At 43.9% G+C, this 72,089-nt stretch overlaps 1 protein-coding gene across 7 annotated transcripts; it reads right to left on the bottom strand.

Moving 5' to 3' along the window:
- Positions 1 to 33,953: 33,953 nt before the first annotated feature.
- WT1 (WT1 transcription factor) lies at positions 33,954 to 70,193 on the bottom strand. 7 transcript variants are annotated; one of them, XM_049820032.1, is made up of 9 exons: positions 69,803 to 70,193; positions 65,273 to 65,395; positions 64,942 to 65,044; positions 58,391 to 58,468; positions 48,801 to 48,903; positions 47,170 to 47,320; positions 39,840 to 39,929; positions 38,857 to 38,949; positions 33,954 to 33,979 (listed from the first exon to the last, which is right to left on the bottom strand). In XM_049820032.1, exons 1-9 carry the CDS (start codon positions 70,191 to 70,193, stop codon positions 33,954 to 33,956), a joined length of 1,158 nt encoding a protein of 385 aa, XP_049675989.1. The 7 variants fall into 7 exon arrangements, with proteins under 7 accessions (XP_049675989.1, XP_049675990.1, XP_049675988.1 ...); XM_049820033.1 differs by having other exon boundaries at positions 38,866 to 38,949; XM_049820031.1 differs by lacking the exon at positions 33,954 to 33,979 and adding an exon at positions 34,493 to 35,427.
- Between the last annotated feature and the right edge of the window lie 1,896 nt (positions 70,194 to 72,089).

Here is a 72,089-nt window from a genome sequence, read left to right as displayed (position 1 = left end):
CAAGAAAGATAAACCTTTTTTTTTTTTCCAAAGGGCTATAGATACTGGTGGTGTGTAACATTATCTTACATTTCACTTCCAGATAAATTTGAACCTTCCAACAAAATCCCAAAAATATTTATTTCCAGCTTGTATATATAACGTGTATGACTGAAAATTGGCAAATCTTTCTTATCTGTTAGCAGCAAATGCATCATAAATTACGGTGCAAAGAAAAATTCAGCATTTCACCTTGCATAAGCATATAATTCATAGAATACTGCAGATGAAGGAGCAGAGATCTCTTTTCTCCACTACCAATAAATTAACCTCCAACTTTGTTTTATACATCTGCCAGCACAGTGGTGAACTGAGGTGTTGCAGGCGCCATTGTGATGGACTAAGGAAATGCTAAGGTCTGTTGCTTTACCTCATCAATCTGGAACCCGAATGGAGCTTTCCCTGAAGGTTGCCTCCAAACACATTCCTGAGGAGCACTGACTGGTGACCAGAGCAGCTGGCTGGAAAAAAACAAGTTGTGCAGCACAGTAACACTGTTAACAGCTCTTCACCAAGACATGCTACCTCTTTAAGGAAGTCTTTTCATCAGTATCGAGTAAGGGGCTGACCTGTCCTTGCAGCAGATAAAATATTCTGAAAGCAAGGCTTGGAATTTTTGGAATTTTTTTTTAAATTAACAGTTTAGTATTTTCACATGGGAGTCTTTTTTCCCGCATTGTTTACATACTACTCAAAGTTAAGAATCAGACTATACATAGGGTAATGCAACCACTGAAGCTGCTTGCTCACTTTCTTAACATACGCAGAGGAAAGTGCCATGAAAGGATATTCCTTCCACAGCATTTAAGGCACTGTATGGAGCTAGTTAGCAGCCATAGATTTTGTTCTCAGCCTGTTCAGTGACCCTAGGGAGTATCTTTCTGCTTCACTTTCTTTTTCCACAGCCTAGAAATGGCAACACTAGCTTTTCTGTAAAACTCTAAGTTTTCTAGTAAGAAAAGAAAAGGAAGATGTTAAAGAGGACAGTATAAATGTCACTATAAGGAATTTTTTTACTGACAAAAAGATTTAGCTGAGTGCTATCTACAACAGAGGCTAATAACAACAAACATTATTTACAAAGGATAAATTAAACTATATAAACTGTCACTGAATTGTCTAATTGGCATTTTCTCTTTCCCAAATGCACTCCAGATTAAGTATGTATTCACAATGGCTCTTAAGTCTTCAAACTATTTATAACTCTCCTAAACATTGAAATAATGTATTTACATCAGGATTAATCTTCACTATAATTTAATTAGCATTTGACAAGAATTGATTTGGCAGAACTTTTTCCCTTAAAAATAGGAAATGGCCATAAACCAGGGGAATGGCTATAAACTAAATACACTGTTTTTTCTCTCCATCTGCTTCTGGTAAGATGCATTCTTCAACTGCTAATTCAGTCAAGATCTCAGCTTCATTTATCCAGTTAATTAGAGTCAGATGCTGACAACATCAAGATTATAAATCAAATCTGGGTATGCAGGCGAAAAGAAAGCTGCTGCTAACACCAATGTACATGTTTTGATTTCTTACAGACCTACATATGAAAGAAGGGGATAAACTAGTAGCACGCTGGGAGCAGAGTTACAATTAGATCCCTTAAAAGATGTGCCTAAAAGTTACATACTAAAGCACTAACCTTGTAAACACTTGGACTCAAAAGCCAGGTCTAGAACCTCACCCTACTGCCAAGCTGCAGAGGAAACTTAAGTTGGGTGTCCTACTTTTAGGGCACTGGCTCCAGCTAGTCGGATTGATATAAGAAGTTGTTTTCCATCTCCTTGAGTTATGTTTCAAAAGACAGTGGTATTGACCCCCTGTATGTTGTGGAAAGCCTGATCACCCAACCACTCACCAGGAGCTCCCAGAGCATACCTGTCAGATCCTCCACCTTGGATCCAGTCAGCCCTAAATGCCCCAGACTAGTGAGGAGGGGGGCAGTTTGAGGCATGCAGAAATATGCAATTCTAGTATCTGAAGAACTTCAAATATCAAATGGAGTATGCAGTCTAGATACAACTGAAATAAAGCAGCACATGGGCTGGGGTTTTCAAGATCACAGTTTTGTTCTTGACAACCCATGCATTTACACAGTTTTGGAGGGCAACAAGATGTACATGATGCCATCTAATCTCCTTTTTGTGCATTTTTTCTGTTTAAGGGATCATGTCTGTGTCACCGACAAAGCAAGCCAATCATAATTAATGCTGACTCAGAAATAATAGAAGGAGAATATCTACTACCATAGCTCCTTCTACTTGCTATGTTTATGCTTAGACAGACCAAGAACTCTGAACAGGTTGAAAATATGCCACAATACTAAGAAAGCCTCAAAACTAAAAGAAAAAATGCTGTAGCATGTAATTGTCTCCCTCCAAAACAAAAAGCAAACAAACCAACCCTTAATTCTAAAGCACAGAACAAGTTATTTCAGAGTGTAAAGATTAAAAGGACCCTTGGGGTTTCTGTTGAAACCATATAACAATGTTGAGTATCAGTTCTAAAATGATCTATATGCACAAAGCATACACATTGTTTAAGGATATATAGACTCCTGGGTCACTTAGTCTAGCCTCAAACTACCAAAGTGTTTTCCCATGTCTTTGATAATATTCCATAAGTAAGACTGCATTTCTTTTCGCTCTACTTTAGAAATAGTCAGTTATACTTAAATTAACTGACTAACTACAATCCATAGGCAATCAAAAGCGATTTTTCAAAAATTTTTTTCAGGTAGCAAGAGGCTTATTTCAATCCTTCCTGAACTTGACAAAAACTCCTCTTCCCATGAAAATCTGCACTATACAATGGCATTCTTCCACTCGCATTCTCAATGTATCCTTTCTCAAGGTCTTGCAACTTTGCCACATTTCAAGTGACACAGGATGGCCTCAACAATATTAACTTACCATAGTGTCAGTGATCTTCATTTTACAGACTAACAGCCCTTCATCAGAAGCACAGGAGCTGAACGCCAGTTCTGGGACTCAGCATCAACATTTTTGTCTTTTGAGCATCAAACCCAGAAGTTTTAGATACTCGCCCAACTACAGAGCAATTCCAAATGCTATAATCCAGAGGATCAGGAAGGTCACAGCAAAGGGTTATAAAACCATTTTAACTACATGTGGGTAACTCATAGAGATTATGTTGGATACCTGAAGAGAAATAATAAGCTTATCCAAAACTAACATGCCTTGAAACAGCTGAAGAAGCAAAAAGCAGATTTATACAGGAAATTACAGTTTCCTTCTAAGTGCCCTAATTCCACACTGATACCATGTGGCACTCCTATCCCATCTTTCTCTGGATTCCTGTTGACAGCAATTCACTCCCTTTACTTAAAGAAACTGCAACAATCTCAGGCAGAAACATCTTGGCAGTAATCATGAAAAACTCACCATTCATTCTGGCAGGTGCCACAGCCATCTGTTGTTCAGGTGCAGGACTTGAACAGCTCAAGCAAGAGAATGAAAACAGCAGCCAAGGTGAGGAACATCATAGTCAGGAGCAGGCCAGGCAGGAGTAATTACCCGGGGAGGTGGCCACACTGGATCTGGCGCAGTGAGACAACCAAAGACTAATCTGCCCAAAGGAAAAAAAATGCAGTGGACTACAAATCTTGCCTTATTGGTACATACAGATCCACATGAACCAGTCTTCCTCTCCTGGAAAATTTGTCCCTGAGAACTGTAGAAGGTGCATGTCTTCCCACACTGTGAGCTAGTGGAATGTCCTGGACTCTCAGATGAGATACAGCTTATGGACAGGTCACACATAAATAATTGCATTTCTAGACTGAGGCCTGTCATCACCTCAGTCTCCAAGGCAAACAATAATATAATCTGGTGATATAAACGGATAGCCCAGACCAGTCCTTAGCACATTGCTTAGTTTCACTCCATTGGTTACACACAGAGCTGAAACAAAGCCTTACACTTATATTTCCAAAGCCTTATTGTTTCCAGGCTTTGGTAGGAAACAAATGCCTCAAACTAGCTTTTTCTTTCAGTTACAGAAGCAAAGATCACAAATTACTGGTCCTCAGTATATCCTTAGCATTAAACTGTGGTGGATGTTTCCACCAATGACCTCAAGTTATTTGGGTTTTTTGGTGGTTTTATTACAGCACGTGTGACCTACAGGTATCACCTGTAAGGATATGGTCTGGACAGTATTTTACTAAGCACAGTGATTTCCTCAGAGCTGGACTCTCACTTTGATAAGATACAGCAAAGCTGTCCCACAGTTAAAGAAAACAAACGGGAAGCAAACAAACAGCTTTGTTTTGACCTGACTACATATGTTACACCAGCCAAGATGAGGTAAAAGGGGTAACCCTATTAAAAAATATTCTAGCCGCAGCTATTTCATTTGTCTTGAGTATCGTTAGTAAAGTGAATTATCAGCTTTATGCCATCTGGGTTTCTATTCTTATTCTTGAGTAAGGACTTCTACACATTGAGCCATCAGTTATATTCCAAAGGGGAAAGTGTTTTCATATAAACACTGCTCAAATAGACACATTCTCAATCTGGACATGATTTTTGAACCTCTCAGGTATCTATGCATTTTACTTTTTATAAAAGCATCTACAAGTTCTACATGTTTACTTCAAAAGCCTCACTCTTCCTTAAACTAAAATCTTATCCTCCATAGTATTCAACAATTCACTCAGACTTCAAGATTTATCTGTTCTTTATATAACCTACATCTCAGTTTTTACCAGAGTACCAACCTAAGCTATGAAACAATATTCATTCCAAGCCAGTAAATGATCTCATTTCATACGCACATTCTCTATCTGCGTCCAAGTCCCTACAAGGCATGTATACAATGTGATTTCCTGCAGAAGAAAACCTCTGAAATTAGTCAGGCTGACAAGAACTTCAGATTAGACTTGGCAAAAGGTTCACAAAGACTTAGCCAAATTGGCTGTTTCTGATCTCTAATGACACCTAAAATCATGTTTGAGCCACTCCGGTTTTACAGATCATAACCCCAATAAAGCAAACCCCTGTTTCTTTTCCAGACTGATTCCCTCCCACAGTACCACAAACTGGCACGGCAACAACTGATCTGCAATAAACAAGTCCTTATCGAGGTGTTGTAAGTATTACATATAAAATGACGCTGTTATATAGATACTCAGCAATGTCACAAGATCCACACAGCTCCCTGCCCCCGCTGTAATCATAATTCTCCCAAAAATCACAAGTGAAAAACTCATGCTCACAAAACATAACAATACTGTTTCAAAAATGATGATACTTCATGCAAACCAAAATATATTCTCCATGTGAAAGAAGAGATTAACCTAAGACATGACTTAACCTATTTTGCCGTTCTCTACAGGGAATAAACCTAAAGACCATGGAAGGAGGTGCACAGTAGACTCATCAATATAAAGTTAGTATTTAACAATGCATGGGAAAAATCCATATATAATTGTATGCCACTGACTGCAACTGTGGATAAACTAAACTGGAATTTTGATGAACATGCAAGCAATTTAGTTACATCTATTATGTTATGGATTTTAGCCTAATGGAGACAAGTTAGAAATACCTACAGCCCCACTGAAAACAAGATGAACTCATAATTCACTGCATTTTGGTTTTATATCCATATTTATTAACTTACAATACAATAAGAATTTAATTAACAGAATGCTTTCATATCATCAAATAATTTCACTGGCCAAGATCAAAGCATACCAAATCACTTTCTAAAAGACAGACAGAACGTGATTAGGAAGTTTTCGTTTGCAAAACTTCTATTACTGCATGTCACTTTTTTGGGGTGGGAAATTGACCCAATTATGAATTTGCAGATATTTACTCTTTTTACTTATTACTGCACTCTATTATTTTATGCTCTTGCACTTTCATTTCAAATTAAATGAAAGTGATCTAACTTGTACTGCCCAGGACAGGGAATAAGAGAAATCATAAAATTCTGGAATCTTTGAATGCAGTGTTTCCATAGTTTGAGACTCTTGCAGGGATCTGAGACAGAGGATACATCAACTCCTACCAACTTAATTTCAGTAGGCTTGCTTTATTTTCTTATGCTTTGGTTGCTTTTCCAAGTGAACACAAGAGGGCACAGCTCTTGTGCAATCTCAGACTGCATTTGTATTCAGCATAAGCCAAATTCAAATCACTTCTTCCTACATGCAGTGTCCCCCTGTGGAAAGCTTGCATGCCAAGATAAGGCGAAGCGATAGACCAGAAATCTTATGTACATATAATTTCAGCTATTATATGAAAACTAAAATGCTGTAAGTGAAAGAACATAAGATTACCATGTGATGAAGGTAAATCAGGACCTCAAAAAGCAATGTGTAGCATGTACAAGTTAAAATACCTATTTCAGGAAATCTGACACTGATTCCGCTAACATCTGAAGATCATGAATATAAAGCATCCTGGAAAAGGAAATACGGAATGACTCAGGAAAAGGATCAGCCTGATAACCGGGGGGGAACAAAATGAGAATATAGGATTCTTCCCTGCATTAATCCTTTGTGGCCAAGCTTATCAGTCTATTTTTTAACACAGTGATTAAAAAAAAGGCTGAGGTTGGAAGACTTAGTAGTTTCTGTACTCCACAATAGTAAATCAGGTATTCCACTAAAATATAATGTCTTGTGCCCCGAGATAATCCAAAACAATTTTTAAAATTCTAGCTATAAAAAATAGGTAATAGTCAATAACAGAATTAACCTTTGCCAAGTTAAAACAAAACAAAACCGTGTAGTGTGGGTAAGCAATACATGTATTCAGAAGCTACGTGCAAGCACCAAGAAGCTAATCAAAAGTCAGGGGCAGATAAGAAATACTGTTCAGACTTGACTGTTAACACTGCTGCTACAGCTTCTGCTCACAGCTCAAGCACCTTCTACACACATTTTCTCCCAATGCAGAACCTGACAGGGAAAAAACACCAGGTACTTGGCCGTCTCCTCACCCCCCTGCTAAAGCCCTGGACTAATGGAAGAGCCCTGCCTTGGGCTGTGCAGCACCACACTGCACGTAAGGCACAGAAGTTTTCATTCAAGCATCTCCACACACAGATAAAGCCTACTGCGGTGTGGTACCACCACAGCCTACTTCTACGAGTCAGCGAAACACCTTGTTCCTAAAAGCAGGGCAGCGGTACTCGCAGCAGGCAGGCTATACCATTTTATTGAGTTTGTCCGTGCATCTCTTGCTGTATCAGTTGCATTATTTACAGTATCACTTCTGCCTTCAGAGGAACCAAGCCCATGAATTCACCCACCCAAAGAAGAATGGTGGTCTTTTACAACACATGGTAATGTTACCAGTAAATGCAAGCAACTTCTGCTTTTTGCACATATTGACAATTTGTATAAGCAACAAACTGCTCTGCCTTCTTGGTTTAAAAGCACCTGTCTTCCTGGGGAAGGTAAAGCCTAAGGAAATCTGCTCTGAGGTCTGGATGAGAAAGATGCAGTCTGAAAAGCGGCTCACAAGAAACATGCAAATGAAAATAGGGGTTGACATCAACTTTACAGTGGAAATCTCCCCTAAAAAGGACTATAATATACAGGCATGATTAGAGCATAGATTCAGTGCACATTCTGTAGTTTCTAGGATACATCACAAATCTGAAAACAGCTTTGGCTACAAGATTTAAAATCTTTTTTACACTGTTGATCTTAGCACACTGTTTTTTCCAAATAAATACTTTACTGTTGCTATTAAAATTTTAAAAAGCAGGAATTGGACTGGAAAGACACTCCTGTCATGACATTACTGCCAATGAGACATCAGAGAGCATGGTTCAATTCATGACAGGACTTAAACATGGCAATGCTCAGCATCAAGATGCTTGGGTGTAGGTACTCAGACATGTTTGAAACTCCACCTTCCTCCTAGCTGACAATCTACCTCACATGCCCAAACCCCATCCTGCTCTTCAGATGCCTGTGCCATCTTGTTGGATATAGATGACCGGCTCACTTTTCTTTGAAAGTAAGTACAGTGAAAACAACACTCTCTATCTAACAGTAATCAGAGTGTCCAAAAAGCAAGAAATCTGAGAGTACAATGTCCTCAGTGAAAAAAGTTCAACACTCCTTCCACCTTCCATGAAACTGCCCTAACCACTAGGCTGCAGGCAGTAGCACAGCAAAGGCATCTGCCACCTCTCCTACGACAGCACACCACTGAACACACACAGGTTCCCATCACCAGAAGCAAAAAATAACATTTTCCTCCTCCTTTCTTAGTATTATTTATATCAGCAAGTGTACTATGTCTGTTTGTCCTCAGTATAAAGACATAACTGAAAAATAAAATAGTTCTCCAGCTAGGGTAAAAATGATGAAAAACAGTCCTAGTATGTCCAGAGTTGAGTACAATAAGGAAGCAAGTTCAGGAAAAGAAAGCAGAATATAGAGAGGAAGGAATAATCACATCATCATGACAAAAGAATAGACTGCTTCTGATTATCAGCCATAGTGTATAATTTTAAGCAAAGTGATCTTCAAGATGAAAACCAATTTCCAAAAATTACCGCCCAACAAAATATAAGGCACATCTAACTATTTGCTTTCACCTACTTCAGTAGTATGATATAAATTTGTCATAAAAGCAGAATTAATTTTTAATTCTTTTCAGAAGTAACCATTTCAAAAGTAGTAACAGCCTTTAAAAGAAAGCAAAGATCACGTCAGTCTACATTAGTTTCTGGCTCCATTCTGTGAAATGCTATATGTTATCGCACACATGTTTGTTTTTATCTGTCAGTGTGGTTTATTGTTAGGGAAGTGTAGTATCAGCTGTCTCTTCCCTGCCATCAAAGCTACTTTGTTAAAGTTAATAGTGTTTGACTTGCAGAGGATCTTTTACCAAGGTAACACAAAAAACTTCTGCTCGTCATTATTTTTCCAGCAGTAAAGGCAGCAAATGGATGCAGTATCCCCTTTACCTTTAAAAAAAAATAATCCGTTGCATTAATCCATTGAAAGCATTTAAGAATTCTGTTTGTCATTTACTAAATTACTCTAGCTGTGAGCAACTAAAATGTTAACCACACACCATCAGATGGCAGACCACACTGAATTGATGAATATCTGCCTCGGTTTGCGGAAAACTACTGTACAAAGGTTCCTATGCACCTGTGTTAATCTGCACTGCCTTCTGTCTAACATTGCCCCTTAACGGTTGTAACCATTTGTGTTAACCAACATGAAACATTTAGCAAAGCCCTGCCTCCAGCCCAGATGAACATATTATAATAGTCTTAACTAAAGAACATTTAGAGAATATAACATTTATTTGATTAATAATTTCTGCTTGGTCTTAACTATTTATAAATTGAGAAGTGTTTGATAAACTGTATAACTTTAAAAACTTCTCCTACACTTCCACAAACATATTCCTTTTTATGACACCGTCACTAGTTTTTAGTCTCTGCAGTTATATCCCTCCTCAACTCTATTTTCTGCAAGATACTGTAACTACATCTGATTTCAAGAATAAGGGTCTTTTCAAATAACTGATGTTATTTTGGGGTGGGCGGTGTGTGCCAGGTAGGAGGGAACTGGCAATACATTTTATTATTTTTAATCAGAAATTGCCAATTCTGTGCATATCTATTATATTAGTAAAAATATTAATTTTTAGAACTGTGGGAACATAACCAAACATCATTAAAATTCATGCTGAAAAATATTTATGTTTAAAAGCTGCTTACCTAAATAAAATGCTGCTGCTGCTTTAAATAAAAACCTGTTAATTTTCGTAAAACCACTTAGGGACTGAGCATATGGGTTTTAGTATAATACACATGTATTCTATTAACAGTAAAAATGCAAAGACATGACATAATCATCAGGAACTTGTTCCTGTATAGCAGAAGTTATCTTAAAAATAACAAAACCCAGTAATCTTTAAAAAGATCAACACAGTTTCAGAAATGTTAGAATGATCTGGCATATTCACAAATGTTTTTTAATTCTAACAAATGTTTATCAGCTCAAATACAAGGGACCCCAGTTCAAATCAATTTTACTCTTAAGTATGTGATACATGCTATAAAAATCTTGTGTATCTCAATAGCGTGCAGTAAAAGAAAAATAAGAAGTATTATATGCGGTGTTAAGAAACATCCAATCTCCTGAAAGATATTACAATAAAATATTGTAAAAAGAGAGAGGATTCATCTAATACTTACAATAGTAAAATGAGTGGTTTGTAATAGATAGTTTTCCCATGCACACCCCCCCTTTAAATACAAGGAGGAATTTTTTGTGAGCCATTTTTTACCTGAATAATCTCAGTACCATCCTTTCAACATATACCAGTGCATAAAGACTACTCACGGTATCTAGGAATACATGAGGTCATTTAACTGCTAAATTAGCATTGCTGAGGAAAAAGACACTAAGGCAGGTATGCACATCTTCCATTTTTAAAAATAGTGGGTTTTTTCAATATGCTCTTCATTTTAGTAAGTACATATGTGCGTGTGTATAAAACTATTTTGTCTATCAGAAAATCATGTCAACTGAAGCGTACAGAACCGAAGTCCAGCAAACAATGTTTCATTAGATAGGACCTGAAGTATATTTACTTAATGATCCACTCCATGTGAAATTACTGAAGGCAACAAGGTTGAAAATAAACTATACATATTGCATGAATCAACTATTAAGAATTCCCCAAAAAGTACAAAAAATACACCTCCAGACGACGCCTGGGAACACGACGGGGTGTGAACAAAGCCCTCGGTAGCTAGCACAAGGGGGAGCAGTTGGGCAGTGCTGACAAGGCTGGTGACCCGGCTTGGAAAGGTTCAAGTCGCAGGTTTACAGAACCCGCTCGCAGGCTGCCGCAGCCTACTGCAGAGACAGCTGCTTTTTAGGAACTCCCTGACATGCCCTCAAACAAGCACCTACCCAAAAACGAAAGCTCACTTCACCAAGGCCACCCTCTCCACCTGCCTACTCTAAAACACAGCTTTGGCAATTTCACCGTGCCGTCTGATGCAATGTTTGCAGCTGTTCTCTAAAGAGCAAAAAGAGTCATTACAGCTGTGGTCCGGTTGCTATTTTTCCTCAGTTGCAATATCCAAATGTTTGTGGGGAGGACAGAACTTCTATACAATTATTTCATTTTGGTAATACAGCAACACTGCAAATCAAGTGAATTACAAGACACCAGAGAGTATCATGTAAGTCTCTATGTGCTCCTGCATTTCAATTAATTTCAAATGTTATAAGAAAATACTGAATGTCAGCTTTTCCTCCATCCTGAGGGAACTAGTAAGTTTCAGTGCACATTGAAATATACTGAAAGGAATTTGTAAGTCATTGGCCCGTATGAACTTTGCTGTTTTACTGACAAAAGTGATCCTTCCGCAGAAATCTGGAAGGAGATCCTCAACCCAAGTCCATTGTCACAGTTTACTGTAATGTTCTTCCAGATTAATACAGCTGTAGCGCTTCCTGTGTTTGCTGTCTGGAAACCACCTTCTCCGATACACAGGACTGTATGCTCTTTAAGGACTCAGAATCTTTTTAGTTTCGTATTTGCAAAACACACAAGTTAAACACAACAACCTTCTGCCATGACTAGCAATCTTTGCTGCTACAGCTAACCACTATTTCAAAAAAAAGCTTAAAAAATAATTATCACGATAAAAGATGTAATCTTTCACACTGAAGTGCCAAATGAAAACTGATTTAAAAAAAAAAATATCACCAAGCAAATAGATTAGAAGCAGTGAAGCAGAGTAAAACGAAGAGTCCACTTCTAATCCAGAGCTTCAATCAATAACTGCTTTCTATGTAACAGATGTATTTCATAAATTAATTTATACTATTATCATATCTAAGTCTTCATAACAACTCTGAGAATGAAAACTGTAAAAAAACAGGCAGAAAAATCCTCCATCCAGCAATTACGCTTACTAGTACTTATTCCACTTTTCAGATAACTTTATAAAATAAATTCATGTGTGCAAAACCCCACCCAAATTCCACAGAAGCCAGTGTGACTCCTTCCACAGAAGCCTGTGAGAGCTTTACTGATTTCATAGTGTTCACTACACCACAGACCACAATCCATCCATTAGCATTTTGAAAGCCACTAAAACACTAAAGCTTCATACTCAGGTAGGGTACCATAAATAATTTTAAAAAAAAAAACCACCAAACAAACACCTTTTAAAGTCTTACAATCAGTTTGATATAAGCTTTTTCATAAATTGAAAGGGTCACCACCCCAGTCAAACTTTAAAACTATTACTCTGCAACACCTGCAAGCACCTTTTATGTCCACAGAATTGCTGAAGTTAAATTTCACCAGGTGAGAAGACCATGATCATCATTAAAAGAAATGCAACAAAATCCCTTCAGTGCAGCAGAATCTGAAATGCAAGTCCAATAAATCAGCTGGTTAGTTTAATTATAAAGAGCATATTTATACTGGAATCGCTCCAAAAACATTACAGATAGGCCAGTTAGTTACAGTCTTCCCTCAGAGTAAAGTGAATGTAAGCTGTATTCTTACTTCTGTAGGTTACATGAAGATTTTCATCTGGAAGAAAAACTTTTCTCATTTAAATCCATGTTGTTCTTTTTCTTTTTTTACTTACTGCACACTGTTGTTACCCGAAGGAAAGATTTAAGGGTTTTTAACCAACGTATCTGTTGGAAGTTCCAAGTAAAGCCTTGACAGGGCCCAGCTTGCCAAGAACTGCGCTTTCTACCAGCAAGCAAGGAAATCTATCCAGCTTTTTTTTATATATATAGAAAAAAGACATTTCCTTTGTAATTTATTTTCTCTTCTAACGATTTTGTGTGCTCACTGCCCAACACAAACACACACCTTTCCCCAAGGACAGGGAAAAGCCCTGAACCACCCCAGGGCCTGCGGTGGCGGTGAGGCAGGGGGCCAGGCAGCCATTTCCCGCCTCAGGACACAGCCCCAGGTAAGGGGCCTAGGCCAGACGGGTGCTCCCGGGCTGTGGCTGTGCCTCTGCCAGCCGCACTGCTTCCCGCATCGCCCACAGGTTGTTTCTCGACATTTTTGTGAGGAAGACCCAATGTTTTGTTCAGAAATACCACACCTCCCATGGGTATGGACCTGGTGCCTGAGGCAGGAGGGGGAGCACAGGCACTGCTGCCAGAGAGGGCTGAGAAATGGGTGGGGGTAGAGAAAAGGTCTTAACCTTTGAGTGTGTGCTTTAAGAAAAGGGGCAGTCTTTTTAGGCCTTGCGTTTCACCTCCCTACATCAGGAAAATGCTATAATCCGAAGGACAGCCCTTTTATTTTAAAGGATAATTTGTTCTAAATACATGCCTCCTCAGTATGACAGACTGATAGGTAAATAAAATACGCGTGTTCCAAACCATTCACAATATGTTTTACATAGTACACCGTACATTATACTGCAACACTGACCATTTGATGAATCCAGTTCATACAATGGTGCTGACATCCGTGATGTGCCTATGAAGAAAAAAGACACTGGACACATCTAGTCTAGATGGTAAGAAGGTAGATAGTCTCCATGCTGTCACTTGATCCAAGACTAGTTTAGCCAACAGCACGAAGCAGATCCGTAGTACATGGTTATCTGGGGTTTTCTTCTCTATAAACTATGTTGTATCACGGTGAAGGATTTGTACAATCTAATGAGAAAGCAGTGAGTGTATCATAGCAAGCCCGGCTTTCATGGAAGTATTAGCCCTGGGCAGGTTATCAAAAGGGCCTCTGGAGTGTAGTCATAAAAAGAGGGATGAATTTCAAAGGTAACTGAACACAACAAATAGCTGAGCAGAAACAACTTCATGTAACTGCCAAGCAGAATATGGCTGACGCTCAAAAATTCAAAAAAAGCAGAAACATGATAAGAATAGAAAGGATGTTCATTTTCAAGCAGAAGATAAGATATGGATTAAAGTTCATTCTCAGAATAGTGCAGAGAAAGATTTTACAGCTACACTAACCCCAAACCAGAAGATTCCTTACCGAGTTATTTAAGTAATAGGGTAAACTGAACCACAGTGCTTACTGTACACAATGTGTGCTGCTGTGGGATGTAAATCCTGGCATACTTACACTGCTTGGGATTCTGGCGGCCTTTATGCTGGAGTTGTGGTAGAATTAAATTTTTATAATCTCTACATGTCTATCTCTGATTTTATCTACATAGACATTAAATTTATTCATTCCTTTATGCTCTTTATCTCAGTCATTCAGTTTTTAGCTCTCCCTCAAGAAAAGGAAATAACCACAAAAAGGATTGTAACTGTGTAACCTCTTACATACAAATGATGTTAACTTTCCTTCCTTTTTTCATTGCATACATATAATTCCTACCCATGTACATCTTGGCCTAATGATGATCATTAGTTAATACGTTGGAGAAGGAAAGCTTGGGAAGGGAGAGATGCTGGACAACAGGGGTCCGCTCAAGGAAAGGATTCCTCGCTTTCTGATCAGCATGGCACACCCTGCAAAATTAACTGGAGAAGCAGCAAGTGAGTGGATTGACAAGGCTTGTATCACTGGCAAAACAAGGCAGGGGAAAAAAGACTGGGGACAATATTATTTAGGAAGGGACAGGCAAAGTAGTATATAGTTTTTAAGCTAAGGAAGGAAAGTTGAAGTAGAACAAAAATCTACTAGAGTAATTTGTGAAACTATATTGTTTCTTATAGATGTGGCAATGGAGCAGTCTGCAAGTATACATTTAGCCTTCAAAAGTGATCTAGGACACCCCTAAAGTGTATACAGTGAGTATATTGAGTCCATTATTCAAAACAGGAATGAATATGAATGATCTTTGCTGTTAGGAAGCTCATTGCAAGATCACATACTGAGTCACAGTTTCACCACCATTTTAGCTTCCATCATGTCCTTGGGCAAATCCTGGCAGGTCTCTTCCTTCTTCTGTAATACAAATCTTGGTAATATTTCCCTTTGCCCATTCTTTGTCCAAGCAGACAATAAACTCTTCTGAACAAGGACAGTCTCTTGCATAAAAGTGCTACAGTAATAAAAATTATGATTTCTGAGTTTTTTCAGACTATATATTCTTGGTTTACTAAGGAGAAATATCCAGGTTTGAAAGACTTGATGAAGTTTTCTGAAATGTTATTAATTATTATCTATGGGGATACACCAGAATTCACCAAAGTTCATTAGTCACCTTTTCAGGCTGTGAAGAAGTATTTGATTAGTTATATGTGGAAAGGAAGAGCAGACTTCCAGGGTCCCTCTTGTCCTACTGTTCCTTTCATATTTTTCTCCCACTCTCAGCTTCACTTCTTTTTCCATGTTGCCTCTTATAGTTTGAATAACTTCCCATCTGCCACATGCCAAATCTCCTTTAGATCCTTCCTTAAAACCTACTTCCTTCACATAGCCTACTTATGCTGATATTTTCACCAAGACATCTCCATTCATTCCCCATCTGAACTATTGTCCCATAAATCATATTTGTCTTGCTTAGATTGTCAGCGCTAAACATAAAGCATGTCCCGGACATTCTAGCAGTCATTCCTAGTCTGCTGCCACATGAATGATAGCAGGGTCTTGTATCAATTTCTGTACATTTCCCAGCAGGACAGAGGAGAAAAAATAATTCAAAGAACTTCACAACAGCCCTCAAGGCTTGTCTGTATTACACAGCTGGGAACAAACATTTCTTCCTCCTGTGAACTACAACTCACGACTTTATTAGTGAACCAAAGGTTAAATGTAAGTAACAAATGTTTGTTCCTATTACACCAGACAGTTCCTTACACATATACAAACATCTCAGTAGATATTTAAATGTGCCTTTCTTCTTGGTTCTGGAAGTGAATGACACAGTAACTGAACCGGAATAGAAAGAATAATTATTAGTCCTTAACAGTCAATAACAAATACAAATTGCTTAAAATTTGATGAGAAAGATCTGTGAACAGTTTTGAAAATTAATTTTGTCAGGTCATATTTAGTCAACAGCTCTCTATTTCAATTGTGAAGATTAATGTTTTTTCCATTAAACTAATGCCAAAACTTTGACTCACTGGAAATAAAACATTAGTTTAAAGAGCTACTCATTATCATTTGTTTTACAGTAAAAAATAAATTTCATGAATTAAGATATAAACCATTTTGTCACATAACAGTATGTTGGAGAAGACATGGAAGGTGACCTGTGTACAAATAGTTCATCCATCGTTGCCAAGTTCCCAACTACTGTAACACTTGCAGAGTTTACATGGACAAAGAGAAGTTTCGCTTGCTCAGACTGTTGACTTAGGTTAGCTATCCTCTGTAAAATAGAAATTATAATGCATACCTTATGGGAGTATGGTGATGACTGACTGTCATTTTCATTATCCGCAGTGTGCAGAATCCTCCCCTGTATGCTAACACCCGCTGGCCTAATATCAGCACTGGCCTGGATGCACACTCAGTGGGATCTTCTGGGACACGACACCTTTACGCATGTGAGTAGAGATTTCTCATATGCACAGGAGTTTTCAGAAAAAATCCTGGCATAGGGTAAAGAGGTTGTACAGGTTGTAACTACAAAGTAATGAGCGTTTCTTGGTAGTACCTCTACACCTTCAGCATGTATTGCTGCTTATGTGAAAGAACCAACAATAGATCCCAAGGTCACCTTTTTGCCTGCAAAGACTTTATTCCCACAAGAAAGCAGCAAAACTTGTGAGGTTCCAAGCACTTCTGGGAAATGATGAATGGAAATGGACAGTGTCCAGCATCTTGCAGCATAAATTCATGTTTGTTTGAAATCAAACTAAAAACTTCAGCATTGAAAATCTATATTAAATATCTAAATGAGACAAGAAAAAGAAAATATAGGAATTTTTTTTTTTTTAATATATAATGATATTAACTGTCAGTGCTGGAGTATCAAAAAATCATACCAGGAATTCTTGCAAATTTTGCAAATTCTTAACTTCAAATTCTCCTGTATTTCCCAAAAAATGCTGTGGACAGCAGTTGTTATTCTGTCATACATTCAGTAGGATGTATCTCATTTTATACTGCATTAAGGTTTTATTCTCTTTTTTTTTTTGCTTTGTGACACACTGGTTTTGTCAATTTTGCTCTCAGACCAGATTATTTTTTCAAATGTTTTTTCTCTACAAAATATTTACACTCATTCTTAACCTACTGAGATCTGGAACTGGTATTCTTGGCTTTAGGGATACTCTAAAATGACAAAGCTGGGAAAGCACTAGCAGATAGTGCCTTTGCAAGTGAGGACAGATGTTTTGCAAAGGCTGAGAAGCTAAGGAATCTGCAGAATTCCTAAACCCCAGTGGGTTTAATGCTCCTTGCCATCTCTAAAATACCGATGCTTTGATGTGTGTCCCATTTCCTGGATTCACTAGCACTGTGAATTTGAGGCTCTTTGCAGAACATTTAAATTTTCACTTCCGAATATACATCCCAAATATTTAGAAATACTGAATTTTCTGAAGAAACTGCCAGTGAAAACATTAAAGTAAAGGTAATTCAGAGCACATGTAAATAATCTGAAATGTATTTCCTCTGTAAAAGGTGATTTCTCCAAAGTTCTTAATGTTTGCTGGTCATGATTTTGGTTCTACAATATGAAATACTTTGAAAAGGTTGTGATTTTTCAGAGGACTGATGAGTCTTTTCAGAAAACAATACATCTTCTTTTTCCCACTTGGCTACTTAAAAAGGAAGCATTCGAAGTTTCTAGTTACTATGGATAAGTTGGGCATACATAAAACCACTGTGGATTCTTATGCTGACTGCCTCTTGTTCCATGTCCAAAAGTGCTCAGTTTGCAAATAGGAACCTCATCTTTCTCTTCTGCCAACTTTCCAAGCTCATTTGGATCTTAATATTTACAAGAAAGTCTTTTTATGCTTTTCACATTATCGCAGATGATAATTGTTCGAGTATATCTGTGAGAGCTTACCACCTTCATTTCAACCTTTCCGGTTCTAATTCAGGAATGCATTTCAGCAAATCCATCATTTCTAAGCAGTGTGTAGACTACAGACATATTCAACAGTTTTCTGAATGGGAATGTTTTCTTATAGATCATACAGTTGGACCATACTAAATACTTATTGTCATGCAGCACAAGAAAGAATTAAATCCAACCTTCCCAAGGTTAACTGTTCCAGGAATAAAAAAATTTAAAAAATAAACCCACACAACATAAACAAAGGAAATACATTGTTTAGAAATAAAGTTGCTAGATACAACTGAAGGAACAGGTTCCTTGAACAAGCAATTTTACGTTGCCATTTTTGAAAATCAGACTGAACTTGAACAGTTGAGTAAAACACAGTAGTTAACTGAATGCAGACATCACAAAACTGGGAGTCAAGAATTAATTTTAAAGAGACTGCCTCAAGGAGACAGTAAGATTTTGTTAAATTACCTTTGATGTTCTAATAGCCTGAGTGGTAGTGAGGGACACTATTATTGTGAAACCAGCATTGCTGGACACAGCACAGAGTTAAATCCCATCTGTGCTGTGTGTGAGGGAGAGATCTAGTGCCTGGCCCATAGACAGGATGGTTACGAACAAGGAAAATACTGTTTACATTTCAGAAGCCTACATATTTTTACAAAAATAACCATCATCATCATCTGATGCCAGCTCCACAGCATATGCAGTGATTCACCTGATTACAGCAAAGTTTTTTAGGATCCATCCTTCCACCCCTTTAAAGAGTGCCAATAGTCAGACTTCAGGAAAGTCAAAGTATTGTGTGTACAAGGGATATTGTGCTGAGCATGTTGTTCATTTCTTGATTCAATAAAATCTCCTTTGTTGAAGCTACTCAACATTACCACAGGATTTCCAGTCTACTAGCAAAGTTCAGAGCTGTTATCGCATAAGTCTGTTCTGGCTTGCTTCATGACATAGAAAATATTTCTTGTAACTGATTAGCAATAGATTGTTTTTATAACGGTGTGTTTCTGTACACATGCCCTCCTCCAATATCCCTTCCCTATTCCCAGGACAGAGACACCAACTCAGTAGTCACAGACTACTATATTACATCAGAGAGCCTCATTAAATCACTGTAGACACAATTATCTTTTGTATCCATCAAACCATGAAAGGTTACCTGAGTTACTAAAAAATTCCAGGCGTGTCTTCCTAATAAACAACAGTATAGTGATTAATTGCTGAAAGAATCTCGTGCTTTAGGAGTACCTTTTATTTGGAAAGTTTAACATACTCATTCACCAGACAACTGAACTCTCCACTTCTCACTTTCTCAGGTCACCTGCAAGTACTAAAGATTTATGTGAGCAAGAAATATTGTTACTTTTTAACATGGTGATGTTTTTTTAAGCAACATATTTCAGATAGAGATTTAGCCCCATGATGCATACAAAGAAAGAGACTTTGCCTTGAGAGGATTTGGTATGAACTGGGTCACAAAGGCAATTAAAAGTCGTAAACCAGATGTATTATGTCTGTTCTATCCTTTTCGTTTGTGTCAACGGGTGAAATCGTAGCATGGTACGCCCTGGTTCATTTTGTCATTCTAAAGCTAGAAATGATGTAAACAACAAAGCTGCTCTCTTATTTTTTTAGTATTCTGAAAGATAGTCATTTTATTCCACTTAAATCAATGATAGATTTGAAGCTGAAAATGCATGTGTATTTTTAAAGAGTCTGATTCTACAAAGTCCATTCTGTAGTCTGGATTTGCTTTAATTGTGATTAATTTGTTTTCTTCTATATACCATAGTATCTGTACATAGGATGAAACATACTTAAATTAATCACACCATTAACACTGTGTTTTCATTCACCTGTGGAATCCTTCATAAGAATTACTGGTTCATTTAAAGTACACGCTTTAACTTTCACGCCACTGAGCTGGGCTCCCAGTATGCTTTCTGCTTCCATGGAAGATCAGTTTAAACACAGTGAAATAAGTAAATCGTGTATGTGGTTGCTCAGGACGGAGTTACTCAAGTTAATTATATTTCTGGTTTTTTTGGCTAATAACTAATGCTACAATGTTTACTTTTTTAAGCTGAAGTAAGCTCTAAGCCTCTTTAAAATCACACTCTGTAGAGTGCAAAAACTGTAAACACTGCAGAACTAGGATTCCACTCAAAAATAGATTCATTACTTATTTGCCAAAGTTCCTGCAAATGGGGGAGGATTTGCTAGTCTCAGTGAGGTATCTTTACAGGTAACTGCTGGGAAAACTGTTGCAATAACTTGGTGGCAGTGAGCAGCTGGTGCTGTAGGATCATTCCTAAATAAATGCCATCTTTGAGAGCCCACCCATTCGGGGACAGTAAAAGTCTCTTTGGCCTCTCTGCTACCTAATAGAGTGGAAATCAGTACCCAGTAAGTTCATAAAACTAACTAGCTTACATGTCCTCTTCTCTGCTCTAGTCCCAAAGAGCCACTGTGTTGGCTGCCCAGGAGATCTCCAGAAACATAGGATGCTGGGGCATAGAGGTGTTTCCCTCATTCCTTCAGGTTTCCTATATTCCCCATGACACCAGTCCCTGAGGCAGAACTGATCAAAATGGGGAGAGATTTCCATGACTGCACCTCAAAAAGTTAACCTTCATTAACCACCTGGTTCTTTCTTCAACTTGCATTGTTGGGTCATATTTGTGCTCTCATGTTCACCTGTGGGACTTTCAGACTCATGCCTGATAGAGTTATCTGCATTTTGCGGGGGCAAAAAATGCCATATGTCGTCCCTAAATAGCTTACTTTCCACAGCCAGACAGAAATGTGCCTGTAATTTGCTTTATGCTGCTAATACTTTTTGTGAGAGGAAATTGTTGGGGCACTGGAAGTTATTTATTTTCCACTATATTTTACTAGGTTCTTTCCTGTTTTTCTTCCTTTTCCTTTGCTCTGTCTAATTTGGCAGATTGATTTGCTTCTTGCACTTTCCTTCCTATTAGTTTGTTCTCCCAGTCCTACTCACCATTTACTTGTTCAAATCTTCTGGACATCAGCTGAATCTTAGAAAGTAGAGCTGGCCAAGGATTTCAACATTTAAAATGTGGATTAAGTTTTTCAGCTAGTTTAAAGCTTCAGGGTTGCCATTATAGTAACATCCAAATCTAGAAAACAGTAATTTCCTCCATGATTTTTTTTTGTATATTTATTTTCCCTTTTTTTATTTATTTTCCCAAAACTTTTGCTAGCCCCTGTTTTATCTTCTTCCTGTTCTCACTAAATTCAGAGTTAGACTGGCCCAATTCTTCTACTTTCTATGTTAGCACTTTCCATGTATTAGTATGTTTGCAAAGACCCAGACACCTCAGTAGTTTTTCGACATTTAGACTGGGACTGGTAGAGGGCAAAAGAAACAAAACATTCCTGGTACTACCTGATGAGCGTTGGGCAATATGGAACACTTGTTTGGGGTTACATAAGTTTACCTGGTCTAAGACCTTTGTTGTTGGACACTTTCACCTTCCTTCTCTGTTAAACTCAGTATAACTATATTAAAAACTTTTACTTACAGGTGAGTACAATATTCAGCTTTGGCCTCCAGAGCTCCATGTCTGTTCTGTACTGCATATTTTATTGTTGTGTTAGGAAGCTAAAATTGCTCATTGCATGATAAAAATGAACCATATTTCTCTGAAGGTGAATTTTCCAATCTACCAGCTCACAAATTTCTAGTGAAATGCTCTATGCTTCAGGAAACGAGTCCCTCTAAAGTTATGTGCCCCTCTAGACTGAGATAAATTGAACAACATTAGATGCATCTATACCTTGGGAAAAGGGATCATTAAGTTCAACTCACAGAGAAACAGCCCCAAGGGATCTTGGGCTTATTCAGGCTAGCCAAAGGCCATAGCCAGCACAGCAAAAATTCCAAAATTTGACATATTTAAGCTATTAATTTGAATTGCCAAATAGTCTTTAGACATATTGTTACAGAGCCCCGAAGTGGAATTGCTTAGCGGTTAATTTTACTCATCAGCTGCATCAACACATGTTCAAGGAAGGCAGGAATGTTGTGTTATTCTTGCAGCATTTTAGATTTCTCTCTTCAGAAAAAGCAAATGGATTTGTATTTGTTTTTAACAAAGGCATTACTTTTGTCATAACTCTTCAAAATAAACAAAACTATTACAGCACACTATTGATTCATTTCAGCAGCACATAAAACAATGAAGAAAAGAGACTTACCAAAATGTTATCATCACAAAACCCAAATGAGGAAAACTCATTTATTTTTATTACATACTTAGTAGCAACTGTGCACAAGCCATCAAAACTGGACAGGGAAACTCCTAACATGGCTTTCCTAATCAGTTTCTAAAATGTTATCTAGGTTCCAGCATTTGTTAACTAAGCACAAATTTCATAGCATTGAGGGGAAGCAATACACTCAAAAGAGATTACAGAGACAAGAATATGCTGATACTAAAGGCAGTGAAAAAATATTTTTTATGCCAAGAAAGAAAAAACTTGGGGTATGACCTGGAAATTTGAACACTTGAAGAACAAGGGTTCAGCATTTTTTATTTTTCATTTTTGGCACACTCCGTTCACTCCAATTTACTGCTCATGCTTTTGGACACAGATTCAACTGTCTCCTGTATCCAAGGATAATGACCTACCACTCCAGTGATTTAGTAAACCTCAACTCTGTGCAGCCACTCAATCAGTGATGGGCTAATCCCTTAATGGCCATTTGTGTCTTTCCAATGCACCCTAAAGAGTTCTGCAACACTCCAATTCTGCTGCACAGAATTATGTGCACTTCTTCCACCCTTGTTATCTTATCAGGTAGCTAATTCCCACAAATGATCATGCAGTTTCAAGTTTAAGATGAAATTGCAATTGAATCATAAATTTGTCACTCTCCAGACAGCTGCTAAGTCAGTAAAATCTTGATCAAGTGGGGATTAGTCACTGGATTGAACAATTAAGACCTGTGAGTGCATCTGGCCCTCCGTCAGAGACATGTTTATTGATAAAAAAAATAGTTTATGTAGAGGTTTAAAATGTTATTAATTCTTAAGTGGGGCATAATCCTTTATCTAGTATATTGTGACACATAGCTAACTACCCCACTAACATCTTGTTCTGCTCAATTGACTATTTAAACAGAATTAATCTTTTGAAATAATGATGACTGTGAGTCTTTATAAATTACCAGAGCAGAGTGCAGTGAGAGTTGTCATTTATAAAAATTGTTTGCTTCCATGGCTTTTTTTTTGTTAATCTGTAAAGGGAAACAGTCTTTCAGATCATCACCTAGTTATGTTTTTATTAAAATGTTCATATACATTAAGCAATATATTTCCTACACAAGAAAAATATGTTTCCTGCAGAGAACTGACATATACGCACATCTCTGAGCCCTATTTTGAAAAAAAAGTAAGGCACAATGGCATACTGGAATGCTATTTTGCACTGCTTGTTACATAATGGAAACAAATAAAGGAGATAAGCACTTCCCTCAAGTTAGTGACCCCTATCCAAAGTTTTCTTTAGTAGAGATTTTTTCCCACTGTATCACGTATCCATGTTTTACCATGATCTATTTTTGTTAGTTTATGGGACGAAACAGTGGATCTCTGAAATGTGAGATGTTACTGTTCCGTGGCGTAAATTTTATACTTTTCATATTTCGAACATTGAGATAGTTTCTTAACTACCGGTATAGATGGTACCGCTATAGTTCTTCAGTTACAGAGTTTTCATTGTGTTGACAACCAGCTGTGAAGAACACAACACAAACTAAAAGCCTCATTTCAGGCACGCTACTAACAGCACCAATTTTTGTTCATCTTTGTTCTGAGACTTCAACTAGTAAATTAAAACTAAATGACTTAAGGTATAATTCACTTATGATACCATGAGCATGTGCAGTCTTGTTATCAATAGATTCAGTGCCTGCCAGCTCTGTAGTAGGTGATCATTTGACCAAGCTCTTCCAGTGCCACCAGTATCAATTTTTCTGATTTATCTAGTGTAATGAAAAAAACCCCCAGCATTCCTGTATCTGTAGATAAAAATGTGGTTTGCTTGCCTGATGCAAATCTCCATGTTGTACTTGCTTGTTATGAAAATGATTCACTGGAATTACACCAGACAAAGGAGAAAACTGAACTTGCATTTTCTGCAGCCCAAATGCTCTCATTCCGTAGTGCTGAACACAAAACTTTTTTAAGTAGATCTGTACCCTTCAATCCCTTTGCTTTTCTCACAAGATACTGAAACAAAACATTCAGTTTGGGGTTTGAGAGAAACATTTTGTTCAACTTAACAGTTTTCAGCATTTTATTTCCACAAAAAAGACCCAAAAGATTAAACGCAAGTTTGGCCCAATGAAATTAAAATTTGGGACAGATACCTAAGTTTGGCTGCCCATCTGAAAAATCAATTCATATCCTTAATTAACTTGCCAATGTGCTTTATACTGCAGTGTTTCAGAGTTCAAAGCCACATCAATATAATAACAATGCATTAACTCCACACAAGAAACTAAGATGAATTAATGTTATGGAGGAAATTAGTATCTCCTTATAGTAACACAGCAGTGATATTTTTCCTTGCACAGTTACACTGAGCAGTGCCAAATGCAATATCATATGCAATAAACAATCATCATAATGTTTAGCTATGTTAAGTGTCACAGAGCTCCGCTGGAAATAAAGGTATATATAATTTTGGCAGGGCATAATTACGTTCTGTACCTTCAAAACACTCTTTATCCACCACTTGTTACCAACTCCGTGACTGGTGCAGACTCTAAGTAAAGTGTAGAAATGAAACCAAGTATGGTTGAAAAAGTTCTCAAGGAACAGTTTAGTCAGGCAGGTACTTTTACCTGCAGTATAAATATTGGCTGGATTTAGCACTGGGAAAACCTCAAGTCTAAATTAACTGTCTTCTGGTTTTTGAGCAGAAGAGCTCAAGAGAGTCCCAGCCATTTCACAGACATCACGTATCTGCAGCCCATCTCACACAAGGAGGTCTCAAACTCTGATTTCAATGGCTTACTCATGCAAGCCGAAATTATACCCTCAGAGATACTGTTTGCAGAATCCCTGAAGTGCTTAATTTACAGGCAACTACAGGCTACAGCACACAGGAGGAGAAGTTTTAGTCGCTGTTTAGTCAAAGGTAACAACTGCCACGGGCACCGGTTTGCAGAGGCGGCCGAGTCCCTCGGGACTGCTCCTCCTTTGGGCTTTGCTCAGTGCAGCATTAGCACTGATGGCTGGTTAGCTGGGGGTGTGCGGCTGGGCCACGTACACCTGCTGAAGCTGGAATGTTTAAAAGTGTATTCACTATGGCAAATTCTCCCTCAGTATCACACCCTATGTTCTGTGTCAAATCACAGCTGAAGGGCCTCTTGCTCAAGGAACGCAGCCCAAATTCTTCTGACAACCAGGTTGGATGAGGGTGATTCACTTCATGAATCAGACAGAACATGCCCTACACTAGCCATTGCTTTTCCATGCTGCTCAGAAGCATAATTTTGTAAATACTTTAAAATCCTACTCTCATGGGTCACAGTCATTTCATTTTGCCCTTGCCTGTGGCTGATTAATGCAAATTAAATTTCATGCCAGTCAGCTCAAGCAATCTGCACAGTGTACAGGAATCAAGAGTTTCCACTAGAAGGCAAAGTTGTTTTTCACCAGTTACTAGTGTTTTCAGAAAAGGTCAGAATTCTAAATGCACTGATATAAAAGAGAAGAATTAAAAAATTCAATCACAATAATCTTTGATTTAAAAGTACAACTGAAAAATCCAGCTGGGTTACTTAAGACTTTTTTTCTGAGTTTGGTATATGCCTGAATAAAAAACATTTAAAATGTAAAACAACATCCCTGCCTTTAAAGACGGATCTCTGCAAAAAGAGCCAGGAATGTACTAAGCTATTTCCAGCAAGTGGCCAAGTTAAACAACACACAATGACAAAATTTCCCCTGACTAAAAACAACGTTATGCATTTCATGACTATTCACTACATTGCTCCTAAAGTGAGTTCATATTTTGGGCCAGTATTTCAACTGGGTCTCAAGATTAGCTCACCCCCATCTTCTAACACTAAATACTTATTCCAGGCAGAGAGGGAAAGTTAAGAAAAACAAAAAACAAAACCAACCAACCAAAGACCAGAAAACCTGTCCTAGGTTTCTCTGCCACCCAAAATTTTATTCCACTTAAATAATACACAAATCTTGCTGTGTTAAATGCAGAATCATGTATCAGAGATACTGGAATCCAGCTGAACTACCTGATGTATAGAATATAATCCCCATACATAGACCCTCCTGTAGTCTTGCTATCAATGTGACAGAACATCCTCTAACTATATACTCATGAGGAATAACTAGGATACTAAATTTGGAATAGTCAGTGGGTTTTGAACCTAATCCAGCAATTTTTGGTCAGGTAGAATTCATACTTGTATTAACTTCAGGAATATGGGGCTTTTCTAAGGAAGAGTCTAAGATTGCAGATTCAGCAGAGGCTCATACTATTAGAAGTGCATTACATTATATTACATTTATTAACAAGGGAGATTTCTGTTTTAACTGGCTGGTCTCAAAATTCATAGTTAATTGTGAAATTCAGTTTTAGTATTTTTTGGTTCCCTATAGTACCCAGTTCCAATAAATACTCTGGTGCCATTAGAAATTATATTGCATGTGTCTCTATTAAACAAAACGTTTCAAGATGTAAATCCTTAAAAACAGCAGTATATGTTTTGCTGAGGCCATCGCCCAAGAATTGGTTTGGGTCAATCCAACTATTTATATGATTTTGCATATCTAGCCTGTACAAAACTTTCTATAATCTAATTACATGAAACAAAATAGCACATCAAAGGAAAAAAGGTGAACTCTAGAGGCTCTTCACTAAGAAAAATTCACTTTCTTTTTTTCTTTGATGTTCTTTAATGAAGAATTTTAGCCCTCTCTGAAATGCTCAAGAAAATTTCTGTTCACTAGGCAAACGACACCTATCTATCTATGAGGTTTTAAATGTCGTGGCTCTAAAGCAAGTATCACTGAATAGCCAAATAACATTACCAAAGTATCAGCCACTTCATGTTTGTCATTGTGGATATGGAACATTCTCCTGTTAGCTGACTGTCTTTAATTTAGCCCAAGCTCATAATAAAGTGTTTGGTGGGATGATCAGTGACTGATGCGAGAGGAGCCTGGGGACGTCGGTCCAGCTTCTAGCGGCTGCACTCTCCATATGCGCAGCCATGAAGCATGAAAGCCAAAGACTGGGAGGGCAGGAAGAGCAACCTGTTACCTCCCCACAGGGTGCAACTCCAGGACTCTCCAGTTTGGATCTGCAGTATAGTGGTAAAGGCCTGAAGTGAAAAATACACGGCTACTGCCTAGTATCTCTGTGTTGTGCAGCTAAAAGCAAGGCTGTATCACTTGGGGCAGGAATATTTCCCCCCCAGTGCAGTCATTCCTTTTTTGCCTTTAATAGTTAGTGATTTGTTAAGGAGACAATGGAAACATCTTCAGTGCTTGATTCAGCTTTAGAAAAAAAGGGAGATTCTGAAAGACTTAACTATTAGACCCGTGTGTGGTAGACGAGAACTAAAGGGTTAAAAAAACTAATTGTGGGCAGCCATCAAGCAGCTGAGAGTAGCAAACAGACTGGACACAAACAGGTGATAAAAGGCGATAAGAGAGATGACAAAATTAAGAAAATAAAGAACACTGTTATAAAGATTTATAGATCAGCTAAAGCAGAGCAAAATAAATGATAACAAACACTGATAAAAAAGAAATGGGGCATCAGCCATATAAACACGCAGGAAACTTCAATGCTTCTGTATAGTACTATGACACTGTGTTGTTTACACCAGCATTGACCTTTTGCTCCCAAAGAAGTTTATTAACCATCTTGGTCTTTCTTTGTGTCGCTTTACTCATCAGGAGAAAGTTGTACAGGGTTGATTCTGATGAATGGCTTTTTCAGAAAGTCAAGTTATCCTTGACTAGATGCAGATGGCCTAGTAAAAAATGAATGCTGCCAGCAGACATTGTCTTTATCAGTAGTAAAAGTTCAGCAGGGACTAGACTTCCTCATCTCTGGCCAGAGAAACCCAGCCTTCTGTTTCAGCACCATATCACATATTGTCCTAATGAATTCTTGTAACACACTGCAGCCCAGATAAATATGCTTATATTAATGTTTTTTGGCAGTCTGGGGCATGGTACAGAATTGACACAAGTGTTTGGATTCTGCCTGCAGCAGACACTAGGAATTTACACAGCTAAGAAATACTAGACTGTTGTTAGGTTGTTTGTCCTGTGTGATGACCTTCAGTATTGCAAACTGCAGCTCATCCTCTCCAGACTGGCTTCACAAAGGGGAAGCCTGTAGCAAGCCACGCTGAAGTCCTGCAGCTCGGAGCAGGGTGAGGAGGCAGCTCAGTCACCCATCCATTCCCCAACAGTACCAAAACTAACTTGAGATTTGTATTTCAGACAGTCCAGTGGACCTTCACAAGGGCAATATCCACTGCAGGCTATTCAAATCCTGCTGCCACGTGACCTTTCCATTTTTTCGATTCTCTGTTAATTCTTCCTTCTAACAACAGAAACACACGTGTCCACACTTCTGAGGTAATAAGCAGCGAGTGACTTACAGCACACCTCTCTCCAGAGCATGAACCACCACCCTAGGCAGCCTCAAGAACCGTAGGAGCTTGGCCTTTGAAGAGTGCCCCAGGCAACCAGATTTTTAAAACCCTGTAATTCTCAATAGCTACCCAGATCCCCTTGGATAAATGCTGTCATTACAGTAACAGCACAATACTGTACTCAGGGTACTGAACTACATTTTGAGTTGCATTACATGATCGTCTTCAGCTCTGACTGCTGTTTTGTAAGTCCTGTAACTTTCTGGTGCAAGGTAGGAAATTCCTCCAGCTGCAGCGGGCGGCTTGGCTGCATTGGGTTCCCAGGAACGCAGCTGTGCTACAGCAAGCAGACCCTCTAGGCTGAGCCGTCTAGTGGCTGAGAGTGAAACAGCTCTCCTGCTCTAAATACAGGCCTTTGTTGGGCTGGAGTGCTTGCCATACAGGAGATAAAAACTTCTTTATTTGTCTTTACAGTGTACCTTTACTGTGCAGCTAGACCGATAACTTAACCTAAAAACCTCAGCGATACACTTAAAAATGTCAGAGACCTTCCTGGGAGGAAACACTAAGCAGACGTGATTATTGTACGAGTAGAGCACGTGCACAAGGACACACCATTTCCCAAGAAACTCTGGGGAAAGATTTTTTTCCGGGCAGTGAGGTTACTTTTTTTGTAATTATGTTTTTCAACATTTCATTCAAATGAATGGGAGTTCTGGAGCGTGACTCAGATGAGAATGAGCCATAAAAAGAAAAAGCCTGAGAATAAATACAGTTGTATTGCTCTCCTGCACCTCCGTACTACAGTGTCTCAGTGCTCTGGGTTGTTCTATAATCCTCTTGCACCAAGAGGGGTTTTTTGATGCTGGGGAAGGGCAACTAGTTTTATATTAGATTTATCCAGTCATTCAAGCCAGCATGATCAGCCACGTCTTTCCATTACTGTTCAGCCTATTTTTGCAGATTAAGATCTTGGTTCTGCCAGAGTTCATCAGAACACAACTAGCCTATTTCACATAAAAACCAGTGATATTCTAAAATTATATTTATACCTATGGGATAGGCATTTAGTCATCAGGAATAGAAAAGCCCCATGTGGGACTATACTTTCCCATTCAAGATTTTCAGTGCCTTTAAACACTTCTTTTTTACAGCCTCACCTGTGGCTTGCAACCTCTTCAGGGCAGAGTCTTCCAGCTACTTGGTGTTCCTACAGCACTTGGCACAAGATCTGTCTATGTTATGTGTGTCTTCTAGAAGAATACCATCTTTCAGATCATCCTCACTGCTCAGAGCCCTTTGAGGTGTCAAAGCTAACTTTCTTAGCAGTAGAGACTGGCATTTGTGTTTGGATTGCAATCCATATAGAAAACTGCATTTTATTTATTTGATGCTCTGGCTTACTTCCAGTGGCCATGCTGGTCTTGGTTTAGCTTGGTCTTGGTTACTGTGCTGGTGGAACCACACCTGCTTGTCAGTGCAGAGGTGGCCAAACCAAGCACTTAAGACTAGGCTTCATCATGCTGCTATTTGAAGCCACGGAAGTTCTGCCAGCTTTTTTTATGGGAATCGACACAGGCTGTGCTGACAACGTGAAAGTATGCAAAGCTTCGTACAAGCAGAGAAGAACATAACCTTTGTATATTTTGTCTTTGCCTCATTTGAATCATATTCTAGCCAACCCTGTTCTTTACTGTACTACAAGTAGTCTTTCATTAAAAAAAAAAAAAAAAAAAAAATTTCTTTCTGTTTTTTCTTTTCGTGTCTCTTTCTGTGCTTTGTATTGGTAACTTGTAAGAAGACAAGCTGCTTGGGTAGAAGTTCTTCAAAAACCTGCTTTTTAGCAAGTTTGTCAGGGCATCTCAGCAGTGAAACCAAGGGCAGCACTTCGGACCAGTGCATTGAGAGCACACCCATTTCGGTCTGCCAGGCTCATCTTCCTTTCAAACTGTTCTGGCAGTTTCCCTTCAACCCTCCCAGGACGCTGCTGACAGCCCTGGTAAGTCTCCCCCAAACACCAAGAGCCGCTCTGCTCCTCTGCTGAGCAACTGGGGCTCAGAGCACTCTCTGAGGCTATTGGCCCACCGTGCCTGTCCTCTGGGTTTATCTCAACTCTACCCCCGGTTTTGTCACTGTATCCTTCAATCCCCTCTCTCCCCATAAAAGTGTCTAGCTGTCTCTTAAACTCACTTTACCATTTGCTTCTTTGACCTCGCTTGGCAACTTATCCTTGTGTTTATTATTTGAGGTGGAATAGTTCTGGCTACATTCCTGGTTTTACTCTTAATTGTCTAATTTTTAGAATGGTGTCAGTGGGGTTGGGATTTGGGTTTGGGCTTTTTTTAACTCATTGCTCTTGTGACCAGGTCTTCTGTTTCATTAAGCTCCTTTGTGTCATCAGGACTTCCAATAACTAAAAGAATCCTAATGAATCTTTTATTGGATCTTCCCAAATAGTGCAGCTGGGCTTTCTTGTCCATTAGTGCCATTCTGGACTGCATACACTGCCTTTAATTACTTTTTTGTTAATTGGATGGGTGGGAGGGGGAAGGAGGATTTTCCCCAAGCAAGAAAGAGTTCCCCGACTAAAAAGCTGAGTGATTCTCCCTGCCCATACTTGCCCCAAGGGGAAGGTACAAACAGGGCTGAGCAGGACAGAGCAGTGGAAGTTGTTCACGTCCTCTGGCAGCAGACCTCTGCCTTCGTGTACCCACCTCACGCTAGGTCCAGGCAGCTCTGAGGTGTGGGGCTGCAGGCACCTTCTCGGAGCCCCTCGATCCACTCCAGAGCCTTGTCGGGCTTTTGGACAAGGTGCTGGGAGCAGCTTGCTTACCATGTTGGATTTGCTGTCAGGTCACACTGATGATGGGAAAAGATTGCACATGATGGGGTTTTCTCAGTGCCTGTCTGGGGAAAGGTAAGGAGGAAGAAACACTGATTTAAGGCACCTACCTGCATCTTCAGGAACTGTTCCCAATTGCTGTAAGGTTGCTTGGGTGGAGCAGTGAAGTGATTCCTACTGACATCCTGAAACAGATAGGCCTGGTTGGAGTGGCTTCTAAAATGAACAACCCATTTAACCCACCACGGAAAGAGAAGGAAAGAGCTATTTGCTTGCAAGTCCCCCCCTTTCCCTTACAAGAATCAGCACTCGTCTGAAGGATGCACTGCCTTCAGGTTGGTTGCCTAACTGCAGCAAGGTAACGCCTTTGTACCCCCTCTTCAGTCAGTACAGTCCATACCCTTAAAGACTACGACATGCACCAGAAGTAGATCATGTGGCTGCAATTCAGGCATGTTAGCCCTCATGTTTTCCTAAAGTAGAAGGGACACTTTGCTGGATTCACCTACCTTGAAAAAACTGGTGCAAGTGAATCCTTGAATCTCAGCTGACACCACTGGAGAGAGAAGAGATCACGTTCCCTTTCCTACGTAACACATCTTGTGCATCATGAAGTGACAAAAAAAAGTAGAAGTGTTATCTGCACAATTAACATTCTCCATTCTGGGGGGCTATGGAAGCTACAGGACAGGAATAGTGTGCCAATCACAGTAAGATACTAACCATCAGCCAAAATAACATCAGTCACTATTTTCAGTTTAAGAACAGAGGGCAGAGACATAAAAGACTTGCTCAATTAATCGTGGGATTGAAAATTTTCCAGAGAGCTAAGGATACTTGTAAGATATAATAGAGTACAGCCCCCTCATCTTTCATATGGAGGTCAAGCTCACAGAAACTCGGCCTGCTGAGCAGTTTCTGCTTGCCGCAAAATGAGGAATTGCAAGCTGCAAGAACCAGCATCTGGGGGCTGCTTCTGAGAAATTCATGTAGTAAAGCACTTCAATAAAGGTGGATTACCTTGCTGATAGAATCCTGAAAACAGGGAAATGAAAGGGAGAGACATAAAATGCCTCTCATGACAAAGACTGTAAAATAACTAGGAATAAAAAGAAAAAAAAAAATCTTGTAAACATTTACCATTGCCCTCACCGTACTCAGTGGGTTGGGGATGTAATGATCATCAAAGAGCAGAGTAGCAATAAGTACTTTCATTGAAAAAGTGGCGACAGCAAAAGCAAAAGGACATGCTCTGTCACTCATCAACCCACGCTTCATTTTTTGTAGCCATATACCATTATTATTTGGCATGCAATTCACTAAGCAGCAAAACCATGGCTGTAGTTGTTTACAGGTCACTGGAAGCATGGCCTGTGCTGCAGTGGAGTTTTGGTTGCATTTCACAAAAGATACTTTTATTTATGTTTGACTAATGCAGGCACAACTGGAGGCTGATTTTTCTTTTTTTGGCTTTTAGTATAAACACTTGTGGCAGCTCTCTATTTTAGGTGCAGACTGAAAAACAGATTGTTTTGTAGTTGCAGAAGAGGAGTGCTGGATAAATCAGAGTACATTGTTATTGCGACTGAACTTTTCTCTCAAGAAAACAAGGAGGAGTTGCTTTATTTTTTAATTCTGTGCAGTTTTATGTACACCATTCGTTCCAAGTATTTGATGTTTGCCACACTTGTTATGAGTTTCTCCAGAGAGGTGCTGTCTTTTGGCAGCAAAAGATAAAGTTGACTGATACAAATGAGTCACAGTACCCCAACAGTAATTAACAGTGATGCAATACCCATGCGAAAAAGAGGACTTGAAGAATTAACTGTTGAGTTTTCTTGACGATGCAGCTGCACTTTAAGAGAGAAAGCTCAACCCATCATAGAACTCCACTGTGTACATTAGAGAAAAAAGCTTGGCAAGATACATTAAAGATTTTTGCTAAAGAGATACAAATATTTTGCAAGGTCAAAGGGCATTGAGGCAGGCTGTACTTACTTCCAAAGAAAAGTAGGCAGTATGACAAAGGAACAGTATTTTTTTTATCTTCATTTTCACACTTCATCATCTAAGAAAGACTGTCTTTTTCAACCTGCTGAACTGATTTAAACCACCCCAACTCTAAGTTAACTTTTACTTAAAAGTCAGTCTATGACATCCTAATTTAAGAAGTTATCTGTGCCTATGGTTTCAGTGCAGTTCTACAGAAGGCCAGTACTGCTATGTATAAACTGGATTTTACTATTCTATAAAGTTCTTACACAAATCTTACGGGTCACAAGAAAATGAATAGTTTGGTAAGAAGATGAACAACTGAAGCAACTGCTTTATAGCGCAATATGAAACTTGACACTGTTTGCTGCTGCCAGTATGATTCCCAAGTGAGATGGATAAATTGTGGTCAAGACCTGGACAGGTTAACTAGTGGTCATCAGTGCTGGTGGTACCTTTATATACAAAAAAAAATTGGATACTATTGGACAGGGCATTTGAAATTTAATACCAGACATGAAACAAGACATCTGTTGGACTCTCATTTGTTTCTCTTTGAATGGGCTTTAATTGAAAGGTCAGTGAAAAATGCAGGTTACATTCTTAGTGTTATCAATAGTTTGGAACAGCAACAACATCAGAACAGTGATGCATCTAATATTTATACACTTTCTAATTTTAGATGTCTAAGAGCAATACATTATCAGATATATATATACACACAATTTCAAGCAATTAAAAGTAAATAATAAACCCCTCCTCCCAAAACCCTGAAACAATATATTTCCTTACACTAATAATGTCTTTTTCACATATACTTGACAAAGAGTCTTTTTAAGTTACTTATCTTAAGAGTAATCTGTTAATGGAGATCCTGGACCAGCCCCATTAAAAGTTCAGTTTTAAGTTTATACAGCTTGCTAGCCACATAACCAGTGTGGCTTTACATTGTAAACAAATCCCAAATGTCTACAATGATTGGAATTACTTTTGTGTAAAGGAGATCTATGTATCTCATGATAGAATAAATTTAAACCAATACATTAAGAAGAGAGAGAGAGAAGGAGAGAGTTAATTGACAAACAAAACAGTGTTGGGGGATCAATTATGTGATTATAAAAAACAAGTTAACTTAATGGTGTAAGATTCTTATTTTCTGTACAGAGAGGCTCTGGTTCATCTAGCTTTAGCTGCTCTAGAAATACATCCTTTAAAAAAAGGTTTGATTTGTGAAATTCAAAAGCAGAGCTTCCAACTTTAAAAGCTTGCCCTTTGGCAGTATGAATACAAAGTTTATCAAAAGTATCTCAGGTGATTGTTCCATCTCATTTTGTGAGGATAGCTGTACTAGCATTTGGAAACCTCAGCATATGCACGCATGAATTAAGTGTAAAGCTTACCTTCAACAGGGAGGAATCACCCTACCCACTGCAGGACTTAAAAAGGTACAATTCGTACCTAGAAAAGTTCAAGTGAAAACAAAACCAGGAAACTGGAGACAGACGTGAAAGGTAAGCATAGTTTATAGAAATCTTGAAACTGTGGCAATCTTGCTTACTTTTTAACAGAATTACAGATAAAAATCTATTGAACTTATTGAATAGGAACTTGTGTAAATCCAAATGGAAGACAAGGCTGAGCAGAATCCTACGGTTTAGTTAACTTGTGTCAAATGGGATGCGAAGACAGTTGCAGCTTTCTGACAGAGGTGATCGAAGATGGCTGATAAGTTTGCAGTAGCTCATAATGTCCCATCTGGTTTATTTACTTGTTTGAACTGTCTAAAGGGCCAACTGCAGTTTAGTCATGTTCCTCTGGTGCATGTTGTGATGACGAACTAATTCATCAGACCTGGCAAATTTTTTTTGACAGCTGGGCCACCGGCAACTGAAAGGCTTTTCACCTGTTAACAAAACACCCTGTTATTAACTGGGTATACAGCTTGCCTGAGTCACTGCTATTTGTTTTCTTTCTGCAGGGCTGTGAGGAGCTAGGCAGAGCCCCTGTCAGGAGGAAAGGCATCCCGGGCTGTCCTGAGAGAATGTGGGAGTGCCCCCAATTCCTGCTCACATCAGCGCTCAGTGCTTTCCTACATCTCCCTCAGCTGAACTTCAACAACAGCCTTTTCAGATGACGTAGAACATTTTGCAATGGTTCGCTCCTGAAGACAGGCCCCTAATGAACACCGTGTTGCCATGTCTATGCTACTCTCAGCTCTCGAACGAACTGGTTTAAAAGTCACTCTGGCATTCGCACAAGCTTCAGTCACACCTTGGACTGTGGCGCAGACTTACTGTTAGTCACTGTGAAAATTGTCAGTGACTATGTAGAGCTTGACCTCAAGTCAAGGAGAGTTTTCCCAGCTAGTTCAATAAGTTTTGGCTGAGGTTCTTTGAAACTGGTGAGTGTAAGTGAATATGGTAGAAACAACAGAGTTCAGCACAAAGCCTGCTGAGCTAGACTGGAAGTTTCCCACTACTGTCTAAATAAAGTAGATTCACATCTACGGGAGATGTTAAAGGCTCAAAATATTCAGTATTTTTCTAGCATTCCCCTGAGCATAATATTCACTAAAAATTACCCCAAGCAAAGCACATTCAATTTTAACAACAAAAGCCATCACCTTTTTACAGTTTAATCTAGTCTCTTGATTTTCTACAATGTTTAAGTGGAATTTCAGACCATGTTTCTGATGCCACAAGAATGCTGATGGAATGCTTTCATTAGCTCAGAGCAGTGCCCAGTGACACATGGTTCTTTTAGAACTGCATTTTCTTTTTTTCCCCAAAAAGAAAATGCAGTATTTTAAAGTAGGTTCAGCTCTGGGGCTGGGCTCTTCAGTGCTGTCTACATACCTCGTACTCTCCAACTCAAGACACACTGGGGTGGTACAAGCTCACCCTGACATCTTCTCCTCTTCCTTGCCTCACACTTTGTGCATTTCGCAAACATCCAAATTCAGGCAAAAGGGGATCTGGGATTGGCATAAATGTGTATTTCTGTTTGCAAAATCTGGCGCAATATATTTAAGGGGAGCTGGTGTTTAAAATCCACTTCACCCACTTAACATACATGCTGGCAAAAGCATCGACTATCCCACAGAAGGGCATAAAACAGTATGGGACAGAATCGATCTGGTCAGAGCTACCGTTAAAAATCACAGATTATAAAAAAGTGGTCTTCTTTCATCTCAGCAGCATTAGCAAAACCATCCGGTGAACTGATGTGAGTTATTGTTTACTGAACCACCACAGTAAAAGCAGCACAGTTTTGCTGTTTCACAAGCAATTCTGGTTGTCCTCTCACAACAGGGGACAGCAATCTCTATTAGTTCCGTGCTGGGCACAAATTACTTTGTACAGCTTCACTGTACAGATATCAGAAATCACATTTCCATTGCTAATAATGTGTATAGATGTATGGAGCTTTCCTTTGATTCATTTTTTTGCATTCTACAGCAAAGACTGCTGTCACAACTTGTGGAGACAAACCCCCCTAAATTTGTAGCTTAACAAATAGTTTGGCAGTTGACTTAAACTTAGGATGGAATTAGATGGAAGACACCTGGGCTTTGCTTCATCAAGATTTAACATGGAGCAAGTTAACTTAAGCTAGGTGTTTTGCTGCAAAATTTAGGGGATACAAGAAAGAGAGAGGAATGAACCTACAGGGCGAGATGGAGATGAAAGATCGCCACCCACCACTCGTGCTCATTTCCCTCAGGATATGTGCATTTCAGTCAAAGGAGCATGACACAACCAAAACCACTGACAGGAGCATCATCACAGCAGCACGCAGCTGGGCTGCAGAACTCCCACAGAACCTGAGCCAGTGGCAGGCAGAAAACCCACGCAAAGGTTTGTGCTATGAGGTTATCAGTGCTCAAGTGAGACTGCTTTCACCAATGAATGCAGCGTGGGCTTGGATCACATAGAGCAAGGAAGAACTAGAATGGGCAGATGAGTTTCACTAGAAACAAGAGAGCAAGTTCTTCACTGATTTAGCAAATCTGGGGTAAAAAATTACTAGAGTCATGAAAGTCTTGAATTGGCAGATCAGTTAGCAATGAAATGAGATAGGGAATGTAGTTGATCCTGGCTTGCTAGCATGTGACAACTGCTTGCCATTTTGTCTCTACCAGAATGTTACATCTTGCTGATTAAGAAAATATCTTTCTTTATGCAAATGCACACAGACCCAGGCCCTGCAACTCATCATGAGACTATGGGGAGAACCCAGGAACACAGCCGTGCCCTTTACCACTTGCAGATTGCAAGTGCAGATATGGCCATTACTTGAAGCATTTATGTGGCCAGTGCCACAGAAAATGCCACTGTTCTCAGGTGAATCATTTCCTTTATTAAAATTTCTCTTTTATTTTTTAAAGTCTTAAATACGTGTTTTTATGTTCCAGAAGAGAAAAAAGAATCCTTAGCAGGGAGAAAAAGATTTTCAGGCCCCTTCTCCATCTGTGCAGAGACTGAATTTAAAAAGTTAACACCAGTATAGAAACACTGTGACATCTAGTAACATGTAAAAGTGCTCAGTAAACAATTATTTGATAAAAGTATTGCATACATAGTGGAAGGGAACAGAAAATGTCAGTTCATAGGAATAATTCTAAAACTTAAAACTAAAATATAGAGCCTGCTGCAGTTGCTCCTTAATGGTGTTTACATTTACATGAGGGCAGAGTAGACTAAAATGGACTCCTATTTTTTACCCTGTATTTATATGAAATACTATGGTTTCTACAAAAAGGTCTTTGAATATTTGAGTAAGCTTTTACTTTAGTGTCTGTCAGTGTGAGTTTGCAAAAGGCACTCCTTTTATCTTCTGGAGAGATTACAGTACAAACAGCAACAGCAAGAGCTTTGCCGTGCTATCCTGCATTAGGCTCAACTGACACTTAGGAGAAGCATGAGTAGGCATGAATACTTTAGATTACAGACCTTCAGCTGAAGCTAGAAATAAAATTTCTATCTTGTAGGGTTTCTTCAGTAAAGGCAGTAGATCAACTTGACATTTGTGGGCTGAGACCATGATTTTCATTTCATAATATCTGACAAAATATATTTTGCCAAGCTGAAATTTCTTTAAACATGACGGAAGAAAGCGTAGATTCCAAAATCACCTAAATCCCTTTGTGAAAAGCAGCTATGACACTTGGGGAATGTAGTCACACTGAAAAATCAGCACACTTTGAAATTCCTTCTGTTGTTTTGAATATTTAACTCCTGGTTAAGAGACTTTCTAATCATGTCATTTACAACAACATTAATTTAAACTTAAAAAAATAATGAAATATAAATGTGAAGAAAAGTTTACGCACTTGTTTTACCTGTATGAGTCCTGGTATGAGTCTTCAGATGATCGGATCTGGAGAACTTTCTCTGACAGGTTTTACACTGGAAAGGCTTCACACCTGAAGAGACAAAAAAAACCCTATTCTTATATCCCAACACCTTTTGGAAGGGTGAATGAAATCAGCTATTTCTGAATTTTCAAAAGCCTGGATTTTTTTGTACACCAGAAAATGGTGTATGCACAGAAAACAACATGCTGAATGTGGACTGAACTCACAAGTGGTTTTGGCTGTCTTGGAACATTTCACCCAGTAAATGATTCACAGGTCTAGCTAGGACCCAGACCCATTCACGACTGCTGGTGCCCTCTCCACTGTATGTGAACTGCTGTACACTTTCCAGGCTGCTTTTGCAATCCAACCAGCCAGATCTTTGACGTGTCTTTCCTTGCTGCTCCTAGAATCCCTTCGTTGGCAGAAATCTAAGTCTAAGTGGTTTGCTGAATTAGGATCTTAAGCATTACAGCTGGTGTGACTTTTCCTGCTCTGTTTCTGCTTTCCACATATAAGTGCGCAGTAATTCCACCAGCTTTTCAGGTTATGCACCTGCAGCATTCACCTATTAGCATTGCCTCACAAACATTAGAATACCAACAGTAGTGTTTATCAGGTTACTCACTGGCAACTTTTTCTTGAAGAACTGTTTGGTTTTTAAAAATAGTATACTCCCTATATTGGGGATACAGTATAGAGCAGTTTCAGTAAGAAAGCTGTTTCAAAAGGTGATGGCAGGATGAAAGGGTCACTTACACAACCACAGTAGTGCTGAAATGCCAATAAAAAAACTCAGCTACAGTCCTCTCCTAAAGCTAACTTCAATAATTTGGCACTGGGTATTGTGTATAAGCAGACATGATATCAGAAAAAAAGAAGTTTAGAAGTACACTTTTTGGATCGCAATTCACATATAAAGATGAACTCTAATGAGTAGAGATATGTCATCAACAAACCTGTGTGTCGTCTTTGGTGCCGTTTGAGTTGGTCTGAACGAGAAAATCTTCGTTCACAGTCCTTAAAATCACACTGATAAGGTTTTTCACCTGTAAAGGATAAACAGTTTATCAGAAAACGGGGCTAAATGAGGGAATACCTCAACTAGAATCGGAAGATGAAACATGTTACACTAAAAGACTTAAGACTCCTCTCCTGTCTAAAGCAGTCAAGTGGTACACCGGGACTCATTTGCTGTAAAACCATACAAATGTGTTGGAAGCAGTGGGGAAAGGCTGGCATAATTCTACTGCATTGACACTGATATTGAATCTGCTCATTCTAAAAAAATAGCTCATTAGGATAAAGCTACAGAATATTTCAGGATGCATGAAATATTTTTATCATTTTTTGCTGGAAAAGAACAGAAATCTCTTGGTTTATATTTCTCTGAAAACCATATTAAGCCTTTTCCACCTGTTTCAGTAATATCTAATTTGTACAAGGGAACAACTTGCAGTTTGCTCTAAATTGGATTCAAAGCAAAAACTAAACAAATTATATCCATGTAGGTGGCAATTTTAACCACACTAAATGAATTAAAAGAAATTGAGCAAAATCCAACCACAGAAAAATACATATTCTTCCCCAAAACAAAAAATTATGTTTCTTCCATAAAGCACCATTAAATAGAATTTCTCACATAGCTGCACACTTCCCACAGGCAAGCATATGAATTATTGCAAAGCCTCATGTAAATATAAACTCTTCCTCCACCTCCCATACAGTTCAGCAGAGATCCTCAGGATGGGTTTTCTCTGCAACGAAAAGTAAGACTCTGACTTTTTTTAAAAATTAAATCCCTACAAGCTAGAGTCTCAAATGAACATGGTTTTTAATGCAAAGGACTTCACCAACCACATAAACACGCAAAAAGAAATGCAGCAATCAAGGAGCTTGAGGAAAGAAAGAGATGCTGCTGGCATGTAGCATACCACAGAGTTGGTGAAATTTGGCCAACACCAAAAGAAACCCCAAATCCTTAAGCTGTCACAGGAGGAGCTGTATGATCTTTCACATCTGATGCCATCTGGTCTAAGGCCCCTTTGCACAACACTGGAATCCTGCAAAAGCCTCAGATATAACTACATTTATACCTATTTAAAGTCTGGTTACAGTGCCGCAGCCCTGCACAGAGGCCTCAGCACAAGAAGTGATGAAACGACTCTCACTGCAAAGCTGGGAGGATCCTGGGTTTTATCTGGAAGGTACACATGAGACCAGCTGGGACCTGCTTTGTCTACTGTGGAAAGCTGAGATGTAAAACAAAGGGCCAGCAGGAAGGACCTAAAGAAAAACATCAGCTGAAGTGGGCAGTGGGTTTAATTTCTCTGGGTGTACTTTTAAACACATATCACTTTCATAAATCTTTACTGCAAGTGTCTGCATTTCTGATTTTATTATGATGAGGAAATGTATTCTGGTTGTACTGGTATTCTAGTTTAGTTTAAAGCAGAAGCCTTCTGATCTAGATGACACTGTGTAAGTAGCATATTAAGGAGAGCATTCCGAATTCATACCGGTGTAGCTAAGATCAAAATTTTACAAAAGCAACTAAATCTGCAAGAACAAGCTAACTTCCTGTGACAGTCACCCAAAGGAGTTTACTGATTCTCAAACCTAGGTGTGGACAATTTCCATGTCTGCTGTGCTTAATTTATTAGCATAAGGGATTAAAGTTGCCACAGGTGTTTGAAATAGTTCCGTACACTTTGACCGCAAGGACTCCCTGGGGGGTGCCTGCTCTTCAGAAACCACTTACTTCCAAGGAATTCAGTCCTTTGGCAGATTTAAGGGGGTGAATGTCAGCAGAGCAGAATGCAGTGACAGGATGATTGTCTGCTAATTGCAATGTAAACGCAGAAGATGGTTAAGGAGGTATTTGAATAAAACAGTATAGCAGGTCTGATGGCATGCACATGAAAGTATTTCTCTAAATACTTTGAAATATAATCTTGATTAAATTAAGGACAAATTTAACCAATGCATATATTAAAGGAATCAATCCAAGATGCTTACACAGAGGTATGATGACGCTGCTTAGAAAACAAAAAAGCAAACAAACAAAAAGGGGCACAATATTTGGACAGAAATCCTAATTTCCCTTTCCTTGTACATCTTCCACGTCAGCTAGCGCCAAGCAAAATGCCTGCCAAAGCCAACTGCCACATACCTGTTAACTCCTGTAAGTTTTATCAGAACAGAACAACAGAAATGTCCCAGCTTAGAAAAAGTCTGCTAGTACCTCATTAAATCACTATACCGAGGGGGGTTAGAGCAGTGTCTAGTTTCCCCAGGCCTATTAAAGCCTCGCCAGTAAAAGGCTAAAGTCCCTTATGTATGAAAAATATCCCATAATGCTGTCACCTTCCTATGTGACCACATACAATTTCAAAACAAAACAGGAGATGAAGCTGAAGCTTCACCAGTCCTTCCACCTGTGACTCAGAGACTTCCATGATTATTTACATTTCATTACTGAAAGAGGGCACACAAAAGAAAGGCTAAACTTAGTGCATAATGAAATAGTCAAGATGAGAGAGGATAGAGGGAATAGCAGTTCTTTAATATTTAGGAAAATATTTAGAAAAAATAAAGCTCAATAATTGCAGAACAAGTATGGATCAGCCTTTGCACGTATCGCAATAAAAGCTTCTAATCAAATAAACCTATTTGCTAAAAAATAGTTGACTTAAACTAGAGGAAGCATCCACATTTTCTCTGGAGCAAATTCATTTGCCCAGAGGCATGGGAAAACAGAAACTCCTACCACTGTAGCAGTTGCACAAAATATTCATCGCATTTAATTAAGGACTACTGCAAGAGCAAAAGCCCGCCACTAACAAGAAAATGTGAGGAGAGGAGGCTGATTTTGAAACCAGAGACTGCAAGTCTGAATGAGAATCTGAAGGCTTGTCTATACTCCCTTCACCAATTTAAACCCCTTTCTTGTATAGCCACTTAATCAAATGAGCACAACCCCATAATCACAACTTTGCCTCACTAATATAACATTTTTCTATTCAATATCATTTGCTTTAGCAAACTTAGATAAAAAGTATGGTTTTTTATTTAGGAGGGAGCCTTTATAGGTAACTTTTCTGTCATCTTCACACCGTAGTTCAGGTGTGAGATGTCATTACTGTTTTGAAACTGACCTTGTATTTTAAATACGTAAGTATTCTTATTTTATGCCATAGAAATGAAAGCCTAAAAGCAGTCCATGCTGGGTGAGGCCAAAGGTCCATCCAGCCCAGCAGTCTCCCACATGGCTCACCAAAGATGCCTGCAGGAGAGCAGAAGATAGCCAAGATGCAGCAGTACTTTCCCTGGACACTCTCCTAGTATCCAGCAGTTCATGAGTTAGCAACTTTCTAAACCAAAGGTGGCTTTCTATTTAACACTTGTTAATAGAGTTTCTCTCTATTCATTTGTCCAGTTATTTTCTGAAGCCACCTAAGCTTTCAGCTTCCATAGTACTCTGCAGAATGGTATTGCACGGCTTAAGTATGAAGGTCAGTATTTCCAAGTAATATTAATGAGTGCTATCCTAGAAGTTAGCACACTAGACTCTTCAGAGAAGAGCCTGTGCAGTTCCCAGCTCAGGCACAATTACACCCATTTATCAATTTATCATGTCTGTATGTAGAGGACATAGCTTTGTCTTTCAAAGGTGGTGTAATGATGAACTGCACTCATGACTGTAAAGCATTTAGCAGCACGGTGGCACATGCCATAGTGAAAGGATATTTGCTTTCATCCAAGCAAAATCACTGTTAAGATAATTAGCACAAAAATCATTATTAGACTGCATTACTTACATCCCCCAGACCCTCAGAAATTCACCACCAAGACCTGAGTCCCCTACCACATAAAGGACAACCTTCCTGATTTACAGAGTCTCACACTTCATTGTAGAAGCTCATACCTGCAGTTGAGCCTATTTAGGCTGAAGAATATCCCTGGCAAACAGGCAGAGGATATTTTCTCTGCAAAGACACTCAGCTTTCCATTAGGATAAATCCAGTTTTTTCCAATGTGTGGCACTGAACCCAAAGGGTGTCTGGCAAGAATGCTGATGTTTCCATCATAAATGAAATGTATGGAGGTCTAGGCATCAATTTGTTTCTGCAAAGAAGTCTCTGAAGTCTGACACAGGATGACAACTCACATTATTTGCTGTACTGTTGAAAAGTTTTATGTATGTTTTGCATTTCCTTTCAGAGGCCTATCTACTGCAGCAAAATACACCAAGATAAGAAAAAAAGGGTTTTGGCTGTACGTGTTTCAATAAAGGCATTGTTAATAATGGATAAGCAGTCTTGGAGAGTACAAAATGTCAACATATTTTCAACTACGGCTGTGTTGAAACATTGGTAAAAACTGATTACAGAATCAAATTTTGTGTTTCGGGGCCCTGCTTGATTTTGCAATGCTGCAACTGGTGAAGAATGGAAGATCTGATGAGCCAGTCCTCTGTAAGTATCTATTATAGAAAGAAAAAAGATAATCAAGAGCCAACATTATTCTGCAAAGATACAATCTGCTGGTTTAATATCAGATATATGTAACAGCTTGTTTTCAAATCATGTGTTTGTAATTTAAAAAATTAACTTACCACTACACTAACAAAGGTGGAAGAGCTTCAAACCCATGAGTAAATCCAGAACCACCCTACAGGAGGACTAATAATCTTACGGGAGGACTAGTAAATTTTTTTGTTGGCTGTAGAAAGGTATACCAAACACAACCAAATTATCCTCCACTTGAGCTGACATCTGACAGCTCTCCTGACTTTAGGCTGTCTTGTCAGGATTCCTCTCCATCAAAATACTGGAGAAGAAGAAAAGACATGTCCCTTTTTTTATTTAGAATATTAGGTGTTATGTTTGCCAACTACTTTCTGTCTAATATGCTAATTCCACCAAGCCCAATTTCTGTACCTAGCAGAGTATTCTAGAATGGGGTTTTGGAGTTCATTGGGTTACAAACAGAAAGATGACCAGAGACCCTAAGAGACAGCCACATAATTATATCCCCATACATATAAAAACAAGCAGGTGGAGAAAAGAAAGAAGGTGCAAAGAAGTGTGAACTGTAGCTACTATAACTGTGTAGTAACAAGACACACGCATTCTTCATAGTGATGATTGATCTGCCCTTGGAGAAAACTGGTTTCCAAATTTTGCTTTTGACAATCAGCTTTGCCACACGCAGGTGACACAAATCAGGGTTAGGCAGACAAAGGCATGAAGTTACAAAGGAGACTGGAAATGGCTTTGCATCACAACAGTCAGTTCAACTGCCCAGGACACCTGAAGAGCATGGGACTGAAAAAGACCATTATGGTCACTAAGTCCAGACCCTCCATCACACCAAGCAGCGAAGAAAATAAGTTAACTCAAAAGTGTTTGTAGACTATCCACTCCACATGCTCCCATACAGCATAGTTCACCAAGCACTCCCAAAAAATAGGACCAACAGACCACAGGAGAAGCCAAGAAATGAAGAGCATCATATCCTAGAGCAGCTGGGAATTTGGTAAGTAAAATTTCCAGACAATAGTCATAGGAAATGGCTAGCATCCATAGAACAGGCTGAGGACAAAACCCTGCCAGCCTGATAAAGGGGAGAACTCCTTTCTGATCGTAAACCTGAACACATCAGCCAGGCAAGTTACCCAAGCAATTCCCACACCAGCAATGCACCATCCCTTGCTTCCTCTCTTTAGCTGCAACCAACCTCGAAGGCTTACATAGTGTTCTCAGTGGCAATGTTTGTATCAGCAAATACAAGCTTTGGGAATCAAGTTGGTCTCTTATGAAAAGTAACTTGCAAAGGTTTGAGAAATAAATCAGGTTTTTTGTCAACACATCAAAATATAGTGGCAGAAAGATCTGGGCCCTCCTGTACACAGAAGAGATGTTTGAGGGGAAAAAACTGGTTTTCCTCTACCCTGTTCCACTATAGTGTAAACCAAAGAAGGGGCATGTATGACCGCAAAGACAATGGGAGAAGTCTCTCTAGGGATGTTAGATGGCCATAGTTCTACAGCCTATGTCTTTTGGGGCTTTTGTGACCCTACATGCCTAGATTATATGTGGTATAATTCTGAAAACCTTCTTCAGTTAAGGGAAAACAAAAAAAGATGTAAGCTCAAGTCCTTGTGAAGCATCCGGAAATAAAATTGAGAAAGCCAAGCAATTAAATGGCATAAAATACAGAACCAGAAGAAACAAATTATGACTGTTAAAATACAGAGTAAATCAATTTAGGAATGAAAGAAACAGTGATTACGAGAAAAATTCAGAACTCTTTAGGCATACTCAAGAAAAATACTGCAGTTAATGGATCCCAAAGGATCTCCAAATTTTCTTGTTTCCAATTTATTTACAGAAAATAGAATAGCATTTCTGTAGACCTTCATCTCTAAAGACTAAATTCCCATTACAATCTAAATTATCTTGAACGTGTAATCCGAGCAACACTGAAGATGTCTATCTGAATATTTTGTGACTTGCCCATTCAGAAATTAAAAATGCTTTGTAATGTTCATTTCTCACCTGTAAGTATTTTACACAATTAACTAATGTCACTACATGGTTTCCAGAGGGAAAAGTTTGCAACTCTTTTTTATGAAATATTGGACAATCTGCTAGATCACAGCGGTATGGATTGCCTTCCTGTTATCCGTTTCATCCCTTTGACCTTCTGTCATATTAATGGCTAACTGAACATCCATATTTACAGATTTTACCCACAGATTTCTACATTAGCACAGAAAGAACTGTCTAAATAAAAATGCGATAGGCAATCAAAAAAATGCATAAAGAGCATATCTAAAGGCATATAATAATTTTATATTTCCAACAGTATAAATCTCCCAATAGGGGAAATAATTCTGTTTACTCTTTGGCAAGGTGCAGCAGGGCATTTGATTTCCACGTTTTCAGATGTAACTTATATTGCCTGAACTCAGAGGGAATCCAGACCTTAGTCTACAAATGACTGACTTCAGGCTCAATTTTTCATGGAAAGATCCCATAGCAAGGAAGCTCATTTGCCAATCCCTGACTCTACCCTCAACCAGAAAGTGCTTACACAGGAGGACAAGAGAATGCTATACGTCTAAGTTCCTCTTGCAGAGGAAACTTCTTAATAGTTAACAGATTCTCACTGCCCCTGATCTGGCAGATCATTTCATGCACCTTACGCTATTTTAAAATCACCCTACCCACCTTGCTGTCCAGTGCTGTAATGTGATTTATACCAATCCATGCTGACACTTACCAGTGTGCTTTCTGCTGTGCATCTGTAAATGGGACAACTTAAAGTATCGCTTGTTACAGCCAGGGTATGCACACATGAAGGGACGTTTTTCGTTTGTCTCACTTGCTGATCGGACAATAGTTGGAGCTACACCTGGCACCCGTCGGACATCCTACAATGACAGAGACTTGTTAATGCAACGTGTATGTTCTCAAGCTTTTACTTAACATATTCAAAGACAAACAGAGGCACTTCTCCACAAGAAAGAGATACTTAAAGATATTATACTGCAAACAGGCAATCTTATTTTATTCTAAATTTATTTTATTTTAGTATATTCTACATTTATTTTATTCTACATTAAAATTCATTCTAAATTTTATTTGATTCTACATGAAATTTTACATTCTACATTTTATTCTACATTAGCCGTACAACGAAGTATAACCTTAGTATACCTTAACCTGTTCTTTGGAGAATATAAAAATTATTTGAAAGTGAAATACAGTGAAATCTACTTATTAAATTCTCTCACCAATATTTATATGCAAGATTAAATGGGCTACATTCTGACCTCATGTATAGTCACACAATCCTGCAAGAACACTCATTGGCATATTAAATAGCTTTAGGCTTATACCAGTGTAAGAGATAAGAGCACGAGCCAGAGTAGCATTCTCCTCTTTAGTTTAAATACTTATATGAAGTTAAAGGACAGGGAAATTAATGTATTGGGTTAATACAAATTGGTAAAAAGCAAAACAAGAAAGACTGTCTGGGTGGAGCTGGTGAATAGTTCAGCCTTAATGCATTTTGGCCACTGTCACAATGTTCCATCAAAGATGATCTTCTACTTCTGTGACAATTAACTTCCTTAAACAATGTCAACTGCTCACTTTTATTCACTCAACAAAAGCTGGCTCACGAGCCTATTTCTGAGACCTTGCCACTGAATAATGACTTGTTAAACTATACAGAAAAGGAGAAAAAATGCTATCTAAAAACATTGATGTGCGTTGACAACACAGAGCAACACAAAAGAGACAGATATTATGTAATGACTTTGCCATCAGTTTTAAGATCTTTCACAGAGGCATTTATTGATGATATGACTGTTTCAGAAAGGGAGGAAATTAACTCCCATGAACGGTAAGTTCCTTCCAAATATTCACTAATTACTTAGTCATTAGGAAACAATCACTTATTATATTTAGTTTTAAGGAAATATGTTTGAATTAGTAAAGTTTAGAAATCTGTAAAAGCAAAATGTCATCTAACACTTTCTTATATATAGTTGTCAGACATAGTCCATTGTAACCACAGAAGCTTCACACGGCCAAAGCGATTGGAGCTAGAAGTTGGAAACTGGATCATGTATTTTGGACCATCCTGAGAAGCTGGTAAGGAATATTGCCTCACAGATACACTTCAGAAGAAGAAATAAACAATTTTAAATGACTGTGTCAGGAAGAAATCTTACATTATACTTCAGTGGCTTCAGTGAAGTTAGGACATTTATGCAAAGCATTTCTTGATAACGGAGGGAAACCACAAACCAAGGATGGATTTATAAATACCAGTGAAGTAGTAAATGAACATTATAAACAGGCAGCAGTTTTACTTCCCTACGAAGAATGCCCTACTATACTCACTTGTATGCCTCTAAAAACTCCATGGGTGTGTATTCTGTACTGGGCCCCACAACTGTATAACATGGGAGTGCTGTGGTTCTCATTTTCATATCCTGCTGTATGGCTGCAAATAAAGAGGGGAATAATGGAAAAATTAAACATTTTTCAGTACTCAGCTCCATGTGAGAGGTTTCATTGCTTAAGTTGGTGATAACATATGCAGAGTTCGCTTTTATAGCCAGGATATCCAAGTTCAAATGAAATTCACCAAAGGAAGCCTGCTCTGCCTTTGTATGGATCTGCTCCCGCTGGCACAATACACTGACTCCATACATACATCTATTAGTATCCATTAAGACAGTCCAGTAAAAAAATTGGTCATGATTTGAACTCTGATGTATTTCCACAAAGATTTTAGGTAAGAGGAAAAAATCCACATAGCAGCATAACTGTGTCGTGCACATGTACACATTATTTATCAGTTAAATGTGGGGCTGACTATTGCTAATATCTTTTGGAATGAGCAAAATGCCTCAAGTTTCACATTAAGTGCAGTGGATTTTTGTCAGCACCTCATGACTCAGATATTACCAGATACTACCAAGAAAGTGATGACATTTATAAGAATAGCAGTCATGTACTCATAAACAGAGATTACAAATCAGTGTCCGAACTATTTATCCCACATATCAGCTTGCAGGATGCGCTACAAATTAACCCTTTATAAAAATAAAATAAAAAACCAAAACCAGCCTATCCCTACTAGGTATACATTTTCAAGATTCCTCATGCAGCAGCATCACAGCAATTTTAAAAATCTGTAACCTTTGTTGTGTTTTGGGGGTGTCACAACCAGATGTTTTATCTAACTATATTCTTCAAAATCCTATGTTCTCCTGTCTAGGATGTTAGGCACATTGCTGCATTTCCTGTTTCCAACGTTCTTAATGTCAAAATTTTGTAAACATATTTTAGGTTTTATTTTTAAATTAGTATGTTACATTACTGTGTACATTGCCATATGTATTAATATACATTGGCAACAGTAAGTGTTCATGTTTTACACTGCACTAGAAATTAGAAAGCCCAGAACAAAGCCCAAGGGCACACAGCTAGGGACAAAGATGGATACGTAAGATGTTATCCCAGTCTTTGCCAAATGCTTGCAATAGCAATTTGAAGGGGTCCCTCAGGCCCAGACTCTCATTTCACTTGTCCTTCCTTTCTCTTCACTCAAAGTTCATGTGCAGAGTAGAATTACAAGGAAGTTTTAAACCTCTTAAGTGATTTGCAGAACAGCCAGTGGAACTGGAATGCGGGAGATGTCTAAATGGTTTGTGAGCCTCGCTAAAGAGGAGGGAAGCAGCATTTGTGCACAGCTCTTAATGCAGCATGTAGGTTGCATTCCTCATTATTCGTCCCCATAGTGGCTCGCAGGCTGCCATCTGGCAGATGTGTTCCTTTAGATCGATTCCTTTGCTGCTTAAAATACCAGTTTCAAATCCTGGCTCCACCTGGCTATTCAAATCAAAGGCTACACTTTTTAGGAAGGTATGCTCTTTTTATTTCAATTTTAAGTGGCAAACCAGTGATCATAGTGAAATAAGTTACAGGGTGGCAGCAAGAAAGTATCTCTGAGCTGTAGTAATATCTGTAATAATAGATAAAGGAAGATGCCATTATCTGATTTAAATGGATTAAACTCTTCTCTAGAGATGTACCATGTCCAAATAGGGTGTCCTCTCTGCTCAGGGCCCAGATGTGGCCTTTTGTTCCCTAATACAAGTAACAAATTACCATTTGCTATTGCCATTTGCTCAATTAGGGTTCCCCACCAGCATGAAATTTTCCTCTCTATTTAAAGGCAGCAAGTCCATAGATGTTAAAAAAAAAAAAAAAAAAAAAAAGGTTGAAAAGCACCCAACCCATGGTGACACCCATGGTGATCACAAATTAAGCAGTGCATTTTAAAACAGAAATTAAATCAGAACTACCATTTATAAGGAGGAACTGCTGCAGTAGAAGCTATTGCTGATCTGTAATGTAGCAGCAAATCAAGGGTAAATATCAACTTCAGCATTAGTCACCCTGAGTAACCGTGTAGCCTCTCATTCACGTCTGTACTAGCAACCTTACACGCTACAATAACAAGAGACACAAATAAGAAGAAGATAAGAAGAATTCCCAGGACAGAAACTTTAGAAGGAGGAACAAGAATATGCAGTAAAAGCTTATACCATAAAACACAGCCTAACTTTCCCTCCAAATTCACATGGTTTTCATCTTGCAGTGATAACTGTTTTTGTAAAGACCAGTCAGTTATGAACTAATTCCTCCCAGGAATAAGCAGCAGAACAAAGTCCCTCTCTGTGCCCTAAGGAATGGCTCTATGAGCAGGAGGTATCCTCCAGATGATCTCCATCTCAATTTTTATTGGACAGTTGGGAAGCCTTCCTCAACATTCAGCCTTTTTCGTATTTCCTCCCATTATTTCTAGTCACACGTCACCAAAACTGTACATACAACTGCAAAGCCTTGAAGATTAAAACTTATTTTCTGAGGCTCTTGACCCATAATACAATAAGTAATGAACAGCCATCTACTTAACCAGCTCCCTAGGAGAGACACTTTAATAATCAGGAACCCTAGTTCCCATTTTACATTGGGCACATTTCTGTCAACATTGGCTGCTACTCAGCGTGGTCATATGGATGATGACAGCAAAATGTATCACATGAGATTTCTTGGTTAAAATACTGTTTATTCACTATGAAGCGCTATGGAATAATCTGACCTTCAGGGAGATAATTTATTAACAGGTGAATGTTCATTCCAGTCGGTGGAGAAACTGGAACACTGAAGGAGGAGTTTTCACAACCCCCCCCTACCCCACTGCTCTCTTGAACTTCAACCTTCACTCTTCATTGATAATAACCTCATTGTGAAATACAATTTTTTTTCTGCCAGCCTCTTTACTCAATGCATCCATGATGTATGCCACAAAATGTATACCACAGTTTGTACAGTTGGCTTGTTTCATACTGCTGCAATTTATATACTAAAATAAAAGCACTGATAGAAGAGCCAATATAAATCTCCTAAATACATTACTGAAATTCAAACACCTGCTTTATTGCATACAAGAGATAATGATCAGATGCAATGCCAGATACACGAGCAATACTAGTAACTGATGAATTTATACCTGCAGTACATTAACTAAATGGAAATTTGAAGAGGGTAGGAGATTCCTTGCTAGAAAAGATTTCACCTTTTCTAGTCAGGCACTCTATGTTTAACTAGGCGAAGAGACAACGCCTTACACACTTAGGCCACCAAATCTCTAAGTATAATAATGAAAAATTATCCTGATTGATAGACTCTCAGGACTAGGTAACAGCCTAGATTTCCACCAAAGCACTGTAACGTGTACACTGTACACGCCAGATCCACTAACAATACATGCGTTATAACTTAAGAAGAAGACGGCTTAGAGATTATACTGCACTGTTCAGATGAACAGTGATCATCCAGGGTAGGTAAACACTGATACTTTGGGAGAGACAGGCTTCTGGGACCAGGACCAACATGTTCTCTCCCAGCAGGATGGGCTGCTCAGGCAACACCAGAGCAGCCTGGAGAACTGCCAAGGGAGCCGCTCGCTGCCCTGCTGCAAGTGCACTCCGCGGAGCACGGCTGAGAGCAGGGCCAAAGCTCCCGCGCTGGGTCTTCCCCTGCTCCAAGGGCTGAGCAGCCCCCAGCAGAAATTCAGCTAAAGCCAGGGGGATACTCAGCGGGCGAACAGTTGAATTAACCAAAGAAGAAAAGAAAAAAAAAATTCCCAGTAAGGCCCAGAATTACAGTTAGGAGAGACGCTAGACCAATCCCTTCACAAGTCCTAAAAGGAGTCAGACCTAAGCAAGGCCAGATGCAGCCAAACCGGCCTGCCAGGATCCAACAGAAATTTTTGTTCGAGCAAGGACTGAAGGATTTGGCTTCACAGCCTAGTCCTGCCTTTACTTGTAAATACACAACTCCCTTTAACTTCAGTAGGAACTGCACAAAGGCAGGACTGGACTATAAATATTTAGAATTCGAGTTAGTTGGTAAAAAAAAGGACTCGGTGTATTTTGTTCTCTGGTTCTAGGCAGCCAGAAACAGACCTGGAAACATAGCCGTAAAACGTAACTCTAGATAACTGGGAAACAAAGACTGATACTTATGCAACATAAAACGCTAAGCAAGCGCTATGTGTTGTAGAGTATTTCGAAGTGCTTGCATTTACCATTAGCCCAGCAAATCCTTAACACTCGGAGAGTAGCTCTTTTAAAATGATTAATCTCAAAGTTGTACAGATTGTACGAAGATTAATAAAAATGAAGGTTTTACAGATGAGAATGTGTGACGAAAAACAGAGCAGCTTTAGAGAGTTGTATCAATCTAAGTGGTTATAAAAAAACTCATAAAAGATGACACTCTAATCTGAATATTTTAAAAAATAATCAAGCTGCAATTTCTCTCTCACACCATTTTTACTTTGCTAAACTGAAATTGTCTGTCTAATGTATAAAGCAGTTACAACCTAATCTGAAGAGTCAAGCTTTTTATTATTATTTCATAAACCAAAAAAGGGAAGCTTTAGGGCATACTGAGGAGAGTTAGAAAATTTCAGATGAAACGTGAATACACATTGATTCATGAGATTCAGACTTGGAAGAATAAAAAAAGCCAGAAAGCAAGATTACATAAAACAGGCACCACATTAAGCATCAATTTAATTGTGTTTCAATGCAGGAACAGGAATTTTAGGGTTTAGAAACAGAGCCAAAAATGAGGCAAAGTGAGGGTGTGGGCTAGTCCCGTTGATAACAGAACATAAAGGAAGAGAAGTAGAGTTAATTCCCTCTGCTAAAATATTTACCATCCTAGCACCCTGGGAAAAATATGTATGGAGACAGCAAAAAGATTCTGATTAGTTATATAGAAGATCATGTTTCTGCCTGTTTTTTGTCTAATACTATTACAGAGGGTGGAGTATAAAGCTGCATTTTTATCTGCACTTTCCAAGGCAAAGGAATACTAAAAAATCTGATTTCACAGATTACAGCCCTTCTGCCATCTTCAATGAGAAAACCAGCTGGTTGATGAAAGGAAGGCACTGGATTTTCCGGGGACCCTAGTCTCTCTGACTTCAATAGTCCTTGTTTGGTTTGGGGGTTTTTTGCCATTGACCTGAGTGGAATCAGGATTTCACCCAACACCTCCCTTCAAAATGAGACCCTCGGCCATCAGTGGGAAAGGGGAAATTCAGTATTAGAGACAATAGGTCATTGTCCATTTCCAATTCACCTTGATTGCAGAACTGAACCCAAGTAGGAAGTTTTGCACCTCCAAATTTTACTAATAATACCACCAAAGCTAAACAGAAAAAAATTTACAATCCACTCCTAGACAAAATGCTTTCACTGTTTTGTTTTAGATGCAGTTTTAATAGTGTGCTACAGAGATCATAACTAATTTTCCTTCCAGTGAGCCTGAGCAAACAGCAATAAACACAAATTTCCGTGGAACATGCTGACTATTCAACACCCAGGCAAAACCAAAAAGGGAAAAAACCAAATTTTGTCTAGTTGCACACTCCATTTCAGATGACTGTTGGAAATATGGATCAAAACTTTTTACTCAAGCAGCTGAAGAGACAACTATGCAATATTTCTGTTAAGTCTTGCTGTTGGGTATGTGGCTACACTTCTTGTCTACCATGCCATATCATTTCCTGCTTGGTAGGTTATTTCCATGTCACTTTTATATAGAACTCATCAAAATATCAAGGAGGGTTTTATAGTCAGGGGGTCTACCTCTACAACTCTATGAAGGGAAACAGTATTTTCCACATTGAACAAATAAGAAAGCACCGCAAAAATATTAAGGACAGAAACTGAAGGGAAAGGTGTCCACTAATGTGGGACATCCATTTTGAGATGTCTGGGACCTGACTTCTCAGGGTAATAAGCAAAGGACCCACTGACTTTCCTGCAACAGTATAAACCTGATCTCAGCTGCTCCAAACAAAATACCACAAAATGGGGAACAAACCATCAGCAAACAGCCTGAAGAGATAAAATCCAGTCCCACAGTGATGTTCACTGCCTTAACCAGGAAGCTTTCCTTTCAGATCCTTGAAGCTGCCAGTTTGTATGACAGTTCTCGCAGACAACAAGCCAGCCCTGCCTCTTGTCTACCCAAAGTTCAGAAGGTGACAGAGAAGTCCCTGGACAAACAGGCAACACATAATCAACGCACTAGCTCACAAGGCACTGTTCTTCCCTCACAGGAGTTATAAACACAACTTGAGCTCAATCTTCGGCATTCAGAACCTAAGTGAAAATCTACAACACAGATTCAGGTCACTTGGACTATATGGTAGCAGTAGTGGGTTGTCTTCTTTGCCAGGGCCAACTCCTTGCAGAGAGAAGCTCAGTTTGGACCATCAGACCTCCTTTTGGTTTGCCAGCAAGTAGAAACATCTAGAATTCACGGCTGCAGCCTTTTCTATCCGCTTCCCCATCTACACCTCTATCCCCTTTTCCTGCCAGTCTACCACATTGTTGCACTCTGCCAGAAGATAACATCTCTGTTCACATTATGTGTCTCTCTCCACCACTTAGCAATGGCTGGCCAGGCGCTCTGTTCCATACCTTTTACTGCCCACTCCTGCTTGTCACTCAGGCCATGTCTTCTGCAGTTCCCTAATGCGTACACCTACTGAAAGCACTCAAAGACTAAAACCCACCGAGATGAAGAAACTTCTTGCCCTCCATTCCAATATCTGACATTAAAATATCCAGGGAGGAAAAAAAACACTCAGGAAAAAAAGTCTTCTAAGGCCTTAAAGCCATAGGCTGAAGCAGGCTCTCAGCAGATAAAGTCATCTGATAGTTTAGACGCCAGGCTCTTGCTTCTGATCACACACAAACAGGACTGTTCAGAAGCTTGCAACTCAACGGGAATGATTTTCACAGTCACTGAAAAGGACACAGCTTTGGCCACCTGACAGTACTCCTTGCCAAATCTCAAACTTTCAATCTGCAGCGAGGAGATTCTGGAGCTGATCCGTCAAGTATTGGCAAGAACGTAAACAGCAAAAACCAGAATCTTCTCAGATAAACTGCTAGATAACTTAAGCATAGAAGCTGTTAACTAACTCTACCCAAAATGCATGGCAAGAGCTTCATTTCAGTATACTAAACTTAAGCTAAATGTGAACCCAGAAAGCAAGCTACTGAGCTGGTCTACTGTCAAGTATAAAGCGTATGACCATAAGTTTTATATAATTGCAGAGTTCTCTAACTATTTGCAGAACTTACTGGTAATGTTTTCTTCCTTCTTATAATGTGCAAAAGCCTTATCGAAGCCAGGAAGAAGTGCTGGGCAGAACTCAAGGCAGGGAGCTAAACAAGGACTGTCATCATTGAACAGAACCTAGAAGCTCCATATTTCAACAGAAAGATTGATTCCAAAATTCTTAAATTACAACTGGAAGATTGAGAAAAGCATCTGAAATACTAAACGCCTGGGAATCACTTATGAACAGTTCATATATTTTAAAGATGTAAATCTTGGGAAGAATACCTTATGTTCATGGCAACTGCGATTGGAGGTACTGTGTATTGTAACTCTCAGCCAGAAAAGACAGATAACTATTTTGGCTCATATTACCAGTGATGAGGCTATGTCTAGCACTGATTTTCCACAGATTCTACAATCTTGGCCTATACCAAAACTTTCAGCTTTGTTTTACCATAGATCATTCATCTTGATTTCTTCCCCCCGCCCCCCCGCTTTCATGCATCCTAGGTCACATACTTTACACTGCTAACAGTCTGACTCCTGGACAAGTAAGAAGCCATTTATTTTGTTCAGTACTCCTTTAATATTTCTATTGTGTCGTCTTTTTTTTTTTTTTTTTTTTTCACTGAGTTCCCCAAAGAATAACCTCTTCCTCGCTTTAATAACTTGGACCTCGGTCAAGGTTGATGTGTTTCTCCATTTTGCAGGATATTTTCTTCAGAAGAGACAAAACAGTGTCTAATATTGCAATGACTGATCTTTAAAGGGTACAGTTTAAAGAGGAAATCAAAAACACTTACGGCAAAAAAAGAAGTCGGAAATAACCTTTACAAAGAGAGGATCGGCAGCAAAGACACCGAACTGTACACAACAGTAGGATTTGGGGATCTCCTCTAACCACAAGAGAGCTCCTTGACGGATCTCTTCAGGCTCAATTCTCTCGTTCATTTCAATACAAACAGTTTACTGTGCTGCTATCTTCTCCCTCTAACCTACAAACACCATTTGCGAATGAGCGAGAAGCAGACCCTTAGTATTTTTTTCCTTTGTGATGCTACAGCACCGCACACAAAGTCCACCCTGAACGTGGTTTTCACACCTATGGACAACTACGTGGAAGTGTAGATCTGTGCGGGCTTTTCTAGACTTCTGCTGTTCGCTTGAGACTGCGCATGCCTGGACACGGAGACCATTTCAACGCAAGCTGGCGGTACCTACCTTCGGTAGGGGAGTTTTCGTAGCCAGTTATCTACTGAGGGCAGAGCAGGCCACCTTTGGCTTTCTCTTGGCCAAGATCAAGGCTGGGCCTTCCGCTCGCGGCAGCGGTGGCAGACCCAGCGAGGTGAAGCCACGCTGCTGCACCAACCCAGCGGCTCTCGGCCCTCCCTCACGCTCCCCCGGGCGTGCCAGAGGACGACTGGCCGGGAGGGAGCAGGACTACTGGGGGCAGCGGGCTGCCGAGCGGCCCACCACCGCCACCGGCACCCCGGGCTTCGCGCCGCCTCGCCGGCCCCTTCTTTCTCCCTCTCCCCCACGCAGCCTGCCGCCCTCGCCCGCCGGGCCGGCCCGGGGGAGCGGGAGGCCGGGTGCGGGCAAGGGGAGCAGGCCCGGCGGTGGGGAAGATGGCGGCCGGGGGCCGGGAACCGCGGCCCCCCCCAGCGGCCGCCACCCCGGCGGGGCCCCGCGGCGCCTCGGGGCCCTTCCTGCCCGCCCAGCGGCAGGAAGCCCCGCGGGGGAGGCGGGCCGGAGCCTCTTCCCGGCAGGTGGGAGGGCGACAATGGCCGGGAGGAAGGAAGCCGGGAGGCGGCAGGGCCGGGACACAGGACGCAGGGCCTGGCGAAGGGAGGGAAAGGGAAGAGGGACGCTAGGAAAGGGGCGACAACTCGAGGAGGAGAGCGCCGAGGGGCCGCAGCTGCCCCGCCGGGACCCGGGGACGCCCCCCACCCCACCCCACCCCCCGGGCCGGGTCGGGCCCGGCGGAGCCCCGCGGGGGCAGAGCGGGGCGGCCGCCGGGGAGCTTCGCCTCTGCGGTACCTGCCGCCTGACTCGGTGAGGCCGGAGCAGCCAGCGCCCGGAGGCCTAGCGGGGGTTACTGCAAGGGTCTTTAAAGAGAGGGTCAGCTACAGCCGGGGGGCTGTCGGAACCGGTCGGTGTTTTTCCGTGCTAGTGGCCGGCTTCGAGTCGTAAAATAGGAGATAAAGTTAGCTCAGTAACACAGCTACGCTGGGGCAAAAGATTAGAAAAGGTATAAAGCACCTTACCCCTTCAGTGTGGATCCCAAGTTCATTTGATTCCATGTCATGCACTCAAGCTGTGAGGTCATTTGGTATAAATTGTCGCTGTTGTGAAAATATGTAGAATTAGAACTAAAATCGCAGCGATCGAATAAAAACCAATACGTCAAGACAGCAACATTTTCTTCGTTATTGTCTTTAAACATATAACGGTAGAAAGTGAAATTATTTTACATAATCCCTTTTATCGATGTATTGTGAATTAACGAAAAAAAAAAGGGGAAAGGAAATGGAAGAATGGCTGTGGATTGAAAGGTCCCTTTGAATCTGCAAGCCTGTCAACTTGCAAATAGCTGGAAGCGGAGACACAAAACTTTTTCCTTACAGAGCAGTAATATCCGATATTGGCACGCTGAAATTACTGAAACGAATATAAGCAGCCTGGCGGGCTAACGAAGCGGATTATCTGTTTTAAAAAGGCAAATCTGTTAACTGTTTTAACCAGGAGTGTGAGAGACCACGTGGCTAACGGAGTGAGGCAGCTATCGCGACTCGTGATGGATGTTGCTGCGCAGAGGGGCTTGACAAGCGGGAGAAAAATGGAGTGGCCGAGCGATAAACGAAGCTCGCCGCTGGAAGAGGCTCTTTTCCCCGCCGGTACGCACCGAAGGCAGCACGGGCGGGGGGCGGGGGGGGGCTGCAGACCGCCGTTTCCCGACCACCGTTCTCCGCACACACCCGGCCGCGGTAAAGAACCGCGGGACGGGGCGGCGCTGGGCGGGCAGGGCCGGCCCCGGGACGCTGCTGCTGCCGCCGCCGAGCCCCGCGGAGCCCCGCGGAGCGGCTCGCCCGGCCAGGCCGCCCCCCCCCCCCCCCCCCAAAGCCGTCGGCTGTGGCATGCAGCCCTCCCCCCCCCCCCCCGGGGCAGGCTGCGGGGGCTCCTCCGCTTCGGGGTCTCCCCAAAGCGTAGGTCCCCGCCCCGGAGAGCCGCCGCGGGGAGGGGGACACACACACACACACATATGAGGAGGGAGCCCCCGCGCCTTTCAGCCCGGCTCTGTGATTGATGCCGGGGAACAGCCGCTCACAATAAACGCACGTCTCCGTGTTGATTGATTACACCTAAATTCGCTGGACTTACGCGGTGAATTTAGATCGTTCTGTTATTAGAAGAGGGTCTTTTTTTTTTTCTTTTTTTTTTTTCTTCGTGGCAGGTAGAAGCGACCTAAAAAAGTCAGATTCCAGTGGGAAGCTTTTGCATATAAAAACAAATTAAGTGACTTCAATCTCGAAGTATGTGTAATATCATTTGTCAGTATCACTGGACACTATTATTCATTAGTGTGTCTGAAGTGCTATTATGCTACTACAATGTCCTGCATATCAGCTCAGGAATTGTTAAACTCTCCTGCAGTTTCCCCATTTGCAATAGCAGTCCGTGCTGGTCTGTGCCAACTACGTTTTGCAATTCCACGAATTCTTCCTGTAATGCTGCTGTAATTAATTCCTCCAGGACCCTGATTTTTATTAGAAGTGCCCGCCCGAAGCATTTACAGCAGGAGATTTCCCTTTAACTTTCTTTCGCTTGACAGTTCATTTATAAGGGCCTCCCCCACAATATCCACTTTTTCCCCTCCTTTGCTTTTTCATAAAGCAATACACTCACTCATCTTGTCACTAGCTCGCAGCCACTGTATTGCATGCCGCCTTTGGGTGACAGTCTCCAAAACAAACCGCTCCGAAACCAGCGCAATGTCCAGCGGCGAGGTGAAGCCGCAGCTCCCCGTCCAAAGCTCCCCCCTGCCCTCCCCGATTTACCGCCGCGCTTCGCTCCTGCGTTTGCAGCTCCGACAAAAAAAAAAGCTTACCGGCGGAGCCCGAGCTGGCTTCAGCCTTTGAAGGGAGCCCGGACCGGCTTTCGGGCAGGCTGGGCGTCCTGTAAAGCACTCGGAGAACGAGAGCGAGCGAAACTCCGCTCCTTCTGCTAAAACCCCGCTCTGCCGCAGCCGGTCCCGCTGGCTGGGGCCCGGCCCCGGCAGAGACCCGCAGCCCTCGTCCCTCCTTGCCCTCCCTCTGCAGCTGCCGTGGGGCAGGAGCCGGGGGAATGAGTGCCGGGGAGAGCAGGCGACCCGGCTCCGCACCCCACGCCACCCCGGGCTCGGCACCCCACGCCGGGCCGGGCCGCCCCCCCCCGGCGCTGGAGCCGAGCCGTGGCCGCGTTTCAGCTGCGAGACTTGGGGAGAAGGAGGCGAGTTTGACTTGAGGCCCCGACAGCGGATTCCCGCGGGGTGGGCTGCGTGGGCTCTGCCGCGGCACCGGGGTGCCCACGCAGGGGCACCCCCACAGCCCTCACGGGGGCTGCAGAGAGGGTCTGGGTGATCTCTGCTGCCGGCAGTGGCCAAGGGGAGAAATTTCTTTTCCGTGGAAACGCTGAGCCCACGACCCTGCTAGGGTTTTCCATCTGGAAAAACCCGGGATTGCCCAAGCTTTGGCTAAACCCTGCGAGAGCCGCCCTGGGGCGGGAGGCGGGTGGGCGCCGCCGGGCCCCGCAGCCCGGCGAGCCCGGAGGGGGGAATGGCCACGCCGGCCAGCGTTTGCCCGGGGGCCACCGGGCAACGGCACAGGATTAAACATCTCACATCTGACATGTGACAGAGAACAGGACATCCCTAACTCCGTTTACGCCTCGCCGTGGTTTGTTATTGACGGTACCGTCAGATGATCTCATGGAATGAACAGCTCCTCTCAAAATCTCGGCTTTGGATGAGATCTGAATGATGAGACGGAAAGCGGGGTCTCCGGGGATATGCCTGCACTGATTCTAATCTGAATCCTTGGCCATCCCAACGGCCACAAAGAAGACACTAAAAATAACTTATTTTCATTACAGAGATGCTTTAAAAGAGAAACGAGAGGAAGAGGAGGAACATTTCTGCAACGGGGATTAATGTAAGTTGGAGTGGAATAAAAGGAAGTCAACGCTGAGCAAAAAGGGAACTTAAAAGGAAACCAGTAGTAGATCATATAGAGTTTGTTTTGGCCTGCATTGCAGTATTACCGAGTTCTTGACCTCTGCACAGAAAGAGCTATAATCTGAACCGAGACTCCTCCACTTTTAAAGTCTTTGTAAGTGTGACTCACAGTAAATTTTCAACATCGAGCATGTTTACTACATTAAACAGCGCGAGGTAGAAAAGTTCACATCACCATTTTAATGGGCCCACAAATGCTAGTCATCTAATGCACACTTGCAATCTGCGCGGGTTTGTCATCCATGTCCAGCTATCAACAACAGGCGCAGGATTCCTTGGCAGAGGAGCGGGCTGCACTATAAACGGAGAGCAAGTAGTTGCCGAGAGGAGAGATTTCAGAGATACTTTTGCTTCCAGCATAGCAATTACGATCCTTGAACCGTTTCTTTCAAGCCGTCGCCTTCCCGGCTGCTTTGCCTTGGTACGGGAGAGAAGGCGACGCTCTTCGGCCCCAGGCCCGCCCCGGTACCCCTCGGCCCTGCAGGGGGGGCTGGCAGCAGCCGGGCCGGGACCTCTCCCGGCCGAGGGACCAGCCGGCGAGCTGACGGGGAAGAGAGCATCGGGGGGGGGGGGCTTCACTCCTGCCTCTCCAAGCGGCTGCTGTCCCTCTCCACCTCCGCTCGGGGAAGAATTGCCCCCCCCCCGCCCCGGGTCGCGTTTCGGCGCTGAGAGACCCCAGACGGGGGATGAAGGAGGGATGGGACCCGGCGGGTCTCGGCCCCGGGGGTGGGGGGAGGATGGACAGGGACGGCAAACGACGCCCGTCCCGGGGAAGAGCAAAGGAGAGGCGGTGCGGGGCGAACAGCGGCCGTGCCTCGGTTCCTCCGGCCACCTCGCCCCCTCTCCACCGCTAAAGGCGAACGGGAGCGCCCGCTGTCCTCGGCCAGTGCGAGGAGCGACAGACGCGACGAACCTCGTCACGCCGGGGACGAGCAGCATCCCCCTGCGGGCTCGCTGCCCGCAACGGAGGCGCGCAGCGGGCACGGGCACAGCCGGGGACAGCCTCACCGCCCCGGCCCTGCCAGCCCCGGCCCTCGGGGACGGCAGCCGAGCCATCAGGTGTCAAAGCAGGGCTGGCAAACTTGACCTGAACTGGGAAAAGCAAAAGACATCTTCGCAAAGGAGGTGCAGCATAAATAGGGTCTTACAATAATAATAATAAAGATTCTGCCCGACCAGTACGAATATTGACCGAGACAGTGCGGTCCGTTTTCGGGCCGTTGGAAATGTGACTAACGAGTCACGCCCGTGAGTTTCTTCACGGTAAGTAGTCACCCACTTTCTAGGAAGAACACGTGTGTAGTAGGAACAAGAGGTTTTTTCCAGATGCTTTGGAAGACGTGCAGGAGGGGACGAGGGGAGGCCGTGCCCGGCTCACCCACCTGCTGGGGCTTAGATGCGGGAGCAGGCTTTGTACACCCGGAGCCGCCCTCGACATCGAACAAGTTCTGCCCTGGCTCACACCCCCACGCATCAGTATTGGCTCCCGTGAGGTTTAAGGGCTTAAATCCTTATCCTACCGAAGTCAGCAGTAAACCTCCCAGGGAGCAGAGTAGGGTCAAGGCTAAGGTCGGGGAGAGATCGGCCGCGCAGCGCAGCGCAGCGCTGCCCACCCGTGCCGGGACCCGGGTCCCGAAGCGCTGGGCGGGAGGTGGCCGCGTTAGGGCGATGCGAGGCCGTGCTACCCTCGGTGGAGGCACACGGAGGAGAGAGCTCTCGGCACAAGCAGCCGTTTCCTATCGGAATCACACCTCCCAGGGCCGGGCTCGCTCCACCGAAGAGGACAAGCGCCCGCCGTGCCGCCGCCGGGAGCCCCGACACGGGAGCCCCGGGCCCCGGTGGGGGGGGGGGGGGGGGGGGCTGGGGAGAGCGGCGGGGGCTCGGAGCTGCCCTCCCCAAGCCTCCCTCCAAACCGTATTTATAGATTTCCCTGCGAGGCGAGCAATCTCTGTCACTTCAGCGCAGGAGTTCGCCCCGCCAATTATTCTGCGAGCTAATCTCTCTGGATAGGCTGCTTTCCTTCCTTCATTACCTCATTCCCTCCTTCCCTTGACGTCAACTCACGTTCATTAGCGACATGGCTTCTGGAAGTGACAATTTTGTTGTCCCACGTCCAGTGTTGATTAATCAGAGATGATATAACCGGCCTACAAGAGGAGCCGCTCGCGGCTTCCTTCGCGGAGGCATATTGTTTTGTGTGCGAGAGTTACTTAGCAACTCCGAGATACGGGACTGGCTCCAAGTTCACAAAAAGTTGAAGAATAAATTTGGGGAAACTTCTTTGCTCGCTAAACACGTTGTAAAACTGCAAGAGACACGCCCGGCCCCCACGCCAGGTCGAAGAAAACGGGAAGCCGCGCTTGCAACGGACCCGTCTGTTGGCAAAGAGAGTTCGTGCATGGACCAAAGCTCCAGATGCACCTTTCTCCCAGCAAGGAAATCCGATAGGTTTATTGCCCCGTTTTCAATACCTAACCTCCCTGCAGGCCAGTCCCCGTCGCTCCTGGGAGCCATCGGAAGGGCTCTTGGTCTGCAAGACGAAGCCCCTGGACGGAGCCGAGTTTTAATTGCCTGCCCCATTCCCGGCCATCGCTGCTGCTCACCAGCGAGCGCTCCCACATCTTCCCGGCCTCGGGGAAGAGCCGTGGCGGGGACTCCCAGCGCCGGCAGCGGGCAGAAGGCGCAGGGGCAGGGGCCGCGCCGACCAGGCTGCGCCTGGCGGGTCGGATCCTGTCGCCGGAGCGGGCCGGCTCCGCTCTGCAGCCTGAGCCGAGGCGGAGGGCACGGGTGTAGGGCGGCGGTGGCGGGACCGCGTCCGCCTCGGGCAGCGAGGGGATAGCTCCGGAGCGGGTCTGGGCCAGGCTCCGCTGGGCTGCCCCGGGGCAACTTCGTCGTCCGTCCCCCCCGGCGCGGATGAGCGCGCCTGGGCAAATCCCAAACCCTTCGCACCGGCGGGCTCCGGGACAGGCGTGCTCCGAGGAGGCCGGGCAGCCCGGCTCCCCGCTTGCCCAGAGGCGGCCGGCACCTGCCGCCGGAGAGCGGCTGCCCCGAGCCGGCAGCGGAATGCCCGAACCCGGCGGGGGATGCTCGGCCAGCGCCGAGCGGCGCCGGCACCCCCCGCCAACCCCGGCCCGGGAGGGCGAGGCGGCCCGGGCAAGCTCCGAGACACGGCGGGGCCCGGGGCGGAGGGGGCGGCGTCTTTTTTGGTTTTGTGGGACTTTTTGGGGGTTTGTGGTTTGTTTTGTTTTGTTTTGGGGGGCTTTTTTGGGCTTGGGGGGCTTTTTTGGGTTTGGGGGGTGGGGTTTTGTTTTGGGTTTGGTTTGTGGTTTGGTTTTGTTTGGTTTGTTTTGGTTTTGGTTTGTTTTGTTTTTTAACTTGTGAATCTTTTTTTTTTTTTTTTTGAGAAGATGAAAAAATAAATCTGTTTCCTTCCAGAAAGGAGAAAGCTGTTTGAACGGCATATGGGGGGGGGGGGGGGGGAGAGCACGTCCGAACAACAACTCGCGCAAAAGGAGGCAAGGCAAAGCTCCCTGCCGGCGGAGGTACCTGTTGTAGGGGGTCCGGAGGAGCAGCGCCTGACTGCCCGTGCAGCTGTCGGTGGGCGTGTGGCAGCCGTACACCGGGGGAGGCACCGAGTACTGCTGGTCCCCTGCGGAGAAAGCGGCACAGAGTTAACCCCGGCGGCGACCGGCCGTTCCCCGCTCCCCGCCGCCCCGCTCTGCAGGGCCCCCTCCTCCAGCGTTTTGCGCCGCTCTAGCTCCGTGCCGGGCCTGCGGCAGGGGGCAGCGGCGCGACTCCGGAGCCGCTCCGGATTCGCCCCGAGAGACGGGGCCCCGCGGCCGGGAGCGCGGTCCGCACCCGCGGAGGCTGCAATTACCTAGCGAGGGCTGCTGGCTGATGGGGTCCTCGTGTTTGAAGGAGTGGTTTGTGAACTGGGCGGCGTGGTGAGACGGCGTGTGGCCGTAGCTGGGGGTCCCGTCAAACGCCACGGTGCTGTAACCTGCCGAAAAGACCGCGGCGGGGTTAGGAGGCACCTCGAGCCGGCGGGACCACCAGCTCCCCGCGAAGCCTCTCGCCGCCACGCACCCACGGCACCGCCGTGGGCTGCCGAGATACCTGGCCTTTACCGCCCCGTGCTGCCCTTCCCCCGGTGCTGCTGCCCACCGCGGGGGGAAAAGGCAAGGGCAGGCCGTGCCCCTTCGTTCACTCTCCCCCCAGCACACGCACTTCGCAAGGCTGCGGGCGCGGGGAGGTGCGGGTGGGACCCCGTGGGACGCCCCCCCACACACACACACACACCACCCCCGCCGCGGGGAGAGGAGAGCCGGGCAGCCCGCTCCGAGGGGCGGAAAGTCGGAAGTCTCGTTCGTCTTTAAAGAGAACAGATCGGCTTCGGTAATAAAAAGGATGTTTTCATTAATTGTTGCTCATATTAAAGAGGAAGATTCCCATCTGCTCAGTGTACTCCTCTGCCGTTTCCAATTTAGAAGTTACCCTTTAATCTTTCTTACTTTTTTTTTTTTTCTTTTTTAAGAGCAGCTTTCTGAAGAGTCTGCAATAAAGAGGCGGAATGTTACATGCAAAAATAAAACTCCTCCTTTCAGCGAAAATTGCTCTCCAAAATAATAAACAGCCTATTTTGTTTCCTACACCGAGCAGATTCAGATGGAAAGAGACCACCTCTGCTGACCCCGGGCCGACACGAAATCGTAAATCAGGTGCTTGGACACCAACTTTCATTAATGACTTGGAGCTGGCTAAACAACTTCAGCTCAAAAAGTAATTACAAAGTAATATTATCTCGGAGGCTTCTTGGCTCATCAGCATTTACCCCGAGAACCAAGCTCCTCCGAGAGTCACTCTTCCAAAAAAACCAAAACAAAACAGAAAGTCCGACACGGGCTGGGAAAAGAAACCAACCCGACGAGGAGCGCTCCCTCCCTCACCCCCCTCTCTCTTAGCCCGCTTATTCCAGCCCGGGCATCCTCCACAGCCCGTCTGGATGCGGCGTGTGGCCGCAGGGTGACTTTGTTAGTCGAGAGGGAGCACTCGGGACCGTTTTGAGGGTCCTCTCGGTTCCCTTCGGTGCCGAGTGCTCGGCGCTGTGCAGGTCTCTGCTTCACCACCGGCGATCACAGAGGATTGCAGAGGGAATAAAATGGAGAGGCAACAAAGGGATCCGGTTGTTGCTTCTCCATTTTTTTCTCTCTGCAGACAGCCTAGATCCAGCTACATTACAGGACTTAATTGACCTGCGGCGTTGCGCGGGAGAAAGGAAGGGAGCAATGGGGCGGAGGATGGAAAAAAATCCAGAAGACTTTGAAACCTTCGCCTCCGCGGTGATTTTAAGCCGGCCCTGAGACTGCGGGGCTGGGGCAGAAGTGGGACTGACTCGTTCCCGGCCGAATCTCTCCGGCATTCCCCTCGCCCTAGGAGCAGAGCTCCTTTCGCGGCGATGCGAGCAGCGTTGACAGGCCGGTACCTTACGGGCTCCCATCCCACAGCTGTTTCTCGCTCCTTATCTCCTCCCTTAGCCCTCAGGGTAGAGGCTCAACCTTCAACTCCCTTTCCCCCGTTTCCCTCTGCGTCTTTTTTAACTTTCAGAAAACACTGACACTTTCTACGTTACTTTTGGCCCGGCGCAGACTTTCGGTGACCTTCAAAACTCAGCTCGGAGCAGAACGAAGTTTTGGCCGCATTTTCCGGTGTTGCCTGACCAAAGCTTCAGGAATGTGATAAGAAAGTTGAGTTCTGAACCGAGCTGCCGATAGTGAGGTCTCTTTAATTAGGGCGTTATCAGAGCCAGGCCTGATTAAAATGTGCTGAAAATAATTGAAAGTTGTACATCTGCTGGAGAACGGGGCCTGCTGGAGGCATCCAGTTGTTGGAGGAGCCCAGCTGGATGAAAGAGGCGAACGAGAAGAGGAAAATTGGGCAGAGGTTTCAAAGCCTTAGCTCCCTAACCCCCACCCCATCCCAGGCTTGGCAGAAATGTCATCGCAGAGGCAAGGTAGCGTCTTTCCCACGGTCGGAGGAACCGGCTAAAAAAAAATAAATAAATAGTAGTTCAACCTTGAGGAGAGCCAAAACAAAAACATTTTATCCAATCACAGGGAAAAAAAAAAAACCCCAAAACAACCACCGAATTCCTCCTTGCCGAAGGAGCTCGCTGCGTGTTGCCGAAAATAGTTGTGGCTAAGCCCCAGTGCGGGGAGGTAGCCCCGAGCTGAAGGGACACCCCGCACCCCCCCTCTGCGGGCGCAGAGAGCGGTCTGGCGGGGGGCGGGGGGGGGGGGGGGGGGAGCCGGGACACGGCCCCTGCTCCCCGGGACACGGCCCTTTCCTCCGGGCTCTTGCAGGGCCTCGATCCGCCCGACCGGGGCCGTGGCGGAGCAGAGCTGTAAGGCCGCTGGGCCCCGGCTCGGCGGGCACGTACAGGTGTGTGTGGGTGTGTGTTTGTGGGTGGGTGTTTGTGGGTGTTTGTGCGCAGGGCTTGCGGCGCCGCAGACCGCGCACTGCCCCGCGGGGAGCCGGAGACCGAGCAGCGCTCACCGGGGGCTCCCTGTTCGGGGGTGTTAAAAGCTCCGTTTAAAGGCGGTTAAACTCAGACGACAGGATGGCGCGGGGTCGCAGCTATTTTGTCCCTTGCCCACCCGCTCACCCACCCGGGCCCAGTTCAATTCCCTCACCCTCCTCTCCACCTCCTCGTCGCTATTTCGGCCCAGCGATTACAAATCCTCTCCGATGTCTACAATCCCTCCAGATGTCTTAAAAAAAAAAATCCCCGGCAGAGCTCCCTGGCCCGGCGTGCTCTGTGCTGGGGCGACCGCAGGCCGCTCCCCGCCGGGTCCCGCCGCTCGCAGCCTGGGGCCCCGGGGCCTCGCCGCCGGCCCGGCGCGGCCGAGCCTCTCCCCGAGCTCCGGGGCTGCTGCCCACCTTTCCCAGCACGGCCCTGGCGCCCCGCACCGCGGTTTCCGACGTTAGAACCGGGCGCCGGGCGGACAGCGGGGTCAGGGCCCGCGGGCCGAAGGCAGCAGAGCGGTGACTCCGGGACTGCGACCCGGCACTGCCCGGGGGAGGCGGCCCCGTGGGCGGCCGCGCTGCTGAACAACCGCTTCCCCTCCGCCGCCATCGCCTCTCCCGGCTGCGAACGTCGCCCCGGGCCGCCACGCCGGCCCCGGGCCAGCTCTCGGCTGCTAGCACACAGCGCGCCCGCCCGGCCTCGGCCTCCGCTCCGGCTCCTCGCCCTGCCTCCCTTCGCCAGCCGCCGGAGAGCCGGGGGGACAGCCCGAATCGCCCTCGTCCTCCCGGGGCGGTCGCGTCCAGCCCCGCTCTGCGGGTACGCCCTTACCCCCGCGGCGCACGGCAAGCCCGAGCTGCGGGCTGGGCGCGGACGACCCCGCGCCAAGAGCGGCGAGACCCCGGCGAGTCGTCCCGCTCCGGCCGGGCCGCGCACCCTCCGCCCGCTCGCCCGTCCCCCGAATCTCGGGGCCGCGACGGCCCGACCCCGGCGCCTCGCCCGGGCCCGGGGAGTTGCGGGGCAGGCGCTCGACAGCCCGCGCCTCCGGGGCCAGCTGAAGGAGGGGGAACAGGACCCGAGAGGTCTCGGGCAAGCTCTCGGCACGCTCGCCCCCTTGCCCTTCGTCCTCGCCTTTGCACCAGTAGATGTTTATACTGCAGCGTCTGGAAGAAAAACGATTAGATGATGATGATGATGATGATGATGCGGGTGCCACGCGCAGGGGGTGACCCACCGCCCGGCCCTGCAGCCCACGGGAATTTCCCAGGGCGGTGCAAACAGCAGCGTGTCCTGGCCACGGGGATGCTGAACAGAAACCGCGAGGCGCCCCTGCTTGTATAGCCCGGCCTGGGGGCGTTCAGCGTTCCCGAGGTTAATTCGACGAGGGGCTCGAAAGCGCTAAGGTGCGCACAGCGGTTTTCGGCTACAGGAGGCGGTTTGGAGGTACACCACCCCCCCCCCCCCGCCCCCGCCGCCAAGATCTGTAGAGGGAATTGTCTCGGGGCACCGGCCCCATCTCCATTCCAGGACTTGCGCCGTCTCCGGCCCGAACAAACCTTTGCGAGGCGAGAGGCTGCTCCAACCCGGGGAGGGGGGCGGAGGGGGCTCCGGCCCGCCCGGCAGAGCCGCCCGCTGCAGCCCGCTGCCCCACGGAGGCGTGGGGGCGAGCGACTCGTGGCTCCCCGAACTCCCCGGAGCGACGTGGCCGCCGGCACGGGGAGGGAAAGGAGGCACGGAAGAAGGGCTGGCTCGCCTAGCCCTGCCCGGCTGCTGCGGAGAAAGGCCGGGCTCGGTGTTTACATCAAGCGCGGCCCGGCGAAGGCTTAAGCGGACGCCTCCGGGGGCCGCCCCCCCCGAGCCCGGGGCGCCCGGGCGCGCTGCCCTTACCCTGGTTGCGGATGGCTTGCTGGCTCTCCAAGCAGTTGGGCAGGTAGGGCCCGTTGGGGAACATCCGAGCCTGGCCGGAGGGCGGCTGGCTGGGCGGCGGGGCGCCGAAGGGCCCGTAGCGGCAAGCCCCGGCCGTGCCCGTGAACTGGCCGGAGAAGTGGACGGTGAAGGCGCTCAGGTATTGCTCCTCGTGCGGGTCCGACCCGTTCCAGCTCGGCTCCTGCTTGATGAAGGAGTGCGGCCCCAGCGAGCCGTAGGAGGCCCCGGGGGGGAAGTCCAGGACGGGAGCCCACTGCGCCGCGCTGCTCACCGGCATGGTGCAGTTGCTGTTGCTCGGCAGGGAGGGCACGGAGGGCAGCAGCGCGTTGAGGTCTCGGACATCGGAGCCCATCTGCTCGCAGACCTTCTGCCTGCCGCCGGGCAGCCAGTCTCCCCCCGGGCCGCACTTGTTCCAGGACACCTGGCCCCTGCCCGCCAAGCCGGAGGCCGGCTCCGGCTGCAGGCACCAGGCTGGCGAGCTCAGCCCTTTGGGGGAAGTTTGCTCCGCGACGCAGCTCCCCGGGTCCAGCCCTGCGGGAGCCGGCAGCAGCGACAGGGCAAGGTTGTTCTCCAGGATCGCCTCCGGGCTTGCACCCGCTCGCAGCGCAGGGCAGGGCAGGGCGGGGGTGTGCGTGTGTCGGGGTGTCCGCGCGGGTGCGTGTCTGTCTGTCTGTCTGTCTGAGCGCCTGTCCGTCTGTCCGAGCTAGGGGGGCACAGCCGCCTCGCACGCCTCACCTCGGATGCCTGCTCCCCCTCAACTTTGCAAAGCTCAAATAGAGGCGCTTGCAGGGGAGGAGGAGTCAGCCACGCCGATCCTCCATTCACACAACCTCCGCCGAGGGGCTGCCCACAGCCCGCTCTGCTGAACCCAGCCGGACCAGACACGCGGGGGGGGGGGGGGGGGGGGGGGAGTTTGGGGGGGGAAGACAAGGAGAGCCGGGGATGGAGGGGGAGAGGTTACTGTGGGAGAATATATTTCCCCTACACATCACTCCCACCCTTCTTCTGGTGCAAGCGCCACTAAATCTCACCCTAACGTCCCTTCGCTTTAGCAGAGACTTGCGAGACCGTTAGAGGGATCCAGGTGGCCAGTAAGTACGTGCCGGCTGACTTCCCCCGCCAGCTCCGTGCGTGTCCGTGGGGACTCCCGAGGGCGGCGGGGTCGCAGGCCCTGGGGACCGGCGCGGAGAAGCCTCCGCCCTTGCAGGAGCCCGGGGAAGTGACCCGGCCCGGGGCGGGCGGCCCCCGGCCCTGCGCGGGGAAAGCGTCTTTCCAGGTGCCTCTCCCGCTCTGGGAGGAACCCACGTCTCCCTGAGCTCCTGCGGGGTGCGGGCTGCCTGCCCGCGCCCCCGCCCCCGCACACACCGGGCGCTCCCTTGTCCCGGGTGGGGTGGGGGCGCCGGGCCGCGGCACGTCGCGCAGAGCCGGCCGTGCCAGGGTACCGAGGGCTCCGCCGGCGAGCGGAGGGGAGGGGGCCCTTTGCAAGGGGACCGGGGCGGGCGTGGGCCCGGTCCCAGCCCCGTCCCTCCGACCTGGCCGGGTGTGAGAGGGAAGGAAGCGGCTGGGCGGGGGGGGGGGGGGGGGGGGGGCGGAGGATGGCAGCGCTGTGAGTAACCTGCATCGGGGAGATTCACCTGGCGCTGCTCCTGGGGGAGCCCCGGACTCTCTCTTCCCTCCCCAGCCTCCCGGACAGCAGCTCCCCAGAGTGCGCCCTGGGGGCGGCGGCGGGAGAGCCCCCCCCCACCCCCACCCCGGCATCTTTCGTACACGTTATCCCCGGACGACGCGGCGGGTTTCGGGGGGTCGGCCCTGGCAGCGAGGGATGCCAGGATTTCGGAGGGGCGGGCGGCAGAGCCCCGCGGGACGTGGCGGTACCTGCCGCGGACCCGGGGCAGAGGCGACCCCGCAGCCTCCCCCGCGGGAGCCGCTCTCACCAAAGGCGAGAAGAAGCATCCTGCCGTCTTCCTTCAAAACCGCTAATTAATAATCACCCGGGGGTGGGGGCGGGGGAGGTTAGCTCCGACGAGCACGCGTGGGACAGCTCCTGGGAGCTGCGCCCCGAGGCAGTGTACGCGGGGGGAAGCACCGCCACCCGCGGACCCCGGCCCTTGCGCATCTTCACCGGCCTCCGCTGAAACGGCGGCACCGAAACCGCCATCGCTCGGCGCACAGCCCGCAGCGCACAGCCGCACCCTCCCTCTGCAGCTAAAATAATAAAAGAAACGCCACGAACATTTACCTGCCGCTG

This window comes from Accipiter gentilis, chromosome 17, assembly GCF_929443795.1.
Source record: "Accipiter gentilis chromosome 17, bAccGen1.1, whole genome shotgun sequence".
Classification (NCBI taxonomy): domain Eukaryota; kingdom Metazoa; phylum Chordata; class Aves; order Accipitriformes; family Accipitridae; genus Astur; species Astur gentilis.
The sequence above is the reverse complement of the archived record's forward strand: the minus strand, read 5'-3'. Positions and strand labels throughout refer to the sequence as shown.

Coding starts and splice junctions, on each gene's coding strand:
- WT1 (XM_049820031.1), bottom strand. CDS start 70,193: ATGGGCTCCGATGTCCGAGACCTCAACGCGCTGCTGCCCTCCGTGCCC. Junction 58,469..64,941: donor CTCCGGACCCCCTACAACAG/GTACCTCCGCCG, acceptor TTTTCACAACAG/CGACAATTTATACCAAATGA. Junction 35,428..38,856: donor GACTCATACAGGTAAAACAA/GTGCGTAAACTT, acceptor TTTTGTTAACAG/GTGAAAAGCCTTTCAGTTGC.